Source organism: Alexandromys fortis, unplaced genomic scaffold, assembly GCF_014885135.2.
Source record: "Alexandromys fortis isolate MF-2015 unplaced genomic scaffold, M_Fortis_MF-2015_v1.1 scaffold_77, whole genome shotgun sequence".
NCBI lineage: Eukaryota > Metazoa > Chordata > Mammalia > Rodentia > Cricetidae > Alexandromys > Alexandromys fortis.
In genome coordinates this window covers 7,692,927-7,763,150 of record NW_026067967.1, presented here as the reverse complement: position 1 = coordinate 7,763,150, position 70,224 = coordinate 7,692,927, and the positions used below count along the sequence as shown (strand labels likewise).

At 49.9% G+C, this 70,224-nt stretch overlaps 2 protein-coding genes across 4 annotated transcripts; one reads left to right on the top strand and one right to left on the bottom strand.

The window, feature by feature from the left end:
- The first annotated feature begins 5,331 nt into the window (after nucleotides 1-5,331).
- Serpinh1 (serpin family H member 1) lies at nucleotides 5,332-12,710 on the top strand. Of its 2 annotated transcripts, XM_050154390.1 has the most exons (6): nucleotides 5,392-5,498; nucleotides 6,701-6,744; nucleotides 8,928-9,580; nucleotides 10,595-10,693; nucleotides 10,792-11,024; nucleotides 11,707-12,710. In XM_050154390.1, exons 3-6 carry the CDS (start codon nucleotides 8,962-8,964, stop codon nucleotides 12,007-12,009), a joined length of 1,254 nt encoding a protein of 417 aa, XP_050010347.1. In that variant the 5' UTR covers nucleotides 5,392-5,498; nucleotides 6,701-6,744; nucleotides 8,928-8,961; the 3' UTR covers nucleotides 12,010-12,710. The 2 variants fall into 2 exon arrangements, with proteins under 2 accessions (XP_050010346.1, XP_050010347.1); XM_050154389.1 differs by lacking the exon at nucleotides 6,701-6,744 and having other exon boundaries at nucleotides 5,332-5,498.
- Nucleotides 12,711-17,010: 4,300 nt separating this feature from the next.
- Nucleotides 17,011-49,379, bottom strand: LOC126508899 (microtubule-associated protein 6-like). 2 transcript variants are annotated; one of them, XM_050154387.1, is made up of 4 exons: nucleotides 49,155-49,379; nucleotides 35,476-44,787; nucleotides 33,559-33,755; nucleotides 17,011-18,170 (listed from the first exon to the last, which is right to left on the bottom strand). In XM_050154387.1, the coding sequence occupies exons 2-4, from the start codon at nucleotides 35,707-35,709 to the stop codon at nucleotides 17,141-17,143; spliced, it is 1,461 nt and encodes a 486-aa protein (XP_050010344.1). In that variant the 5' UTR covers nucleotides 35,710-44,787; nucleotides 49,155-49,379; the 3' UTR covers nucleotides 17,011-17,140. The 2 variants fall into 2 exon arrangements, with proteins under 2 accessions (XP_050010344.1, XP_050010345.1); XM_050154388.1 differs by lacking the exon at nucleotides 33,559-33,755 and having other exon boundaries at nucleotides 49,155-49,356.
- Between the last annotated feature and the right edge of the window lie 20,845 nt (nucleotides 49,380-70,224).

The following is a 70,224-nucleotide window of genomic DNA, read 5'->3' as shown; positions in this document are numbered from 1 at the left end:
TCTGGGAGGCCTTCAGGCATGCCCCACTTGTGTGTGGCATAAATGCTGTCTCTCTCCAGCAAAATCTTCTTTTCTTTGGTCTTTTCTTCATTTCTGTCTCTCCTTCCTTCACTGAGGATTAAACCAAGGGCCTTGGTACATGAGAGCTATGCCTTGCTCTGGTTTTTCCTCCAGGAGTGTGTTCGAGCTTCTTTCTCTTTTAAAACACATCCAAGGAGACCACAGGTGAGGAGGTGGGGCTGGGCTGCAGAAGTTAGAGCAGCCACTCTCAACCTTCCTCATGTCATGGTCCTGCTAGTTGGGGTTTCTGTCCTGCCCAGTTCCCACAGCTGGTAAACCCCAAAGAAAAGTCTCCATAAGTTATAAACTGATTGGCCCATTAGCTCAGGCTACTTATTAGCTCTTGTAGCTTATATTAACCCATTGTTCTTATCTATGTTAGCCACATGGCTCAGTACCTTTTTCAGCAAGGCAGGTCACATCCTGCTTCTTCAGTGGTCTGGGCAGGACTGGGAGGAATGGGCTTCCTCCTTCCCAGAATTCTCCTGTTCTCATTGCCCCACCTCTATTTCCTGCCTGGCCAATCAGCGTTTATTTAAAACATGATTGACAGAATACAGACAATTCTCCCACACCAATGGTAACCCCAACCATCAAATTATTTTCGTTGCTACTTTATGACTTTGCAACTGTTATGAATCATAGTGTAAATGTCTGATATGCAGGACATCTGATTTGTGACCTGGTGAAAAGGCAGTTCAATCCCCTAAAGGTGTCAAGACCCACAAGCCAAGAACCGCTGGGATGGAGGATCTCCAAGGTCAATGGATGATCTCTCTGTGGGGGTAGGGAGAGAGAAGCAGATTCTGACACAGACTTCCTGACCTCTTGGCTAGGCTGCCCTTCTCTGCCTCCAAGGGGAGTTCCCATTCTAGCTCCAACCTTGGTTAGGGGTGTGTGTGTGTGTGTGTGGTATGGTGTGTGTTTGTGCTTGACTAGCTGTGCATGTGTGTGTACGTGTGTGTACGTGTGTATGTATTAGCATGCACTCACAAAGCAGTTTGTGTGTGTGAGATTGAGCGTGCGTGTACTCACAAGGCGTGTGAAACTTTTGGGAACATTCAGAAGCTAGCAGGAGAGGTCAGCAGCATTTCCTCAGGCCTGTGAGGAGTGAGCAGGGTGTGAACCGGGAAACCGGACCTGGACCTTTTTGAGATAACAGTGTGGTTTGTGAGGGAGAAAAGGTCATGGGCACCTCGTCAATGCATTTGGTAACAGTAGAGCTGGAGAGTGGGGTGGGCACAGGTCACAGCTCATTTCTGAGTCTCAGCGATGCTATGATAAGGACAATTCTGTGGTCAACCTAGTCCTCACTCTAATTCCAGGCATGCACGCCACCTGCGAGAAAGGTGAGAAAGGGAGAGAATGAATCACTATGTCCAATCTTAGGAGTCCCGCAGGCCAGAAGGGGACAGAGGAAAGCTGGAAAGCAGCAGGGTGCTGGTCTGTGTGTCCGCCAACATCAAGCACACGCATGTAGATCTCACGTAGTACATTTGGTTTCCAGACAGTTAAACACCTGTATGCACACTGATGTCGTGAAGGGTCTGCCTTGTGTGCATTGTACAAACACATGTCTCAGTGGGCTTGGGTCCCTGGGTATCGGGCCAGTGGTGTGGATGAGGACACTAGAGATCCAGAGTAGCTGTAGATGGCTGGGAATGGGGCCTGCTCTTGGAGGAGGGGCAGGGAGTTTCCTGGTCCTCATTGGTTCTGCACTTCTCTCTCCCTGGTGGCAGCCAGCAGCACAGCCCCCTTAGAGGAAAGGGCATTCTTGTGGGAGGCAGACATTGCAGAATTCCTGACTCATGCCTGGGCTGAGAGCTCACTTGGCCTCTGGACAACTGTCACAAAGTGACAGACTTTGGGTCCTCAGCTCTGTGGAGAGTGCGGGCGGCTAGGACTGGTTGTCAAACCTTTCTTCAGGTGAAAGAAGGGAATTGCACTTCCTCTTCTAGGTTAAAAAAGCCCGAGGGGACTGTCCCAGGATCTGGGACAAAAGCAGGCTACTGATCAATCCTTCTGCTCTGTGCCTTCTTCCCCGTCCTGAGCCTTGATGCTGGCCACACCCCTACCCGCTTCTCCCAGGCTGCCTTAAGATGAAAACATTTTCACTTTCTGGAAGGATCAGATAGGATGGAAGCTGTGGGCAGTGAGGACACTCAAATGACAGGCTAGCTTCTGTCCTAGGAGTCCGCGGGTCATAGATGTGAAGACTGAATCTAGTCACAGGGGGCCAAAGGAAGCTCTTTCTACAACCCCTGGCCTTACGGCGCCCAGCTTAATGGAGGTCAGACAAAGGGTGTTGGGTGGTATAGAGGAAGAGGGCTCAGGGCACAATCCCCAGTTCTGATGTGCTGTGTGACCCTCTCTGTGACGGTTTTCCTCTCGGGCAAGTGTGGGCATATTTGGACTGGAAGGTGTTCGGCTTCCAGCTGCCTTGCTCCTGGATCTTGAGAACATCAAGCTGGGTCCCTACACGCAGGTCAGGGCAGGGTGGCAGGGCAGAGCTGCAGGCCACGGAGGAATCCAGACGCAAGAGTCTCCTCCCACTCACTTCAGAAAGAGACTTTTTTTTTTTCAGGGCAGGCTGCCTGGAGTGTGGGGGAAGGGCCTCCTGCATCTGGGCTGGGCTCAGAGCTAAGAATAATGTGGCAAAGACTCTTGACATTTTTTGCTGATGTTGGAAATTTAAAGGAGCCATGGTCTTTCTTTCCTAAGGAGATTGAGTTAGCCGTTTCCCACGTGTCCCTCGAGGGCATGGTTACGGTTTTCACCCAGTACCTTTTTCAATGCCAGACCCTAGGGGCACTGGGGGAGAAAGGTGAGGCCTCTCCCACCCTTCCAAAGTCCCCAGTGACATTCACTTACAATCTCTGGGTCATAACACGAATGCTAAGGCAGGCACTGCAGGCTGACAGGCATAGAGGAGGCTTCTGACCAGCGGAGCTACACAAGGGGTCTGTGAAGCTGCAGGAGCATCCCAGCCCCACACCCTACTCTAGGGTATCAGCTTCACTGCTTACAAATGGGGGGCTTTCATCTCTACTTCTCCCCTGCTCCTACTAGGGTTCTGGATTTGTCTAACATGGCAAGTCTCAATTTACCCTCTCTCGATTGGCAAAGCCATGGTCCTCTCAGCTTCTATTCCTGTGCTAGTGAGGCCTGGGTGCTGAGAGATGGAAGGGCAGAGAAAAGGGGGGGGGGCTGTGTGAGATTTTTACGTTGGACCTGCTGGGAACCCAGCAAGCTTCCACTAAGCCCCACCAGCTTTAGTGAGCTTTCATGGCTGCCTTGGTTCACAGCCTACCAAGTGACTTCCAAAAGACCCCAAAGAGCCATTATGAGGATGATAATAGAGAGGGGGGTCTGGCCTAGGACTAAGGTGGCATCCTTACATTGCAAAGATTTATCCTCATAAGCAGCATGCCACGGATGCAGGAGGAAGCAAAGGAGAATGGGGACAGCCACCACCGAAGAGAGGGACACCACCCTGTGCCTGGAAAGTTTACTCAAGATCAGATCTGTTCTACGAAACAATCGTGGGCTGCCTGGGACAATACCCTGCGCTTAGAGGGAGGGAGGCAGGTGGTTGCCTTTGGGGTACTTTTGGGAGATTATAGGTTGACAGAAGTAAGTCCTAAGCTTTCAATGGAGTTCACCACCCTCCTGCCCTCTGCCTCCAGAGTCCTGGGACTTCAGGCTATGACACCAGGCCTGGCACCGAGACTTTTTGATATTTTTCTTCTAAGGTCCTTTAACTGAGATTCTAACAGGCTAAGATTCCTCCACTAGGTTCAAAAACTTTCTGGGGCTTTGGTGTAAGATTATCTATCATCTGTGGTGGTCACTTGAGAATTCACTTACTCTCTGATTCTTTGAATCAGGCCTAAACCTATTGGGATCTAATATTTGCCTCAGTCCTTAGAGCAAAAGGCTGGGGGCAGCGATAGCCAGACCTCTGTGGGGCAGCTGGGTGGGGTGCCCAAACCCTCCCCCACTGTTCCCTGTAATTGTTTGATGCCAAGACTCCAGAGAAATCATCTATTGGGGTGCTGGCTCTAGTCAGAACTCTGGGAGAAGAAAGAGTGGGTTGTTTGAATGAATGAGAGAGAGTTAATTCAGGGCTTCCTGTGGTTCAGTGGCAGAACCCTTTCCTACCTTTCTTGAGGCCCTGGGTTTGATTCCCAAAGCATTGAAAAGAAAAAGAAAAAGGCCTCTCTATCTCCTCCCCCTTCTATCCCTGCACACCATCAATTGTCTACTATGCCACTATCAGAAGACTGGGGGAATCCTAAAGCATCCCGCGTCACCTGCGGGATTCTCTAACTGCACACACCCCTCAGAAAGGACGTCCCTGAGGGCGCGCGGGGGGGGGGGGCTTTGCCCAGTGTGCGGTTTTGTTCACAATACCTAGAATAGTAAAGGACGCTATGGGGATGGGAGTGGGGGCTGGGGAGCGGGAGGAGGAACGGGAACGGAACCGTGCTTGGCAGGTAAAATGAATAAAAAAAGAAAAGAACACTGTGGGTTAACTCAGAGCTCAGAAGGCTATCAGCGTCGGAGGGTGGGGTGGGGGAGGATGGGAGAGATAACTGTGAGTCCCTGAGCCCTAAAGAGGGAAGGGAAGCACCGGTGGGTAGGGATGGCCAATTCGAGATGGAGAAACGGGGTAGTTATGAGAACATCATGTTTCCGTCAAGGGTACTAGCCCAGAAAAAGAAGGTCATACAACATTGAACTTAACACACACCCCTCTTCATTTCTGGGGACCTCTTCATTTCCAGGGGGGACCGCTTAGCGCTTGTCTCTGAAATCACTTCAACACGTGGCTTCCAGGATGTGGGCCCAGCTGCAACTCTCAGAACTTCTCCTTCCCCGGGAGTTTTTAAGGTTGAACCCAGGACTGGGGAAGCATACTGACTCCTGCCTCTCACTCTCTCTCCTAAAGCAAAGGAGAGCCCCCCCCCCCCCCGACTAAGGGGTGCCTGATTAAAACCTGGCAACAGCGAGCAATCGATCTGCTGGGGCAGAGCAGAGAAATGTGTGACCAGAGTACGCTTGTGTGGACAACCTGAGAAGCGGACTCCGGTCCCTGGGAGCAGAACTTTGGAGCTGGAGTCCAGGGATGTCCAGGCTCTAAGGAGCAACGCCCCCAACCCAGCCGGACGAGGGGGCAGTAGGACCCAGGGGCTGGGAGAGCGGCCCGCAGGCACAGGGGCGGGAGCCTGGGCGGTTTGGGGGAGGTCTTTGGCATTTTTTTCTCCTTCTGGGAGCCACGGAGCTCTCCGGAAGCGTTTCCAACTTTCCAGAAGTTTCTTAGGACAGGCAAGAGGGGGTGGGGACAGCCATATATAGATCCCGGCCCCGGGGCAGTGAGTTGAGTAGAGCCTGTCTGAGAGCCGGTGTCCCGTCGGTCCCGGAGCAGCCCGGCCCAGGTGAGGGGCGGGGGCGGCCGGGCGATTTGACCGAGGGGGTTCTGATCAGATCGCTCCCGGAGGGGCTGGGGTCCTGGCACTGGAGGGCAGTGTAAGATCGGACGTGGAGCAGTCTTGCTTGGGGCCAGGTTCAACATCGCGGTCCCTGGAGCTGTAGTCCGGGACGCGGACAGAGCGGAGGAAGTGCGGAGGAGTCCCAGCAGCTCAGGGGAGGGTAAAGGTGGTGGCAGGGACTGAACAGAGATGACCTTCTGCACAACAGGGAAGGGGGGGGGGGTGGGGGAGACCTGATTCTCCCGTCGTTCATGGGGAAGGACCAGCTTTCTTACTCTGGGGTGAAGGCCCAGGGACCCGCAGTTGTCGATCCCCGCATCCCCCCTCCCTCCCCGCCACACGAACACACACAGACTGTGTAGGGAGTCTCTGCCCCTAGCACGAGAGATGCCATAGCCTCGGTTTCTCTTGATCGTGAGTGGGAGTCCCTAGCTGTTAGGGACCCCATGCTTTGGGAACCGTCACTTTTCAAGTCGCATCCCAGAAGGTAACTGATGGCTGGACTTGACCATTTTCACCCCACCCGAAAGGGGAGTCCTCAGGGTCCACCAGGCCCCCGGGTGATTTGAGTCTCTCTGGTCGTCTGTCCAACCATCTAGTTCCTGCAGGGTGAGGACTTCCTCTGAGGCCCAAGGTACCCAGTCTCAGACGAGAGGAAGAAAGCCTTCCCGGTTTGGTCTAAAGGCCTAGCTCTCCACTTCCCAAGTTTCCTGCTGGGCCCTCTGGGCCCCAGGGCCCGGATGGAGGACCGTGGAAAAACTGGGGGCTTTGACTGCCTGGAAGTCGAGCCGAGGCCACACCCTTCTGCTCAGAGAGTTCCTGTACCCATCCCCCATTCCCGTCTGGTCCTTTGTCTCTGTCCCGGGATTCCCTGCAGAGATTTTTTTTTTTTGGTAGTGGGTTGCTGAGTAACAGTGCCACAGTGTTTGGCGGGAAAGCTTTGCCGAAGGCAGAGCCCCTCACTAGAAATCCTGAACTACTTGAGCTGTGGAGGCCCCAGTCGGACCCTGCTTTCTCCCAGTGCAGAATCCACCTCAGCAGTATCCTCCTCCATACTCCTCGTAGCCTTTGGGGGCTGGGCCCGACAGGCCTCTGCTCCCCACGTTCTCTGCGGGGTCCCATCTCTTTACTCTTCTGTTTTCTTTCAGAATGAAAAAGGCAGGCAGTGATCTCCCTCTGAGGCAGTTTCAAGGTACTTTAGACCCTTCAAGTATCTGAGAAACCTCCCGGTGTTCAAGTCCTGCCTCCTGGCATCTACTCCCTTTCTCTCCCATCCCAGGCTCCCAGGGCCAGTGGTGGGTATAGCCTTTGGCCTTCTGGTATCTTGGTTTTGTTTTGTTTCTTTTTTTGTTTTTTTCTGTGGGACTATAAATTGTCTAACCTTGGCCGGAGGGCTGGCATTTAGCTGTGACAGAAGGGCTGGGCTGTGGGAGCTGGCTTGCTTGCAGAGACTTGCCCACTTTCATTCCTAATGCTGGGTTTAGCATGGTGGCCCTTCTCCCCAGCCCTGCCTCTTCCCTCAGACTTTGGAAGTGCAGGTGTGAAACTATAAAACCCAGGAGACCCTTGGATTCTTCAGGCAGTTCCTCAGCACCCCTAATTCTCAAGCCAGGCTTCTAGGTTTCTTCTGCTCTGCTGGCCTGTAGAGATAAGGCAACTTCTGCCTGCCACGTCAACACCAGGAGCCTCGCGGCTGCCTGAGGAATCCCAAACTAGTCATTTGGAGCTTTCTGGAGAAGCCCCTCCCAGGTCCTGGTTGGCTGGGCGTGGGGGCTGTCAAGATGGTGGCTGCCACGTGGCAGGGCTAGGCTTCTCTTCCCATTCCTTAGGCAGGCTGGTGGTCTCTGCTGGATTAGTGGTTCTTTCAGTAGGTTGGCCACATGTCTGTGGCTAGGATAGAATCCATAATGCTTCATTTTACCCTCACAAGTATCTTTGAGTGTACAATGTACAAGTCATCCTGTCTTCGAGGTCCCATGAGGGAGGAGCATGGTCTGGACATGAGGACCGAGGACCCCACCTCTCTTAAGAGTGAGGCCTCACGTCCTCCCCCAGGCAGCTATGAGGCTGTGGTCCTCCATTCCCTCTTCCCCCACTGTTCCTTTGCGTTGTTCCTTCGAGGCCCCTAGAAGGGAAGCAGCTGAGGAGGTGGGGTACTGGACTGGCCAGCAGTCATGTCATCTCAGAAATCCCATATCCGTCCGGCTAGGCTCTCAAGGGTCTTACAGAGCAGGGCCCCTCATCCTCCACCCGGGTTCTTTCCGATCTTTTTTTGCCTCGTGGTCTACTCGCCTGAACGGCTGCATTAGGTAGAGAGGGAGCCATGGGTTGAGGAGGACGTGGGAATAGAAACCTTCTTCATCTATGGGGCTTGTCTCGGGGACTCTTGCTACTGCTGGAGTTTGGGGAGAGGACGTGAAGGCATCTTTGAGGTTCTAGGACAGATGGTGATGTGGCCATGGCTGTCCCACGGGAGGGCAGGATGGAAGGTCCGGCTGTGGCTTTCTGAAGGAGGGAAAGGGTCGGAGCTCTGCTGAGCAGTGACTCATCCCCTTCCTCAGGATCTTGCCCTTGCTGTGATCTTAGGAAACCCCTGTTGAGTCTAAAGACCTGGTCCCAAGAACATTTGTCGTGGGACTTCCCATCTGGTTCAGGGGCTGTGTGGGCCCTGATGCACAGGCCACGTCCCCGCTAAGAGGGAGGTTTGGGTATCTGGAGACCCTGCTAGGGACTCAGAAAAGAGTCTGAGGCTGGGTGGTAACACGTGCTTATATACACAATCAAGGTCACTCTGGCGGCTGCAAGTGAGGCCTCTGGGTTCCCCCATTTAATGAGTGAACCGGGCAGTGACTTATTAATGTCCCAGGGCAGAATGCAAGGCACAGAGAGGGCCAGGCCCTCAGCGGCATCTCACGTGGTATCCCCTGCTCAGACATGTGGGCTTCCTACAAACCCCCAGCCCAGCTGCTGCCTTCTCCCAACTGACAGAGGCCCTGAGAGAAGCCATTCTGGCCAAGTGGCCCTGCCACTTAGAAACAACTATGCCAAATGCTAAGCCTTGGGATGTTGTAGGGAACCAGATATGTAGGCTAGGTTTCCAGCTCTGGTGGCTACAGCCTACTCTGGGGCAGCTCTAGATTCATAATTAACTTCTAAATAAGTATAAGTATTGAATATCCTGTGGAAGATACCAGCGGGTGGCCTGGTAATGTGTCAGGAACTTTGTTCTAGGTAAGGAGGTCAAAGTGTGTAGCCCGAGTCAGGTCTGGGCTACAGAGCTGAGTTCTCTTGCCCCTGTCCCCTTGGTGACTTGGTGGGTAGGCTAGGGAGAAAGGCGTGAAGTTCAGGGTGGTTCTCTCTCTGTACCCCTCGCAGGTCCTCTGTGGTGCACACGGCTCACCTCCCAGCCATGCGCTCTCTCCTTCTGGCCACCCTCTGCCTCTTGGCTGTGGCGCTGGCAGCCGAGGTGAAGAAGCCTGTCGAGGCGGCAGCCCCCGGTACTGCCGAGAAGCTGAGTTCCAAGGCAACCACCCTGGCGGAGCGCAGCACAGGTCTGGCCTTCAGCCTGTATCAGGCCATGGCCAAAGACCAGGCGGTGGAGAACATCCTCCTGTCCCCCTTGGTGGTGGCCTCATCTCTGGGTCTGGTGTCCCTGGGCGGTAAAGCCACCACGGCGTCACAGGCCAAGGCGGTGCTGAGCGCGGAGAAGCTGCGGGATGAGGAGGTGCATTCGGGGCTGGGTGAGCTGCTACGCTCCCTCAGTAACTCCACCGCGCGTAACGTGACCTGGAAGCTGGGCAGCCGCCTGTACGGGCCCAGCTCCGTGAACTTCGTGGACGACTTTGTGCACAGCAGCAAGCAGCACTACAACTGTGAACACTCCAAGATCAACTTCCGGGACAAGCGCAGCGCCCTGCAGTCTATCAACGAGTGGGCTTCGCAGACCACCGACGGCAAGCTGCCCGAGGTCACCAAGGACGTGGAGCGCACGGACGGGGCACTGCTCGTTAACGCCATGTTCTTTAAGCGTGAGTCTCGGGATGGGGGTGAAGGAGAGACGGGACCCTTTCCCAGTCTCGCGAGCTTGCTTTTCCCAATACTAAATCCTTCATGGTTTCTGTCTGAACGTGATAACTACAACTGTCAGAGGCAAGGCTTATTGCTAAACCCTTTTCACGTGCGAGGAACTAGATCCAGTGTGGGAGCCCAGCAGGAGTCTCCAAGATAGGATTATACTTCACCACCTTAGGGTTCTTGTTTGTGTTAGTTGGAACCTTTTTGAGTCAGTAATCAGTTCTGCTTCAACCAAATGAATTAAGGACCCATGGGTACAGGGTTAGCCCCATTTCACAGTTAAGGAGACTGAGGCCCAGCTAGGTGGAAAAAGACAGGTACCAAGTGCATCTGAATCGACTGAAGGTTAGATCTGGGGTTTGTGGTTTTGTGTAAGTATCCAGATGTGGGGGACTGACTGACCTAAGAGCTTGCTGGCAGGTGAAGGTGACCCCTGGTTTACAAATAGGCCATGCTAGGTGAGGAGTTAATTGTCATTAGTCTGTCTGGACTGGGATGTAGGTCTGGTTGGGACTGGACCGCTGTCACGCATATGCTTTTGGCCGTCTTGCTGACCATGCAAAACTTAAAAGAGAAGAAAGTTTTTAAAACTAATTTACTATTTGAATGTGTATGTGTCTAGCCTTGAACTTGTGGAGAAGAATTAAGGGTGGCCTTTGCTCATTCCTGGCCAAGGTACAGACCCAGCCTCAGTTACCCAGTAGGGAGGAAAGCCTCCTTCAGCAAGTTCCCCAGACATTGACAGATGCCACCCAAACGTGGGGACACGAGCTTCTTGCAGTGTGATCAGAGAGACCTGCATGCTCAGCCAGGGACACGTGCTCCGTGGACTGAGGACTTGCCATACATGAGAAAACAAAGAGCGTGTGGCATGGATGGAGTCTAGGGTGCACAGTCGGGATGGCTGTGCACTGATCGTGTCTGGGGGACACGGCTCACTGACGTCTCTTTCTGTTTCTCTGCCATAGCACACTGGGATGAGAAATTTCATCACAAGATGGTGGACAACCGTGGCTTCATGGTGACTCGCTCCTATACCGTGGGTGTCACCATGATGCACCGGACAGGTAGGCATAGTCAGACCGAGAGTCAAGGGGTGGGTGGGTTATCAGAGTGCCCAGAGCCTGGTGTGCCCCTTACCTCCCTTCCTCTGCTTTTCACACAGGCCTCTACAACTACTACGACGATGAGAAGGAGAAGCTACAGATCTTGGAGATGCCCCTGGCCCACAAGCTCTCCAGCCTTATCATCCTCATGCCCCACCACGTGGAGCCCCTCGAACGCTTGGAGAAGCTGCTGACCAAAGAGCAGCTGAAGGCCTGGATGGGGAAGATGCAGAAGAAGGCTGTCGCCATCTCGCTGCCCAAGGGAGTGGTGGAAGTGACCCATGACCTGCAGGTGAGGGCCGGAGGGCTAGGGCGGGCTTCACCCAGTTGCTCGGCGGGTCCATCCTGCATCCACGGGGCATCCAGGTAGTGCTGGGCTCCGCTAATACTGAGAAGTAGGCCCTGCCTTTGGGAGGATGGTGTGGGTAGTTGTCGGGGGTTCGCCGATGAGCCCCACGTCTGGGCACCATTATGTCAGGGTCCGGTGCTATCCGGGACCCTAAATTATTTTCTCTCGATCAGACCCCAACATAAACAATCTCTCCCTCCTTGGAGTGTGTCCGGGATAGCACCCGACCTTGACAGGTAGTACTGAAAACAGTTTGAACAGCTGGTGGGCATTGCCCCTCAGCAGCTGCAGCCCATAACAGCCTGAAACCTCTTAAGAGAATTCCACACAGACGTGCGTATAGGCCAGTTCTGTCTTAGACAATTCCTCTTCGAAGGCTTTCATTGCAGATAACTCTAGACTGTGTCAAGTCAACAAAGCTAATGAGGGGAAAGGAGGGTACAGATCCTGGTGGTATACAGGGTAGCGAAGAGAACCGTGGTTCGAAGCCTCTACCACCATGCCTGGAGCAAGGTGGCTAGGGGTTGACTGTCTCCTTTTGGAGAAGCCTCCGGGGTGGTGTGGATGGAGGATGCGGGTATAAGAGCCTGGCGTACAGGACCTCATTTAGCAACCGCTCCCATAGAAACATCTGGCTGGACTGGGCCTGACGGAGGCCATCGACAAGAACAAGGCAGACTTGTCTCGCATGTCCGGCAAGAAGGACCTGTACCTGGCCAGCGTGTTCCACGCCACTGCCTTCGAGTGGGACACAGAGGGCAACCCCTTTGACCAAGACATCTACGGGCGTGAGGAGCTGCGCAGCCCCAAGCTGTTCTATGCCGACCACCCCTTCATCTTCCTGGTGCGAGATAATCAGAGCGGCTCCTTGCTGTTCATCGGGCGCCTGGTCCGGCCCAAGGGAGACAAGATGAGAGATGAGTTGTAGAGTCCTGAGTGGTCATGGCGTGGCAGGAAGTTGTCAACGGTTCCTGAGACACATGGGTGCTATTGTGGGGGGAGGGGGGCACCAACCTTGAATATTCCATGGGGTGGGGGTGGGGTTGGCAATGCAGATCAGAATTCCCGTACGTCTGAAGAGACATGTCAGGCTAGAATCCACTCCACTAGAATATGGGGCCCATATACTCTGATGCCAAATTCAAGGGCGTCTCAGCCATCCTTCCCTGCCCTCCAAGTTCTAGATCCAATCTGCCTCAGTCAATCAGTGTTCGTATTTATGGCCGAGTCCCTTTCTTATCTGTGAGACAATCGAGTTGGGGGCAGGGCAGCCCTCTTTCTCACCATCCCCTCAGCCCTCCCCAGTTCTCTCACTCATCTCCCACTCCCTTTAACCACAAAACTAGGTGCTGCAGCCCCAGGACTGGCCACCCTTAAAATGATCCCTGCCCAGCAGTGGGAGTTGGGAGACAGAGTCTAGGAGGGTTCCCCTGGCAAACCCGGCTCTAGGGCCGCTACACTGGGCATTGCAGGGGTGAACTAGTGTTTTTCTCCCGTTTTAGTTTGTCAAAGATGGGGAGGGTAGGGGAGCACATGAGCCTGTGTTGCTTTCAAAATGAAAACCTAACTTGTACAATTTTTTTTTTGAATAAAACTTTTCCAATAAAATGTTACAGGAGCGTGGACGTAGATGAGAGAAGGTTCCCATATCATTTTTTTCCCCCAAGAGACAGTCTGTGCATTAAATAGGCCATACCTAGCTCTGGAATGCTGGCTGATGGCTGAACAGTGTGGCCTATGGTCACTGTGCTGACTAGGGGCTATATTCTCTTCTGAAACCCTGGAGAAGTGAACCCGGGCACCCTGGTCCTGCACGTTGAGGGGTCTTGCTTGTCAGCCCTCTGGTCTCAACCTAGGGGCCACAGAGGGCAAACGGGCACATGAGAAATTAATAGGCTTACTGCTTGGTCTAAGCTGTACAGGGGAGGCTAGTGAAAATCCTCCTTCCAGACATACCTCACATACTGGGTTTGTGACCAAGGAGGAACCCAGAGCCCCTATCCTCATGTCCGCCTCCTGTGGTCCTTAGGATGCCTCAGGATGGAGATGGGAGTGCAGAGAGGCAGAGGAGACTGGCACTGAGCTCCACCTCTGCTGGCTATGACCTTGCGCAGCTCATGCCTCTCCTGTGTTCCCTCTACTGCCAAGTCCCCCTGGAGGGGTTTGGGCCACCGATGGTCCCTTACCTTGGCCAGACAAGTTAACCAGGTGGAGGTGGAGCTGTAGAGGGATGCCCCTTTCTCAGCACCACCCCACTGAGTTTAAACAAAACTGTTTAGAAACCCAGACCTGACCTGTCCTTTGAACTCAATCCATTAGATGTCCACTCTCAAGGGTCTTCATCTGGAAATGGACACTTGGGGTTAGTGACCATCTTGTGCGTTCAGGGCTCACTACATTCCAACGAAGCCTTTGTAGTGGGTGTCAGCTGCTCTTGAGAGGCCATGCAACACAGTCCCATGCCTACGCCAGCTTCTTTGCCACATTTTCTTATTTCTGAAGCACTGGGACACTGTACTGTATGTCCAGCACAGTGCTCAGCACATTGCCTGATAAAAGAGAGATGGTCCAGTGGTTCTGTGTTGCCTAGCAACACCACCGAGGAAGAGGACTCCCTCTCTCTTCCCCAGCAACCATGAGCTGTCTACACCTCCTTCTCTCCCCCCGCCCCCCATCATGATGAAATGCTGATCACTCCAGTCTTGTGTAGGTAGCTGTTCTCAGCTGCATCTAGTTCCTGTTTGATTCCCACAGGAGCCTCCAGGCATGCTCGTGTAAAAGGTGTTAGAGGGGAAAGGATTATCTGAAAGATGATAATAATAATAACCCACCCCAAGTCTTCTCCCCAGCATAAGTCAGAAGGAAAACTGATTTGGGGAAAATCACAGACAGACTTGAATAATGCAGGGGGTTGTTTTGTATGTGTGTGTGTGCGCGTGCATGATGTGTGTGTGTGTGTGCGCGTGTGTATGATGTGTGTGCATGTATAATGGGCGTGTGTATGTATGATGGGTGTGTGGTGTGTGTGTGCGTGTGTATGATGGGTGTTTGTGTGTGTGTATGCTGGATGTGTGTGTGTGCGTGTGTGTATGGTGTGTGTGCGTGCGTGTATATGTATGATGGGTGTGTGGGGTGTGTGCGCGCGTGTATGATGGGTGTGTGGTGTGTGTATGCTGGGTGTGTGTGTGCATGTGTGTATGATGTGTGTGCATGTATAATGGGCGTGTGTATGTATGATGGGTGTGTGGTGTGTGTGTGCGCGTGTATGATGTGTGTGTGTGTATGGTGTGTGTGCGTGCGTGTGCACACACATGTATAATGGGCGTGTGTATGTATGATGGGTGTGTGGTGTGGGTGTGCGCGTGTATGATGTGTGTGTGTGCGTGTATGATGTGTGTGTGTGCGCGTGTGTATGGTGTGTGTGTGTGCGTGTATGGTGTGTGTGTGCGCGCACACACACATGTATAATGGGCGTGTGTATGTATGATGGGTGTGTGGTGTGGGTGTGCGCGTGCATGATGGGTGTTTGTGTTTGTGCACGTGTGCAGAGGTCGGAGGACAACTTTTGGCTGCCTCCCCTTATGTGGGTCCTCGGGTTTTGCAAGCCTTTAACCTGGTGAGAGCCGACCCACTAGCCGACCCACTAGCCGACCCACTTAGCCCTTGGAGTGGTTTCTGTTACATTGGCTTCCACATGGGCGACATGGTTCTGCTGTCAGGCTGTTCTAGATACGGTGTGTTCGTGAGAACGTATGTTGTCACTTGGTGTGAAGCTAGCTGACCGTTTCCCTCTCTTTCTCTATAAGGAGTTCCTGGTGCAATTTTCTTCCTCTTGACGGGGCTGACAGTGCACCGTTCTCATCTCGTCTTAAGTCTCTGACTTTCTGTTATGATTTATTGGTAGGGATCAGGACAGCATTCTGCCCACCACATCAGTTATACCCTGGTCCTAGTAAGTGGCAGGTCTTGCAGATGCATCAAAGCAGGGAAGACTGCTCAGCCACCATAGTCGGTACGGTACTTGCTATATACAATGGTTGGCTTTTATTGCCACCATGATATAAACCTAGTCACCTGGAAAGAAAGAACCTTATTCCCTCTTTCTTGAGGGTTCATCCCCTCCAGATATGAGCCTGTGCCTTTCCGCGTTGTACTCTTGAAGCTAGGAGTTAGCTTGAGTCTCAACCCACCTTACATCTTATTATTACAAGACCAGAGTCGTTTTGCTAGGCATGGCAAAAGACAGGAGTCCCAGCACTTAGGAGGCCAAGGCAGAAGGATTCCCCAAAGCTATGGGGATCCTGTCTCAAAACAGGCAAACAAACAAACAAAAATAAGCTTCTAGATTTGTACAGCAACAATGAAAATGGATTGAGATTCCTTACAGCAGAGACCCCGCTTCTCCACAGAGCACACGCTTTGGGGAGAGATTGCTGCATGTGTGACTGGGCGGGGAACTTGGATTATTTAAATTTATTTAAAAGGAAAAACTGGGTGGTGGTGACGCACACCTTTAGTCTCAGCACTTGGGAGGCAGAGCAGGTGAATCTCTGAGTATGAGGTCAGCCTGGGCTACAGAGTGAGTTCTAGGGCAACCAGGGTTACACAGAGAAACCCCGTTTCAAAAAGAAACAATAAACAAAAAAATACAAAACAAAACCCAAAACACCTATTTTATGGACACAGTAGCTCACACATGTCTGTAATTCACGTACTTAGAAGGCAGGAGCAGAAGGATCCTGAGTTCAAGGCCAGCCCAGTTTACACAACAAGACCCCACTATGTAACCTGGCTTAACTTTACCCACTGGGTTCAAATTATCCTCCTCCTTCAACCTCTTGAGCAGTTGGGACCATTGTCCCCAGCTAATGCAATGTTTATAAACCTCGTATTCAGTTGTCAAGGATACAGAGTGAGCAACAGCAGTGTTGAGTCTCGTTAGAGAGTCCCGAGATGATCAGTGAGCTTTACCACTGACCCTGTGACCAACAAGAGTCACCCCTAACTTCCCCAGCTCAGTTGAAGGCCTGCTTCTATTTCATCTGTGGGCTTCAGCTCTGACCCATCCAGAGCTCAGCCTGCTGGGATTGGCCTCTGGTGAGCTTTCAAGGCTCAGGTCCTTGCAGTACCTTGGCACTTAGGTGATGGGCCCTGCCCTCGGTCAGCCGGCATTGTTTACTGATGTGCGGCTATTTCCTGGGGATCGGAACATCTCCTCCTGGAGGGAGGCTGCAATGTGCAGAAGGTGAATGGAATTTAAAAGGCAGGAGACTGGGGCTGGAGAGATGGCTCAGTAGTTAAGAGCATTGCCTGCTCTTCCAAGGGTCCTGAGTTCAATTCCCGGCAACCACATGGAGGCTCACAACCATCTGTAATGAGGTCTGGTGCCCTCTTCTGGCCTGCAGACATACACACAGACAGAATATTGTATATATAACAAATAAATAAATATATTTAAAAAAAAAAAGGCAGAAGACTCCTGAAACACACAAGATTCCCAAGGCCCTACCTCAAAGCTATATGAGTAAGGATCTCAGGATCTGGAAGATTATCCAGCAAGTCATGCAAAGGTCTCCAGGGACACAGTCTTAACGAGTCTGGAGTTGATCAGTGACGCAACTCCCTTTGAGCCAGGCATGCTTCTCCTGCAGGTAACCCCTTACCCACAATTCCGTTAGTGAGCCCAGTAAACTCACTGGTCGCTAAACTAGATGTGTGGGACCCATTAGGGGCAAATGGATATCTGCCCGTGTCCATCTGTCCAGGGAAAACCACCCAGCACCCACGCACCCCTGGGTCATGCTGACGGATGGGTGTTTCTGACTTCACAGACTGACTGACCCACTCTCCGGTGCGCATGGCATGTACACACACAAGCATATACGCTACACACTCCAGCACACAGAGCCAGAGAAAGATACTGCTGAGCCAGAGGGACCGGTTTTATTAGATTCCAGCAAGACTAGACAGCACGGTTTCATGCAGAATAAATATATGTCTTTGCCTCCCCAGGAGGGGAGCTCTTCCATGGCCTGCTCCTTCATGGCATTTCAGGGGAATCAAGGGGATCCCTCAAAATATTCTGCATGGGGAACGGTTGGGATCATGACTGGGGGTGAAGGTGACACCGTGGACAGCTGAGGGCCTCTGGGACCTTGAATCTTCAGAGGGTCAGGGGCCGCAGGACCTTGGTCCATTGTTGGGGCTGGCACCAGGGGATCCTGACCCTTCAGAGGTACTGGGAAAAGAGGGTCTTGGCTCTTTACAGGACCAAGGACCACAGGGCTTTGATTCTTTGGAGGTTCTGGGACCATGGGACCTTGATCCTTGGCTAGTGTTGGGATAATGGGGTCTTGGCTCTTCACTGGCTCAGGGGCCGCTGGACCTTGGCTCTTTACAGGTGTTATGAACACGGAATCATAGCCCTTCATCTGCCCGGGGACCACGGTATCTGTACCTATACCTTTGACTGGCTCTGGGTCAGCTAAGCCTTGCTTCTTCATGGACTCAGAGACCACAGGGGCTTCATTCTTCAAAGGCGCCGTGACTGTGGCATTCTGGTCCTTTCTACGCTCGGGGACCACGGGAGTTCCCTCTTTCCCATGTTCAGGGGCCACAGGACCCGTGTCCTTGAGAAGTGCTGGTGTTGGGGAGCTTTGATCCTTCGCTCTGGCTGGAACCACGGGACTCTGGTTCTTCAGCGGCTCCGGCAGCAATGGGCTTTGGGCTTCGGCTGGTGCTAAAATGACAGAACCTTTGTTCTTTAAAGGCTCGGATGCCACCTGGTCTTGATCCTTGACTGGTGCTGGGGCCACCGGACCCAGATCCTTCATGGGCCCTGGGAGTACAGCACCTTGATCCTTTGGAGGGCCCAGGGGTGGAGGGCCTTGATCCTTTATGGACCCGGGGGCCACGGGACCGTGATCCTTTGAGAGTTCTGGCACCATGGGGCCTTGGTCCTTCAGCGGCTCTTGGACCACAGGACCTTGGCCTTTCGAAAGCCCTGGGACCACAGGACCTTGATCCTTGTGGGGTTCTTTGGCTACAGGACCTCGATTCTGTGCATCACTGGCGGGTTGGACCCGGCTCCTGCAAAGGAGAGAGAGGCGGTCACTGAGGGTCAAGCTTTGGCCAGGGAGAGGGCAGAACACAGATTGCCTGATGAGACTCGGCCTCGTAGGGCCTCGGCAGGGTAGCTCTTAGTGGAGGATCAAGAGGAAGTCGGACTTCTGCATCCAGAGTGGGTGCAGGGTGGGAGGAAGGGCAGCCCAGGGAGTCAGTCGTTCAGTGTGTTTGCCAATTGATTATAACCTGCATGTGGCAGAGGGCACGGTGCCTGGGAGACAGCAGCAGTAATGCCCACAGAAGGTCCCCCCAACCCATACTCCATCCAGCCCTACTTCTTCCTATACTTCCGGGTCCATCCCTGGAGCCTCGTCTTAACTATCTGCTCAATGCTTATGGAGACCCAACGGCTTTGCCATTTTCCTAGTCTTTTCCCAGGTTCCTTTCCTCCCCTGACTCTATGAAGGAGTGGTTCCTGGCAAGGACAAGGGTCTATGGCATATCAGGAAAGGGTGGTTAAGAATATCCTTCTTACCCCCCCCACACACACACAAGAGAAAGAGTATTTAATCATTTATGTTTAGAATAGTCCGCACATGGTAATAATAAAAATGAATTGTTTAAAATATAGCTGCTCAGCTCTCTGCATGCAGTGTACCCCACATTGCCTGCACCATTCCCCACGCCAGCCTTCAGTAGACAGCTAGGGGCTCCCCACCCAGGTCCTTGGTACCCTTTCTCTATCGGCACTTCCACTTCCTCCCCAGACCCTTGAATTCATTGGTTCTAGGGCTCCTGGGATTATTCCCCAAATCCAAGTGTCCAAACCCCTCTCCAAAGCCTTCCTGGGATACTTGCCCTATGTGACTGCAATCTCCCACCCATCCCTCGGTCCACGCTCATTGCAGAGCGCATGCGTGAACGCCACCACCTGAGGGCAAACATCACCAACTCAGACCTGGCCATTCTGGAGCCTTCTGATCTACACCGCACACACCTTCCTCGTAGGCCAGGCTGAAAGACGCTGCTCAAAACTGGCATTGCTCAGCCCGTATCACAAACCCTTGCACACCCAGGCACATTCCACCTGCCAAATCACTTCTTCCTACGGCTCAGGCCGGCGAGACAGAAGCCCTCTGAAACACACGGGTGTGAGACACACCCTGCTTGTTCAGCTCAGAAGCTGAGGTCTGGAGACAGCAGGTGAAGAGGAGGTGTGGTACTGGCAGGAACTAGATCCTAGATCTTTCTGCTTCTGGGGCCTGAGTGCTTTCTCTCCGAGGGCCTGGCTCACAGCAGTCTTTAATATAAGACACTTCTCAGCTATTATTCATTTATACTTCATAACAACAGAATCTGTAAGGTTAGACCCAAGTTAGCATTTTAATAGACCCTGACAGGTCACACACACACACACACACACACACACACATATATATATATATTTTTTTTTTTCCTGGAACTGGAGTTGCAGATGGCTGTGAGCCACCTTGCAGGTGTTGGAAATCTAACCTGGCTCGCGCGAAGAGCAACAGATGTTTTAACTGCTGAGTCAGCTCTGCAGGCCCCCTAGTCAGATTTCTCTTATTTTGTTTCCCTTTTCTTTTTGGTGCTGCTGGACTGGGGCTGGAACTCAGGGCTTTTGGTCCTATAGAGTAAGTGCTGGGTGTACCACTGAGCCACATCCCTGGGGATGACTTTGAACTTCTGCCTCCTGCCTCTACCACTAGGATGTTAGGATCACAGGGGTGCTGCGTTTTGTTTTGTTTGTTTTGTTTCATACAGTTCGAGCACTGAACTAGGCAAGTACTCTACCCCCTGATATTTTGCTAGCCCTTCCCTACGTCAGGATATTTTCTCCTATTACAGTTTAACCCTATGGGCCTCCGGCTTCTCATCTGTTCATTGTTTGTACTGATATTAATGCAGGAATATGTAATGATTGGCAGACAGGGACACAGAGCATTTGAACCATGGTTAGCATCGGGCAGTTGTACAAGTCTCTATTTAATTAGAAGCAAAACACCACATATCCCACTTATTTTTGCTCCACAGTGCAGCTCTCTGCTGTGTTTAGGATCTCAGGTTGCCTGGGAATGGCTGTCTCAGCAGATTGCACAGTTATGACGTAAGTAGCCTGTCTATCCTGTCCCCGTGGCTACCATTGAACAATACAGAGGCAAGAGAAGGCCACTTCAGCCTTCTGGCTCAGCGCCACACGGAGCCTAGCTGCCCTGGCCAGGTTGTCACCGTAGAAGCTAAGAGTATGTAAGCAGAAAGCAAGGCAGGGCTGTGAGAGGGTGCAGAATCCAAACGGGCACGAACGACCCTCCAGCGTCAAAGAACTTAGAAGGGACCCAAGCAGGAACCCTGTTAGATTTGTCTCTTCAGATCTTTGGGTGACCTGGTTGCCATCTTACGGAAGCTCAGGAAGAGCGACCAGGCCAAACTCAGGACCTCCGCTGCAGCCTCTAGCCCATCAACGGGGCATTGGCGCCCCCTGCTGACGCAAAGTTTATAAACACGGGCAGCCCTCGAGCTGGGTGCTTGCATCCTTGGCTCTAAGCCTGAACCTTCTCTGCCACGTCTCATCAATACGGCTCTAACCCCATATTGATCTGTCAGTAAACCCTTACCTTAGTAGTTAAATCTTCTTAATCATGAGTTTTAGGATTAAGATTAGAAATGGTGGCCAGCAAGATAGCCTGCTTCCAAGCGTGATACTCCCTTCATTTTCCCAAACCCACATAACGGAAAGAACCAACTTCCACAAGTCCATTCTTTGACTGACACATGTGTGCATTTGCCCATATACATGCATGCGCACACCCACATAAATAAATGTAATTATAACTTTTTTTAAAAGAAAAAAGGGGCTGGAAAGGTGGCTCAGAGGTTAAGAGCATTTTCCGCTCTTCCAGAGGATCTGAGTTCAGTTCCTAGCACCCACGTGGTGGCTCACAACTGACTGTAACTCCAGTTGCAGGGGATAGGAAACCTCTTCTGATTTCAGTAGACTCCTACATGCATGCACAGAATACACTCAGACACACACACACATACACACACACTCAGACACACACACACTCAGACACAGACACAATCTCACACACTCAGACACACACACTCTCACACACACTCACTCTCACTCACACTCTCACACACACACTCACTCACTCTCACACACACACACACACTGCATGTTTTTAAAAGACTAGAAATGAGCTTTGTCAGGCGGTGGTGGCACACACCTGTAATCCCAGCACTTGGGAGGCAGAGGCAGGTAGATCTTTGTAAGTTCAAGGCCAGCCTGATCTACAAGAGCTAGTTCCAGGACTGGATCCAAAGCTACAGAGAAACCCTGTCTCGAAAAACCAAAAAAGACTCCATTGGAGAAATGAGCTGAATAAACTCAAAATATGCCTCTTTTCTTTTTCTTTTTTTTGTTATTAGCTTTAGGAAAAGTCTGTGTAGATTTAGTTCAGAAGTTCAAGTTAGTTTGGTGAATTAGACCATCTAAAATTAGCTTATTACTCCAATATAAAGTACGTAATGAAATAACTAAGTTGCACTTATAAATTTTTCTTACATAATTTTTGCAAATTCATTCAAGACACAAACAAATAATTTTAAAAAATTCTGGGGAATTGGTGCTGTCCCTCAGTGGGCAGCCTGTTTGCGTGGTATGCACAAAGCTTGGGTTCCATCTGAGAACCGTATAAACTAGCCACAGAAGCCAGGCCTGAGTCCCATCACTTGGGAGGGGAGGAGGGGTGGCAGGAGGACCATGAGTTCACGGTTATCCTGACTGCATTAAAATTTGGAGGCTAACCTGGGCTTTATGAAACCTATCTCAAAATACAAACCCAAAACCACCTTCTGGCTTATGACACTTGTAAGGAAAACCCTAGCATGTGAGTCTGGCAGTTTATCAGAAGTAAAATCTGGGAACGAAAGCGGCTCTGGGGAATGAGTCATCTGATCAGCCCTTGGGAGGGACGGTGAGCAACACTGGGTCTTTCGGATACACAGCCCAGCAGCGGGATGCTGTTTTCCTATTGGCAAGAGGCAAAACCAAACTTCTGTGCTGTACTCTCAGCACTTCTGGTGAGGCCACACAAGAACCGGACAATGCCAGGTGTGGTGGTGGCGCACGCCTTTAATCCCAGCACTCGGGAGGCAGAGCCAGGCAGATCTCTGTGAGTTCGAGGCCAGCCTGGTCTACAGAGCGAGTGCCAGGTCAGGCTCCAAACCTACACACAGAAACCCTGTCTCAAAATTAAATAAATAAATAAATAAATAAATAAATAAATAAATAAATAAATAAATAAATAAATAAATACAAGCAGCTATATGCATTTGAACATTTGAATGGCTGTCACTCCCTCCCCTCTCCTGCCCGTGGGTCCCACTCCCGCCGTCCGCTCCCCTCTCCTGCCCGTGGGTCCCACTCCCGCCGTCCGCTCCCCTCTCCTGCCCGTGGGTCCCACTCCTTCCCATTTTCCAGCTTTCACACTAGCTAAAACTCCCCTCCCCCACCACGGTCTCTTCCCTCTTCACTCTGCACCCATTTCTCAGCTCACTGCAGCTGCCCTAGAGAACCTGCCCTGACCCCAGTCATGGCTCCAGGGAGCCCACCAGCTCTCTCCAACCCTTCCTATGCCATCTGGATGTGTCCAGAGGGCGGGGACCAGTGTTTGCTCACAATTGTATCTTCTGCATTTTACACACCATATCGCCCACGGACAGGACCAAACTATAGGGCTGAGTGTTTGCCAGTGAATGCATGGACAGGAATCTTTTCTGCATTGGGCTCTCTTATTTCGAATGAACATTTTAAGGCTGTGTGAGACACAGAGTCTCAGACGCCGCACTCTCTGCCTCTTGTTTCCATGGAGACAGTTGGTGCCTCTAGAGTCCAGGGACACTGGATCCATTCTCCCAGAATCTGGGCATGAACGTGGGTGTGCCTGTAGTCCCAGCAATTGGGAGGCTGAGGCAGGAGGGTTGCTGTGAGTTCAAAGCCATTTGAGGATACGTATTAGGACAGCTTGGGTCACAGTGAAATCTTGTCTCAAAAAACAAACTAAAAACCTCACCAAACCAAACAAGTAACAAACTCTCTCTCCCTTTCTCTCTCTCTCTCTCTCTCTCTCTCTCTCTCTCTCTCTCTCTCTCTCTCTCCACACACACACACACACACACACACACACACACACACACTCCAAAAACACAGAATCTAGAAATCAGGCTACTGAGTCCTGCCCTGCCCTGCACTAGCTGCTACTGGTTCCTGGCCTCCCTCCCTCCCTCTGCTCCAAAAGTCTAATTCTTTTTCTTCCTAGACTTCCTCCTGTTGTATCAGTGATGGGTGACATGCCTGATGGCATAGAGTCCTGTCCAGAAAAAAACCAGGAGAAAGAAAAAGACTTTTGCTAACCGAGCAATAGCCGTGTGCCAGCTGCGTCAACGCTGCATTGTTTCATGTAATGTAAGAACCAAACTCCAGAGGTCAGCATGTATGAGCTCTAGACCAGAAGAGCCGGGCTCAAATGCTGACCCATCTCCTTCCTAGCCATGGGTAGAGGTCATGGGCACTTAATTCTCTAAGCCTTGCTCTCCTAATCTATAAAAGGGGATTGGCTGGTAGGCTGCTCACAGAGATGCCCAGAGCACAGGTTGAGTGCTCAAATATTATTCTCCAGCACCTTGGTGAGTGGGGAGAATTGGACACAGTTGGAGCAAAGGACTTGAAGGGTGGGGGCCAGGTCGACCATGCCACAGCACCCTGCAGTTGGTGGGCAGCAGACAGACTGACACCATGGCTTTGTCTTTTCACCGCCTGCTCTGCGGGTCCCCACAGACACGCTTGTGTTCCTGGGTACAACAGTTACAAACTCAGAGATGGGAAATGCAGCCCCGGAGGGGCCTTGCCAGGGAGACTATCTTTGGAAGGCTCCTTATTCTCAGGAAGACTCCATGGAGATGGAGAGGGCTCTCCTACTCTCTCTCTGCCAGGACATGGTGGGAGCCTCTGCTTTGGTAATCTCTGTGTTGTTTGGCAACTGTTCTGCCTCTCCGGCTAGACCGTGGGCTCTGCTTTATCCTCCTTTCAGGGTATCTAGCAGTGTCTGGCAGACGCGGTAGGTCAATAGCTGGGGGCGACCTTTTCTCTTTGTCCTCTGATCAGCCCCAGACATAGGCTCAGAACATGGCATCGCCACCAGTGAACAGGAACCACATCAGCCCTGCCTGGTCCTAACCCTGATTGGCCTGCATCTTTTCAAACAGACTCAACGTTCTCTCTAGGATCAAAGACATGACTTTGCTGGGAAGCCTTCCCTCTCTGCTCCATGAAAACACAGCCCACACAGACAGACTAGAGGTACCCGGGGCCATCAGACCTCCTGACTCTCTGCTGGCATCTTCCTGGTCGTCACTGCCTTTAGTGCTCAGTTATGGGTCCATAGCCCTTGGTGACCCAATCCATGCCTTGGTATCTCAGTGGTTAGACCTGGACAGTCACTTGGGTTTGACACTTGGGACCACCACACTGCCTACCCCAGAAGGGACAGCAGTCATGTCTTTGCCCCAGCTTACACCCCATAGCCAAGAACTCAGCTGCCCTCACCCTCCTCCAGACCACTGTCCTGCATGGGTCTCAGTCAGCTCCCACCACTCAGGGCCAAAGCTCAGAATGGAAAGCTAGGCTACAGACATGGCCTCCAGACAGAACACACCCCTGCCATATGGCCTTCCTGCTCTCCTTGCCTGCCCGGCTAGGAGATCCTCCTCAGGTGAAGATTCAGTTCTATGGCTGCCTCCCCAGTGGAACTATCTCTGAGTCCCACTCCGTGCCCTCGGTCCCCCGCAGCTGCCCTTCCTAGCGGGCAATCGGGAGGCTGTAGCTGTCTCCAGAGTGGCCCTCTATGGGTGTTGATGATGCTTGCTGCTCCCCTCCCTTCCTGCTTTCCCTCCCTCCTTCCTGTAACATTCCACACATGCCTACTGAGTGTGTGGCCACTGGATATAGTTGGGAACCAGGGAGCTGTGGCGCCGGCTGGCACGCAAGAGAACCGGCATCTTAAATGAGGAGCTAAACCTAACTTGCATGAGATCAAATCCTAACGACCACGAGTATAAGACCCACATCTTCCTAGCTATGCTCGCCTCAGGATCTCTGGTCCTGAGAATCTTCCATACGACACAGGCTTTGGTTTTCAAACAACGCACAGGCCCCACAGCTTGGGATTCCAGAAGAAGAAAGGAGGCTCGGAAGGGAAGTTACAAGCTGCCTAGTGTTGCCCAGACAGAACAAGCAATGCCAAGACTCCATGGAGGAGCTCCTCTCTTTACACATAGAGACCCAAATGCATGCATAGCCTCAGAACCAGGTTTGGCTTGTGCTGACCCTGGCTGGCGCTGAAGACCTGTGCAGGTCCCAGCTCTGAGCTCCCAGCTTCACCTCCCGAGAAAGATATCTTCTAGAACAGTTCCTAGCATGTGCCAACTCAGTGGCCCATCTTCCCAGCCCTTCCTGAATCCACCACGCCAGATCATGCCATCCCCATGTTTGCCTCCAGCTGGCAACGCACCCTTACAGAGAAAACAGCTCCAGGAAGCAGCAGCTTCCTGGCCCAAGGGCCAGCCCTGTTGGCACCATAAGCCCTACCTGAGCACAGTAGCCGTGGGGACACCAGTCGGACAGAGTTCACCCATGGTGGCTCAACACATGGCAGAGCAACTGGAATCACAGGTAGGAAGGGAGATGCTGCATCCACAAGGCTTAACCCCAGGGGAGTGCCCCATCCTCCCCGTTTGGCTGAGAATCTGAGGCCTCCATGTGGAAGGCCACTGTAGTCCCTGAGAAGGGGACGAGAGGGGGAAGCTGTTTACAGGAGGATGCAGGTGTTCTGCCATAGCAGGAATCCGGGCTGCATCCAAAGGTCGGACCCAGATGAGCTGCAGCATCAACCACTGACTTCAAACCCAGGCTCACACTCAGTTGTGGGATTTTTTATCATTTAATCAACCGAGTTTTCATCTCTTTATCTGAAAAGAACCTTATTATGGGCACAAGTGGTGTAAGAACCAAATCAGTGTTCGTTCCTGTTCCTTTCCTGCAGGCTGGGCCAGCTCTGCAACTTGCAAAAGCCAGAGTCTCGGGGCAGATTCCTGGTTCCCAGGGCCCTCTAGAACTGTGGGCCTCCTTCTCTCCTTGTGGGCATGAGTTTCTAAAGTCAGGATAGGCTAAACGGCTAAATTGCCCTATAAATGTATTTACTCATTTATTTTAAAAAAATCTTTTCTAGATTTGACTTTCTAAGAATGGAATAAATTCCCGGTTGTATAAATAAGAAGTATTATAAAAAGCATATTTGGTCCTGTTAACTCTAAGAAGGCAAAGTCAAGGGTAGGGTTGATCCTCTGAATGGGTTGCCAAGAACCTGATAACCCTGTTAATGACACTTTAAACAAAAATATAACGCATGGGACTGAGGGAGGCTGCCAGACAACAGTGGCTCAGCTCTTACCTAACTCCGCACTCTTGGGAACTTACAGATCAATATTTTAGTGCTCTCTGCCCCAAGGTAAAGCAAAGGATCTTCAGCAATTAATCAAAGTCCGTTCTCGGTGTATAGAGAGGATCGATATAAAAGAACTTATAATTGCAAGATTGGAATCTGTATGGGCGGCTTATGAAGGCGCTCAGAGAGGAGGGTATCCATGAAGGGCTGGAGAGGGTGGGGCTGTGAGAGCCGTCTCTAGATAGTACGGATCTCAGTCCCGCTGTGGAGAGAGTGGCTTTGCCTCAAGTGGCTGCAGCTGCGTCTCAAAGCGGGCAGAGGGAAGCGGTGGGCAGCAAAGCAGCAGGAATCGATCTATCGCCAAAGGTGGCCTTTCCGTGCAGCTGCTCACAATAAAAGGGGGCAGAGGTGAACAGATACCTAGCTATCAGCACTCTTCCTGGCTGCTACCTCCAAGCTCTGGCACCAAACAGATTCCAGCACCATACTATTCCTGGCCTGCCCGACTTGCACTTCCTGAATTTGGGCACCACATCCACTCAGAGGGTGAGCAGGGCAGACTAGCATTGCCGTCTCTTTGAAACTTTATGAAATTTTGAGACTCGGTCGCGTCACACGGCTAGCAGATGGCAGAGCTTTGATTTAAAACCAGGACTGCTCGCTCGAACTGTGAGCCACCTGGGGAGTGGAGGGAGGACACCTTTCTGTTACGACAAAGATAAGGGTCCTGCAGGGAGTGGGACAAGGTCATCTCTCAAGATTACTCTGTGTCTGAGAGCTCCTGGTTTTATGAAATCACAAAATGTGCATGAAAACGCATAGAAAGGGGGGCTGGCTACATCAAGTGCCAGGGGCTGGTGACCCAAACAGAGGCCATCATAAAAATGGCTGCTCTCAGCTTCGTTGTTGCTGTGACATGTGTGTCTCAGCCATTTCTTTCTTAAGAGCAGGGGCAGTTATCAGGCAGAATAAAGAAGCCTTGTGGAGGCGCCATGGCGAATGTGGGGCGCACAGTGATTATGGTCACTCACCCACCCACTCACTCAGAAAAACACTTCAGACATCCACACATTCTCAGTGGTAGACATTGGGCAAGGATGTAGAAGACAGAGGAGCTGACCCTTCCCCTGGTGGGGGTGGGGTGGGGCGGGACACACGTGTATGAGCCCATGACACAGGACATGTGATGAGTTGATGAGTTCCGTGATGAAGATACACACAGGGGGCATCTTACCCAGCCTGGAGGGTGCAGGCAAGGCATCCTGGAGCGGTCCCCTGAGCCGAGTCTCGAAGGATGAGTTAGCCAGTGAGAAGCAGGAGAAGGGCATTCTGGGTAGGAGGGACAGCGTGGGGAAGGCATGGAGGTGAGAAGCAGCATGGTGACTGAGGAGCTTCCGCAGGCCGTGGGAGCCGGAGCCGATGGTTTGAAGCAGGGGTGACATGGTCAGGCTTGCAAGCCTCAAGAACCCTCCAGCAGCACCAGCCCCGCAGCAGTGGCAACAATTTACTTTTCTGTGTGCTTAAAATATCCTTGGCCCCAGCGAAGACGCCTGAGGCCCCTCTGTGGAGACAGCTAAGTGTGATGCCTAGTGGGCAAGTGGCCAAAACCACTCACACGAGGACAGAGACGGACATTTCAGCTCGACTCCAGGGTCGGAAATAAAAACACCAAGGAGTGGCCTCCAGTCTGCAGTAGCAGATGCCGGATGCCTGTTTTATCTTGGCTCCTCCGATACCAAATGTGTTGCTTAGGAACGGAATATCCTCTGGATTCGTCCCACAGTTGGTAACAGGAGTGCAAAGATCTGGTCCAATTCTGATTTTCTCCAGTTTGCATCAGATCCCAATGTCTAGAGAGAGTGCTGGGCAAGCTCGCTGGAGGGCTTGCGATGGCCCAGCCACAGTGCAGTTTCCAGTGCTTTAGGTGTAATCTTCCTTAAGGGTCCCACTTGTTGGGAACCTGATTCACCCCAGCAAGCCCTAAGCTTCCTGTTTTTCAGGCTGGGCCAACCTGGCCAGGGCCTTCCCCTAGGAGCTTCCTGCCTCTTCTGTTGTTATCTGCCTCGTGGCACTCATAGGAAGAAGGCTTTGTCTGAAGTAGAAAACGTTTGGATGCTATTCGGTCCACAGACTCCAAAGAATCCAGTAGCTGGAATTCTTTCAAAGCAGTTGTTTTTGGAGTGCCCTTGAAACCACCACGAGGTGCTGCTGGGGTCCACGGCCTTTGTGATCTGGGACCGATGCTGACTGCAACTGCACTAAATGTATATGTACTTGAAGCAAGAATTGAAACACATTTCTAACTAATTCGGCAATGGTGGCCTGTTCTAAAACTGCATGTGTGGTTTAGCTGTTGGTTGTCTTAGAGAGTGATATGAGTAAGACGTGTAGATAGATATGTACTGACGCATAGATACGTAACTGATGTGTAGACATGTCACTGACGTGTAGATACGTCAGCAACGTGCAGATACGTCACTGACGTGTAGATAAGTCACTGACATGCAGACATGTCACTGATGTCACTGATATGTAGATACGTCACTGACGTGTAGATAAGTCACTGACATGTAGACATGTCACTGATGTCACTGATATGTAGATACGTCACTAACGTGTAGATAAGTCACTGACGTGTAGACATGTCACTGACGTGTAGATAAGTCACTGACATGTAGACATGTCACTGGCGTGTAGACACGTCACTGACGTGTAGATACGTCACTGATGTGTAGATAAGTCACTGACGTGTAGACATGTCACTGACGTGTAGATTCATGTGCTGAGCCCTGGGCAGCAGCAGGAGCCACAGGTGTAATTCTCCCTTTCTCTCCTTTGCCTCCATTTGCACCTCTGCCCTTCCCTGTTCCATCTCCCAGTCCTATGTAGTCTCCCTTAACTGGGGGGAGAGATAACTGACACATATTTCCGTCTTTATTTACTGAGCAGTTTCTGTGTATCCTGCCTCATATAAAATTGACGATGGGTGGAATGTTTTCCACCCATCTTGAAAAGAAATAAATAGTGATTTAAAATATTAATACACAGATTGATTTTGACACTGCATTCCCAAGCACAGAAGCAGGACCACCCCGGGGCTCCTAAATAGAACGAGGAAGGACCTGTGGCTGTGGCATGGTGAGGCACAAAGCATGATGGCAGACGCATGCAGGGCATGGGTGCAACCTGGGCACGTGGAATGGAGCCCCCGGTTAGTAGCCACCCTTTCTACCACAGAACTCTGCACCCTCTGGCCTTTGCACCCCGCCCCTCCACACCTTCGCCTGGGCACATCCCCTCTGTTTGGCATGCCTTGGGGGTGTTCCCTTCTGTTCACCTGATCAGCACCTACCCATCTGCAGAGTCCTTTCTCATCCATGGAACCAGCTAGAACAGACTCCTCCTTCATGCCCACTGTGATCAGAGGGCTGGTCTCAGTCTCCTGGCTCCCCTAGCCCAGCATTGAGCCTGGCACACAACAGTATTCACTCGACACATGTTGGAGGGATCATGAGAGCAAAGCCTTTGTCTCCTGCTTTACCAGAAGGACAACAAAGTGAGCTAATGTGGTTCTCCACCGACCCCACTCCTTCCCCTCCCTGAATCTATGCCCTTGCCTTGACACCTGCCCCAGGTGCCCAGAGTACCTATATCCTGGCACCCTCCTTAGAGCCCCCTGACAGGAAACTTCCTGCTATTTCCCAGCCCCACAGGAAAACCCGTTCTCCACTTAAGCGTCTAAGTCCCCTGCTCCCTGGGCCCTTGCCTTAGCCACTCTTGTGGCTGTTTTTTTAATCCCCATGTCAGGCACATGCACGACACAGTGAGCCAAGCTCTGGGTGCAACCTGTGACATGACTGTGAATTAAACGGGCAAGCAAAGGCGTCTCTGCCATCCCCTGGCCACAGGAAGGGAAGAGTTAGACGGCAGCTTCTCACCCCCGGGAGGCAGTGAGTGGCGCAGGTGGTCACTGTTCCGGGAACAAGGCATGAAATCGTTACACTACCTTGTTGGCCAGGGCACCTCCGGGTCCATCTTCGCCTTTCCCAACATTTAGCTCTGACTGCTTGCAATTAGTATCTGAGAGGGAATCTAAAAGAGGCAAGCTGCATTATGGAGACCCCGGGAAACCTGCAGGGCACAGCTCATCTTGCACAAAGAGGCTCAGACGCCAAAGGTGTTTACCTTTACCTACTCAGCGGGGCCTCACCAAGGAAATGCGATCGAGAAGGTGGTGTTCGTCTTTAGCATTTATTTATGACTGGAAAAAAAACCTGTTGGTTTGCTTTCTGAGCAAGCACAGACCACAAGACGCCACAATCAATTGGCTATACATGAATTTTTTTTTGTCATTCTTTAACTAACAGCAGGAATGAAATAGCACCAAGAGAGGTGTGCACTACGTGGTACATAGACAATCTGTGGTATGCAACAAAGCCTGGGCCACAAAATCATAGACACTTCCTCTCTGCCTCAGTGACCCAGCTGGATGTCCAGGAGCTGGGGCTGGAGAAGGTAAACCTGGGCACAGCTTGGGGGAGTTTCGCAGGCGGGCCTCGAAAAAAAGTCTCTGTGCCAGCCCTCTTGCCCGGGATGAGCAGGGAACAGTAGGGAAATGTACAGAATGAGGGACGGACGTGGTCACCTGCAGAGAGGCAACGCCAAACACTGCTCGAGGAACCACAAGTCAGTGTTGACCGGCGCGTGTGGGAGACAGAGCAAGGCCGGCTGAGTTTGATTTGTAAACAGTAGAAATCAAAGGGAGTCTCTTGTCAGTGGAGTGAAACATTCAAGTGTCAAAGTGACTGCAAACAATTTTTGTGGGTGTGTGTGTGTGTGAAAAAGAAGGGGACACTATCCAGGTCATCTAAAGCCTCGGGCAGGGCAGGGTAAGAAATTCAGCCCCTAAGGCTCTGGGGTCCTTGTGGTCAGCTACGACAAACTACAGTGTGCACATCACCAACTCAACTCAAAGCACATGAGAGACAGCCATGCACCTGGAAGTGTCGCTATAGAGACCCGTGTGCCAACCAAGCCTGGCACAGTACCCAACACAAGGTAGAACATGAACGGTGAACGGAGAATCCCCTGTGCATTGTAAACTCTGACTTACTCGATCTACAAAACACACAGCTATTCTATAGGGAAATCAAAGTGTGGCTAGCAGCAGATGTTGCTGCTGCCAGGGTTTGAGAGCAGCGTGCGCTGGCGGCTACAGTTGAAGCACTTCATAGAGTTCTCAGTAAACAGTAAGGTTGGCTAAGACGTAGCCAGAAACAGTACAGAGCTTTAGGTATTTCTGGACAGGCATCAAGACCTGTGAGTCGTGGCAACGAGACTCCTCAATGTCTCCTCCCTTCTCTAGCCTCCCTCAGTCCACGCCCTGAGACGGAAAAGACGATGTCAGCTGATGCCATAGGCTTCTTCCTAGTCTGTTCTGTTGAATAACGAAGGTTTGCACAGCGCTGGTGAGTTAATTTACAAACGTGTCTCAACCAGCCCCAAAAGGTGCAAAGGAAACCTTCACTGTCAGCAGAGCAAAACTGAGCCGGAGCTCGGGAGCTCTGCCCTCCCAAACTACAAGGACCTGAAGGGACTTCTGAGGGAGACAGCCATGAGACCTTCCCTCTGAATCACTTTTACCACAAGAGAAAGCAAGCTGTGGTGCACCATCCCAGCTACTCAGAATGCTGAGCAAATACGGACTTCCAGGACAGGAGCAATCTATAGGCCACCAGAGCAGCTCTGGTGTTCCCTCATAAGTAAGGAGGGTGGTTTTCTTTCATAACCACTCCCTAATTCCTACAACACAACTCTAGGGGGCTACAGTCACACACAGGCAATGCAGCAATACAAAGTACATGAGAGCTGATTCTAAGCTTCCAAAGGCATAGATGCTTGCTAAGCCCTTAGCAGGGCTCACCACCCAGACTCTGGCTGGATGCTCAGCGCGCTGGCCTCTCTGGAAGGCAGAGCAAGAGCTTGGGGCGGGAGGGGGCATCACTGTATTTGCTGCGGTGTCTACACACCCCACCTGCATGCCTTAGGAACGGAAAATCACAACAAGTATGCTATGTGCCGCCTGCACACCTGACTATTCTCTGCAACACTGGCAGCATGCTGAGGGCAAACAGGGAACGTGGGCTCCCACGGCTGGGAGCGTCCTCTACAACATCTACAGCATCCCAAACACTCACCCTCTGCCCCTTCTGGCCAGCCCCAGCCAGTGGCCTATTACTTGATACACTATTCAAAGCCCACCAATAGGCACAAAACACAGGCACACACGCCTAACTGAGGGTTCTGGGAGAGGGTTACTTCTAGATAACAGACAGAATTCTATTTCATTGACAATAAGGCCAAGGTTGGTTTGTTCTTCCTTTGTCTTGAACATGCTCACAAATTCTAACTGTCGAAGCCCAAGCTGGACTTGGGTAACACGTAAGCATCTAACGAACTTGAGAAGCAACATTTGCCTAAAGTCCGAAATCCGAACTGTGGGAGGCACAGGGGGAGGATGCCTTGCACGGGCACTTCCAGCTCCGCCAGGAGCCGCACTTGGCAGCAGTTGAGGCCTGGCCCAACCCAGACCCACAGGGAGTTCATAGCCAGTGCACAATGCTTCCTGGTGTCCTGGGGACCCTTGGCTGGATGCTGTGCCACCCATAGGGAGAGGCAGTGGCCTCAGTCTGTGAAACGTGATTCCTCCCAGAAAACAACAAAAAAAAAAAAAAAAAAAAAAAAAAAAAAACCAGCTGCAGGGCTCCTGTGACACTCAGAACCAAGGCAGATGGGAAGTCTCTAATTAATTTTGTGGCCTTTTTTTGTTTGTTGGTTTAGATAAGAGGTCTAGGGGAGGGGGAGGAAAGTGCAGGGACATTTACTCTTTCGCCTCAGCCAGTTTATTGTTCATCTCTTTGCTCTGCTCCTTGTCGTCGGGCTTGGTGGCACTGGGGCCCTCTGCCGTCTTTTTCTTGGCGGCTTGGCCTGATACCGCCTGCTTGTCTTTGGCCTTCCTCAGGGGCTTATGGCTCGTTGAGGTCTTTTTTGGTTTGGAACTCTGAACACTAGGTTTCTCTACCTGCATGGGGAGACAGACAGACAAAACACACGTATAGAAACACAAAGAGGAGGGAGCGGAAGAGGGGTTTAGAGAAAGACATGGAAGCGTTAGCAACAGAATAACGATAGTGACAGGCAGAGTGAGGGCAGGGTTTCCACCACGTCTGGGCACCTGGTTTCTGTCGTCTGAATCTGTAGGCATCCTGTAGCAACGCCGTCACCATCTCACGCTCCCTGCCCTGTCATTCTCCCCCGGAGCAGGCCAGGTGGTGGGCTAGATAGCAGTTACAGAATCTATTGTCCCTCCTCATTGGAAGGCTGTGCCTCACTCCCTCGCCTCAGGCCCGGGCATGCGGTGCTGTAGTCAGTGTGCAAGACACTGCGCATCTCAAGGAGAGGGATACGCGGTCATGTGGGCCCAGACTGAAGGGGGCAGGTATGCTTTCATAGAGATGAACCACAGTTGATCCCGGGGGTGCTGAGTGCATCGGAACAACTGAGTGCCAGCCAGGCAACAGGCACTACCAGCCATGTGCTTATCTCTGGTTGGATCTTGCCAGCTTCCCCAGGGCAGTCACTCCAGCCTCCAGGCCCCTTCTGTGGATCTTCCCTCTCATTCTGAAGACATAGTCTTGCCTTTTCTTTCTCAGAGAACTCTGGAGTAACTGGGTTTGCTGGGTCAGTATGTTAAACCTTGCTGACCACCCCTAATTTCCCCAATAACCTCTCCTCACTCACTAGGAATCTTCTCTCCTTCAACGCCAACCTATATCCTGGAGCCCATTTCGTCTGTGGATGGACAGAGCTATTGATGGGTTTCCCAGGCTGGGCCATTCACTAACTGATTTGCTTGGATTGGGGCAGGGTATTCCAGGACCACGAAACATTCAGTGCTCAAAGTAGACACATCCCAGACAAACTGGGTCTGTCTGTTGTCACCTTGGCTACAAGCTGGTCCTGGCACAATGGAAACACCAGCTGAGTGCTAGACTTGAAGACAAAGTTGGAGAAAGGCCAGTTAGGCTCTGGAGTTATGGTCGCCAGCCATGTTCCCCATCTGGCCTGACTTACAGGAGTGGGCCTGTGAGCCTACCATGCTAGCTCTGCCCGACACGCTTCTCCTGTTATCGAACTCATACTGAGATGAAGTTAGGTAGAGCAGTGTTAGCATAAAAACAAACAAACCCCAAATCCTCATTCAGAAACCGCTACTTCAGTGATGAATAACCAGGAACATCTCTTGCACTCAGTGTGTTGTGACACACTCGGCACTCTGTCGGGCGGCGCTGATGGAGGAAGGATGATGGAAGGATGTGTTTCAGAGACTGGGAGGGGAGGACCTTTCCAGGGTTGGAGCAGGGTGGAGAAGGAGCTGCAGGGCCAACGCCAGCTGCAAAACAGGCCAGGTAAGGAGCTGCAACCCTGGACCAGCTGCTCAGAGGCTAGAGCAGGGCTCCTTTAGAACAAGGGGATTTGGCACCCAGGTGAGATTTTTCTGCTGTTTTTATCCTGCGTTTCTCAAATACAGAATCCGCTGAGCCAATTGTTAAGCTACTTTTATGTAATGCTCCTTTCTAATGTGCCCTTTGAACTTAACTGAGGTACCTGTTGAAGACGGCCCTGGGCCATGTGCTGAGGAAGAAAGGCATGATTCATCAGGAGCTCGGGGAAGGGGGCTAGCTGGAGCTTCCCTCCCCCTATTCCGCTTCCTCTCGGCTGTTCAGTAAGAGCTGTCTCACCTTCGGGGATTCCTTGAAAGGCTCGCTGTAGAGGCTTCGTATTCTTCTGCGTTCCATGGCCTTGTTATCAGCAGCAGTGGGCTTACTGGCCTCCCCTTTGAACTGGGCGCTGTAGCTGGTCTCGTGAACCATCTTGTCATCTGGGGGTTTGTACTGGGGCTTGGCTTTAATTGGCTTCACAGGCTTGATGTCTGTCCATGCTCTGAATTCATTCCTGTGAGTCAAAGAAAGCATCAGTGATGAGAAACATCACAGGGCAGGGAGATGTCCCCGCCCCGGCCACACAGGAATCTGGCTCCTGATCCACTCTTGCGGCTCTCGCTGAAGTAGGGCCAGGAGGTGGTACCACTGTTGTCATGAGGACCAACAGATTTCCTTCTCTCAGGACTGTCCCAGGTATGGATCTCAGAGGGAGAGCTCAGGGTCCTTCCCAGGCCTAGACTCTGGGGACCCAGGACAGTTATTCGCACCTTCAGGTCTTATATGCCCAGCCCAGTCTCTAAAGAGGGCTGAGACACCCTGCCCTGTTCACGCTTTGGGAGCTCAGTGAGCATGGGATGCCTCATATGCGAGGCTAAAGAGCTTCGGACTCGGTGGAGACCGGTGCCCTGCAGCCTTGCAGCAAATACCAAGGCCCCCTTGATGCTTGCTGTGTGGTGGTGGAGATCAGCCCAGGGCCTGAGTATGAGAGTATGAGGGTATGAGAGGCAGGAGCCTCCAGCCCTTCTCTCCCCACTTCTCACGGTGAGGAACCTTTACTGTCCAGACCCTTCAGGGTGACCCCTCCCATGCTTGCCTCTTATGGTGCCAGACCAGCAGCAACCTGGTCACTTTGGACTGGAATCTCAGCGACGTGTCTTAGTGTAGAGCATGTCCCCCACATCATTCGGAGAATAGCCAGGACTTGTGCTGGCTGTGTGTGGTTAGGATGGCCACCATATGGGTGCAAATGGCTATTATTCTGTCCCTTGTGTGACACGTCCACCTCCCCCCATGAGTGTTTCTACTCTCGCAATCACATGGTTTCCTCTCATCTGACTTTGTTGTTTTTGTGGTTCTGGTACTGAACCTAAGGACTCCCGTGTGCTAGGCAGGCAGGCGCTCTCTAGCTCAACTATATTCCCAGCCCTCTTCTTAATTTTATCTCATTATATTGCCCAAGATTTGAATTTACTGTTGCTCAAGCTGGCTGTGAACTATCCTGCCCCTGCCGCCTCAGTAGCTGAGGCGACAGACCTGCACCCATTCAGCCTGGCTACTTGGCTCTTTCTAATCTGCCATAAGGATGGAAAGTAGGTGGCCCACCAAGTTCAAAACTGTAGGTGCTGAAGGCTCAAACAATCCTCCACTTTGAGGGCAGGAGCATCTGGGCAGCAGCTCTGGGTTCAAGAGGCCTTAGTCTGTTGTCCCTTGGAGGGGGCGGGTGTTATAGACAGCTGTGCTTGGAAGAAGGGTTTAGTGTGGACGGTTGTGGAGCTGTGTTGTTCCAAGGCCTCTCTCACCCTCTGTGATTCCTTTTCTTAGGTCTCAGAGATGAGAACTGCAAACATGGAGGCCAGGGGACCATGCACAGCACTGTATGATGGAGCCCAGTGCGCTGGAGGCCAGGGGACTGAGCACAGCGCTGTACGGTGAAGCCCAGTGTGCTGGAGGCCAGGGGACCACACACAGAGCTGTACATGAAGCCCTGTGCGCCCATTTAGCTTCACCTATACCTGCTGATCAGCCCTCCTGCCTTGGGCCTTTGTTTTCTCGTTTGTAAGACGAGAGTATCTGGCTAGACTAGGTCCTGACGAGCTCCGACCTCCCCTGTTCATTACTGGAGCCACTTTCCATCTGCTCTCTGAATTTCTCTAGATAATCGGCTCCTCTGTGGAGAGACCACTGTCTCTGGGAGACCCCTGTCAGAGCTCCAGGCCCACTGTTCTGGTGCAGCCTGGGCCTTCATCCGGACATCTCGTAGGCTCCTCAGGCTCAGCATTGCCGCACCGAGGTTCTCTGGTCTTCCCGCCATTTCCCACCCACAATTGTTCATTCACTCAGATTCTTTTGCCCAGTGCCTGGGGAGATACCGAACACTGCGGAACTCAGACGAGTAAAAACAGATGCTGAAGGAACTTAAGTGCGTTAGGCAGAGGAATTTGAGGTTACTACAGGGCAAGACGGAGCCCTGAAAGAGGAGGGAGTAGGAGCATGGTGGAGCTCCTGCTCCAGCCTGGAAGCATTTGGTATCTGGACCAGAGTCAGAGAGGGATGGAGCTGGCCATCAACTCCATCAGGAGGATGGGAGGGAGAGGAGGGAGCAGGGAGCAGCTCCAGGAAGATTGCACGGCTCACCCAGGTATTTCTACTATAACAATCATGGAGAGCCTGCTGGCCATGCTAGGCTGAAGCTCTTCTCTGTAACATGACTTTGCCTGGAGTTTCAAGCCAACAATATAGCCAGATTTCTGGAAAAGAACTGAGGCAGAGGTGTGGGTAAGAGACAGTGGAGAGAAATGGCTACTGACGGCCCGGCAGGAGACAGCGGCAAACCAGAAAGGAATATAGAGACTGATCCAGAGAGAGGCGGGCGCAGGGACAGAGAAGGGACCCTGGGTCAGGGGCACAAATGAACATGGGTTGTGGGAGGAGACCGGGAGATGCCAGGAGTCTGGCGTATGGGTGGTTGTGTCCTTGTGTAGATGGGGAAACGAGGAGAGGAAGATAAGGAATGACAGTTGGGAGCTTCCTGTTCCTTCAGTGGCACCCCAGCCCCTGGGAGTCAAGGGTCTTTGGGGGTCTCTGTCTCCTCCCTCGCCACCTGCCTTAGTTTCACCCGGGTCCCCATGACCTGACTCCCACGTCAGCATGGCGCTCCATGCAGGTCAGTGCTGTTGGTCCAGGGTAGTGTGGAAGATTCTAGAGACTCCTCCCCTTCAGACAGAGCCCTGCCTGCTACACAGACCTAGGATACAGGCCTGGATCTCCTGCTATCGACGTGGTAAGATCCAGCCTCCTCAGCCATGAAGCTTCCAGAACCAGGTCTCAGAGACACGAGCATAGCCCCTAAGCACTGTTTCTTTGTCCCTCCAAGAGTGTCCTGGAAGCATTCTGTGTTTCCTCACAGATCCCGTGGCTGGGGAGTCTCTTGTATCAAGCTTGGGAAGTGGCCCTTTGAGAGAAGCTAGGTCACCCCCAATCTTTAACATCCTTGGTACATCGGATGAGCTTTTAAGAGAGCATCCCGTATCAGACCCAGCTGTAGCTCTAAGCCTAAACTCCATTTCCTGCGACCGCTACTGAGCTCTCTTTAGACTTCTCTTCTAATGAGGCTCTTTGTGCTGGGAAGACTTACTGAGAAGAGGTCAGGCCAGGCCCCCAACTCTAATCACAGAGACAGTTTGCCAACTTGGGGGCAAGTTTCCTGGGCTTTGGGCGGCTGCTAGGTACATTCAGATCAGCCACTAAAGTGTGGCTTCTGGGTTTGATCTGGTTTTCAGACACATACAGAAGTCTGCCTTCACCTCCTGTCTAGACTTATGCCCCCCACCTGCCCTCAGCACAGCCTTTCCCTGGACCAATGGATCACAACATTGGAGTCCTGATGCCCCTCCCTGCTGCTGACTGGCTTGGTACACGTCACAGGTTAAGTCTTCCTCAGTCCTGTAGTCTGGGACTGAACAGCTGTAGACAACCACACAGGTTGTCACGGGAAAGTTGTTACCTGCAAGCCAAGCTAAACACACAGACACTACTACTGAGCCTGAGCCAGAACAGAGAGGGGATCTTCAGAAAGAAATCCATAGGCTCGGTGTAATGGTGCCTTTAAACAGCACAATGGAGGCAGAGGTGGGCGGATCCTCGCGTTCAGGGCCAACCTAGTCTCTGTAGTGAGTTCAAGGACAGCTGAGGCTACTAGTGAGAAAGAAAGAGATGGAAAAGGGGAGGAGGCATAGTCCTCTCAACTCTAGTCCTCTGGCCATTTGTGAAGCCTGGCTCAATGCAGGCCGGTTCCTGTCAGAATCAGAAAGCCTGTGGTGGATAATTAGATAATAAATACATTTGGTTTTCATTAAAGTTGTTTATTTAAGAAAAATTATTTCCGGTGCTTTGTGTTCCAGGCTTGAGATCAGCTTCTGCCTCCCCAGCATTCCTATCAGATGGGGAAATGAAAACAGTCACAATCAGATATGTATTCAGTCATTGTTACATTTCTGACCTCTGCTTCGGGAGCAGGCTTACTGCTGAGCAAGTTTCCAGTCAGACTGCACAAAGCAGCCTTCAGCGACCAGCTGATGAACTGAGCCTCCGATGCTGAGCCCACTCTACACAGACGTGCGTTCTCTTAGTAAAGCCCTGTCCCTCTAAGCACATCGGCTGTACTGACTCAAGGGCAGAGACTGAAGGAGCAATTACAGAGAGGCAGACTACAGACAGCTGTGAGAGCCCTGCCACTGAAGAGCGGGGTCCCAAAAGGGGTGGGGTGGGGCAGCGGCTGGGGCACGGGGGGGGGGGGGGGGGGGGGGGGGGGGGGGGGGGGGGGGGGGGGGGGGGGGGGGGGGGGGGGGGGGGGGGGGAGTGTGGTCTGTGACGGAATAGGATAGAAACCACTGTTTTGTTTCCAGTTTAAACAGAACTGACAATTAGAGTAACAATGAAACAGGATTGTATAAGAAACAAGTTCTCCTGCTGTGATGGAAAGCTGCGTGTTCCTCACCATGGTGGGGACTTGGAATAATGGACTGCTGCCAATTACATCATGTAAAACTTTTGTTTCTCTCCCCCACAGGCCTCAGATTTATTTATTCTGTACCCAAATCCTCGGGAAATCAAATTTTGTCCCCTAGCCTCTGCACAATAAAGTTTTCAACATTTCCCAGTGCTTTATTCAGAAAGGAGACCGTACTTAACTGGTAATGGTCCCAAATCTTCCTACAGATTTTCATAAGTAATTTATGTTGCCATGGAAACATAGCAAGGCTCTGTTCAGAAGTCTTGTCTGCATTTGCTAAATGAACATGTCCTTCTCGAAAGGAAGCAGCTCGGTCATGAACCCTGGCACAGGCAGCAGAGAGACACTGTCAGCTGCCAAGCTATCGTCAGGAGGTGGTTCAGGAAGCAGGATTTGTAGATTTAAAGGAAGAGGACGACCCTGGGCCAGGGTTGGAGCAGCTTGGAAAGCCTTTGTTCTTTAGAGGGAAAGGAAGATTGATTCCTGCAGAAACGGCTGGGTCAGAGGGGAGTTTTCGGACCTGAGCCTGGGAGCATGCTGGCATGCATCTCTCAGGGCTTTTGTGTGAGCGGCAGAAGGGAGGTGTGGCCAGGGAATGCCAGTGCTCTGATCACTGAGGATTTATTTCTCTTATCCCCTAACATCTAACAAACTCGGTAAGCCGTTTGAGTAGAATGATTTAGTAGTACTCTACACAAGGAAAGGATTCCTTCTCTCTCTCTCTCTCTCTCTCTCTCTCTCTCTCTCTCTCTCTCTCTCTTTCTCTCTCTCTCTCATGCATGGAAGGATCTGGCATGCGTAACAGCTGGAATGGCGGGTGTCAAGGTGCCAGGAGCCCTCATTAAGGAAGTAAGGAAGTGGCTTGCCGCAATCGCTGCCATGGACGTCTGGTCGCCGGCTGCTTGCAGCTTGCAGTTCCTGTGCACCTGGTAAGTGGTCTCAAACAAAGAAGGCCCACGCTCGCAGCAGGCACAGCCCGTGAGGATAGGTAACTGAAAATGGAAACTGGAAATGAGTTCAATTCCTCAGGGATCTAACAAGAAGCTGCTAGAAGAATGAAAGGTTCCAAGAAGGTTCCTGGAAATCACACGACGTGCAACAGCCAGAATTCTCACATGCTGTGCTTGTAATACACAACAGTAACAATTGCAGAGGGAAACAAAAGAGCTGTTATAAATAGATTCAATATTGGTAAGATGATTACCTAGAGATTGGTCTATAAATTAAAGTGACCATTATCAATATCCTAGCAGAGTTCCTTGTAGAAAATGGCAAGCTGATTTTAATGAGTGTGTGTGTATTATATATAATATGAAAAGAAATTGACAAAAACAATTTTGAGGATTTATGACACCTGATTTCAAACCTTAGACGGCTATGGCAGACAAATGTGTTGCCCACATGAGGCAGCCTCATGGGCGTATGAATGGGGACGGGGAAGGAGAGCGCAGACGTGGGTCTTTGCAGACTGCAGTGTGCTGAAGCTGACCTGCATTGTCCTATGGAGCTGGCAGAGTCTCAGGGCCTGGGTGGACTGATTGCTAAACGATTGGTAACTCTCAGCCATGTGAGACCACTCTCATCAGGAAAGCGGCCAACGACACCCCTGGGGCCCTTCCTTTGTTCCGAGTAGTTTGGTAAGCATTTCTGTGAAACCTCTGGCTTACAGATGTGGCTTACAGGTTTGCTCTGGACAGAAGCTCTAAGGCAATTCAGAGAGAAAAGTTCTCAGCAAACAATGTTGGGAAAGCTGGATGTCCAAATGAAAGGAAAACAAATCTCGGCAGCTCACTCGCTCCTGTTGTACACAGCAATGAATTAGAAATGGACTATACGTCAAAAAACAAAACAAAACAAACCTCAGAATCATAAATCTCTAAGAAAAAACAAACAAACAAACAAACAAACAACTAAACAAACAAACAAAATAGAAGAAAATCTTTGTGACCTCAGAGAAGGCAAATATTTCCTAGGTAGGACACAAAAATAAAAAAAGGTTGGGTAGAAAGCTAAATTCAAATTAATCACAAACACTTTAAAAAGCCAGGTGGCCAGTGGTGGTGGTGCACACCTTTAATCTCAGCACTCAGGAGGCAGAGGCTGGAGGATCTCTGTGAGTTCAAGGTCAACCTACTCAACAAGAGCTAGTTTCAGGACAGCCAGTGCTACACAAAGAAACCCTACTGAGAGCTTCTTGTTGAAACTCCCAATACCCACACGGTGGCTTACAACCGTCCATAATCCTGGTTCCAGAGGCTCCAACATGCATACACGTGGCGTACATACATGAATGCAGGCAAAACATTGATACACATAAAATAAAAGTAAATCTTTTTTTAAAAGGCAGTTGTGGTAATGGCACAGCCCCATAATCTAGTACCCAAAAGCATGAGTGGTCCCAGGTCAGCGGGAACACCATAGTAAGACTCTATTTCAAAAACACAACAAAAAGTAAAACAAAACAAAGACTTCAAATCAGTAAATGATGAAGCACAAGGAAGCTTTTATGGCTTAATTTCTTTCTTTTTCTCGGTTTTTCTTTCTACATAGCAATTCTACTTCTGCTAAGTTTTTGGCCTCCTGCTCACTCTGAGAGAAGTAACGGACATGCTCAGTGTTGTCAGCAGCCGAAGAGATGAATTGTGAGGGTCTGAGAAGGGAGAAGCGAGGGAGTTCAAGAGAGAGACACTGAGTTGAATCATCCTCCAAGTGAGAGATTTATTAACATCACAGGGCAGTACTCAGAGAGTTTTAAACAGAGCATCTACTTAATGTTTCCAGGGAAAGGGGGAGGCCTTATACCATGAGGAGGCAGGTTTAGTAAACACGTGACCTACTATACTATATGGTCAAGGTGGGGAACTGGGATATCCAAGACTTAGGTTACATGACAGGCCACTCTTTCTCTGAGTGGGGGATGCATGATTGGCTAATGCAGGATTCATTCAGCATGATGTAGTCAGTCTCAGACTTCTAGGTGGCAGGTGTCTGTGCATGAACGCAAGCAAGCTGAGTGTGCTCTTGCCTTATTTGAAGTCCTATCCATTGGGGCCTGTATAACTTGAAGGCTCAGGTTCTCGAACTTTTCCAGCCTTTTTGTCTATATCTAAGAGAATCAGAAAGGTGATTCTATAGAAGAGAGGATGGGGTGCCTAAGGGATTGGTGGGCGTTGGAATCAGTCCAGCTACTTCCTGCTGAACTGGGGCGCTGTTGGGTTTGGAGACCCCCATCTCAGGGTGGGTAGCCAGACAGTGGCCTTTGGGTCAGAAGCTGTTTTCTGTGTTTCTGCATCAGGAGGGCACTGTCCACTTGTAAAACCATCTGGAGTTGGGATTTGTTGACTTCTGGAAGATATGAACTGTAAAAGTTTATCGAGAAGAGAGGGAGCTGAGGAAGGAGAAGAGTGACGGGGAGGAGGACATGCGCCATGACAGGAAGGGGAGGCAGGGCATAAGAGACCAAGCTTTTGCCATATCAGCTCCCTGGAGGATGTTTTGGTAACTAGGCAAGATATGGAGGAGGTTGTCGGGGAAACTAACAGGGTCTCTCTATGTAGCCGTGGCTGTCCGGCACTCTCTGTGTCAGCTCTGAACTCACAAAGGTGATCCGCCTGCCTCTGTCTCCCAAGTGCTGGGAATAAAGAAGTGTGCACCACACCCGCAGGAAAGATGCTTTTGAAATCAGATTGTCACGAGTGTTTCTTTTTCTTTTAAATTTTATTTATTTATTTATTTATTTATTTATTTATTGTGTATAGAGTATTCTGTCTGCATGTATGCCTGCAGGCCAGAAGAGGGCACCAGATTTCACAGATGGTTGTGAGCCACCATGTGGTTGCTGGGAATTGAACTCAGGACCTTCTGGAAGAGCAGTCAGTGTTCTTAAGTGCTGAGCCATCTCTCCAGCCCCGTCACAAGTGTTTCTAAGGTTACTCCAGTTGAGTGATTGGACAGATTGATAGAGATTAATAAAGTTTTCCATTTGTGGCCAAGAGCCTTCTTACTGAATACAGAGAGGTTAAACATGTGATCAACCATCCACCAGGGAAGCGTACATCACTGTTTGTGGCTGTTTTAGGAATTCATCCATTTCATTTTGGGTATTTTCTTAAATCTGTTTCTGGGACAGTAGCTCCCAACTAACAAAGGACAGGAAAGATTGGCCTCATGGAAGACGGTCCTCAAGCCATCTTGGGCAGGTGCTGGAGCTCTCCATCAAAGTGTAAGCAAACAGCAAGAGCGGGCAGGATTCAGGGGACAAGCAGTTCGCTTGGCTAGGCTAAACGCAGTGGGTTCTTTAAGCAGTTTTAGTGTGGGAGGGAACTGAGGAGTCAAAAGGAAAATTGTTAGGAAATCCATGGCATTGGAAGGCATAGGATCCCTGTCATTCAGAAGAACGACTCCACCCTGAAGGAAGTAAGGAGTCTGTCATGCAGAGATTGGGCATAAGAAGGAGCGGAAGAAAAACTGCCACCCAGGAGGGGATATCTCAGAGCTCCCCCATCACTTATCTGTTTGTCTGGGGTGTCTTCTGAGGAGGAATTCACGGGAGCACACTATCTGAGGCAAGCTGCTCGGCTCCTCCGGTGCTGGAGTTCCTGTCACAAGGATGTCAGGTTACACACAAAGGTAGTCAACAAAGGGCTATGTCAGGGGCTAGGACAGCCCATAATAGTTCGGCTTCGGGCCTGCAACAGTTTGTCTGGAGCCAGTGCCGTTTTAAACAGCTCTGGGTGTTTGACACAGAAGTAGCTTTTGTCCCGGGACCCCAGTTCCCGGTTCACCCTGATGGATGAGCATCATTTTGTGTATGCAGAGGTTAAATGCCATCCCCAGTGCTAGGAAGTCTCATTCCTGATACGGATGGGACTCAGAAGACAGGAAGGAGGCCTTTATTAGAGCACAGGGGGCAGTATGTTGGAGGACCTGAAGTGACTCAGCCCCACCAGACAAAAGAAGGTGCCCTACTGCTAAGGGCTTCTGTGGGAATAAGTCTTAGATCATGAAGAAGCAGGCTTAGTTAATACTTTTCCTATACTATATGACCAAGGCAGGGAACAGGACATGCATGATTTAGGCTTCGTACAGGGGTCACTCTTTGTGTGGGCAGGAGAGTGGAGTTTAGTACTCAACAGTCAGGCTGCCTCTGATCCTTAGGTAGTAGGGGCCTGGGTGTGTCCTTACCTTTGTGCAGTTCTATCTCTTTTAGGGTCTGGCCACCTGGAAGCAGGGGTGGGAGATGGTGTGGATAGAGGGGGCTGTGTTCTCTAATAGAAATGTGAAACTATTTTTCAGGCCAAAAAAATATAAAGTTGCTTCCTCTTGGGGCTAGAGAGATGGTTCAATAGCTAAGGGCATTTGCTGTTCTGGCAGAGGACCTGGGTTCAGTCCTTGCACCTACAACCATCTGTAGCTCCAGTTATAGGGGATCTAGAGCCCAGCAAAGACCCACAGCAGAAAGCTGAGTCACTTGCCTCAGATAACACCCCAAGTGACAGTGACTCCACATGGCAGATGCCCTTAGGGGCCAACTGCCAGCTGGGGTCACAGCCCATTGGCTACCCTGCTCCCTCTCCATATCAGGAGGACAGGCAGCTCACAGGCCCACTCTTTCACCTCCCAGGGCAGCCAGTCAGGCTGGAGATTCCTTCTCTGTCAGAAGTACAAGACGTTCACTGAGGTCCCAATCAGGTCTGCCCAACAGCACAACTTAAGCTCCAAAGCTGCCCTGCAGAAGCCTGAAACGTGTTCTGTAGCCTGTGTCTTTATAGCCTGTCCTTGCCTTGGATTTGTTCTTCTTTTCTGGGGAAACTGTGTCTTCAAGATCTAGTTTACATGCATCACAGAAAGAAGTAAAAAAAAAAAAAAAACTGAAGATACAAGCCAGTATGAGCGATGGGCCCCACGGGAGAAGGGCCACGCTATCTATCACCTGCTCCCAGTTCAGCCCACACATGCTGGACACACACTTTGCATGCAGCATTCAGCTGCCATTTTAAGCACACTCCAAGTCCTACCGATTGATGTCTTCAGTGCACGCCAGGGAAACACCTCAGAATCACACAAAGGCACAAACTGGCCTTTAACAACTTGTCAGTGGGCAGGCTGTGAACCTCACCAAACGCAAAGACAAAGATGTCCAATAGGGCACTAAGATGGAGGGCCCTGAGAGCCACAGGGCCTCACAGAGGAACCTAAAGGTGGTTACAGAAGGGGTAAGGAAGCACTGTCCCTGGCCTCTTACCTCTTGTGCAGCTGTCCCTGGGAAAGTCATGCCCACAGCCCTACTAACACCACCTCAGTGCTGGGTGCTGCCCCCACTGAGCTCTTCCAGGCTGACAGAGCAGAGACAAGCATGTCCCGAGCCATCAGCTGGGCAAAGCCTCCGAATACCTAATCTTCCAAGGAATAATGAACATTAGACAAAACCGTTCTCACTCCAGTATCCTCTATTCTTAGGTTGGTGCCCTGTGATGGGAGAGGGAAAGGGGAGAGGATGTTGGGGTCTAGAGTGAGCCAGATGCCTCACAAAAGCACGCATTTATCTTTGACCTCCATGACAATGCTGTAAGACAGACTTTACCTCATCAATAATTGAGAAACCACACTGCAGATAGACAATGGATTTGCTCAAGGGCACACAGCTAGTGAACTGCAGGACCAGGAATCAAATTCGGAAGTGGATAACTACAAACCCGGTACTTTCTTATTATTCTACATTAATCTTTATGTATAGAGGGAAAAAACCAAACAGACAGTTGCCCTCTTAGGCTTGCAAAGCAAAGCATGCTACATCTTGTTTCTCTTAATAACAAAATAAATGGTGGGACCATCTGCAATCCCAGCACTTGGGAGGCCAAGGCAAGTAATTACAAGTGTATTGATAACTGGGCTATGGAACAAGACCTTTTATCAGAAAAAAAAAAAAAAAAAGAAAGAGAGAGAGAGAGAAAAAGAAAAAATCAACATAATTTAGAAATGGGGGATGTAGCTCAGTGATACGGTGTTTGCCTAGTGTATGTGTGAGGCCCCGGGTTCAGTTTTCAGTATGACTAAATAAATAAGATAAATGCATGAATAAAATCATATTTGCAAATTATGCTACAGAAAAGAGGCCCACTTTGGGTCACTTTAGAGATGCTCTACCTGTGTAGATGGCCCCAGTAAGGATCTGAAGGACCAAGGCCAGGTTCCCCAACCAGATGGCTGGCAGTCTAGCTTAACTCTCTAGTAGGGCCACTGTCTTTCACTCTGGTATCCTAACAGCTTAGCCATACCCTCTCACACTCTGGTTTTGATGATATTACTTCCTCCCTCTAGATTGCTTACCCAGTCCCTATCTCTTTGCTTGACCTACTCAAATGTGATTTATCTTTTTTTTTTTTTTTAAAGTTACATTTTTCTAATGTGCACATACATATGAGTACCACAGGGAACCTGAGGGGGTCAGAGGAAAATTTGCAGGAGTCAGTTTTCTCCTTTGACCATGTGAGTCTTAGGATCAAACTCAGGTCATCGGGTTTGGTGACAAGCTCCTTTAGTGGGTGAGTCATCCTGCTGGCTCTCAAATGTGACTCCTATGAGTCCACTCCAGTTACCACTCTCCACCTCTCACATGAACTGCTTTAGCTGTCTTTAGACAAGCTGCTGTCCTCATTCTAGACAGGAGGCCCTTGAGCTCAGGACCTGCATTGATTCCCCAGACCTTGCCCAGGGCCAGGACAAAGCTCAGAGAGGGCTGCTGGGTGAATAGCTCAGTGTGGGACTTTCAGAGTGAGAAGCTGAACAGTACCTGAAGATTCTTATCTCCTTCACAGAGAGTTAAACAAAGTAACTAAAGACCCTTATCTCATTCAAAGAGAGTTAAACAAAGTAACTAAAGACCCTCATCTCCTTCACAGAGAGTTAAACAAAGTAACTAAAGACCCTCATCTCATTCACAAAGAGTTAAACAAAGTAAAGACCCTCATCTCATTCACAAAGAGTTAAACAAAGTAAAGACCCTCATCACCTTCACAGAGAGTTAAAGTAACTAAAACACCTCATTTCAGCCAGTTAGTGGTAGTGCGCACCTTTAATCCCAGCACTCAGGAGGCAGAGGCAGGTGGTTCTCTGGTGAGTTTGAGGCCAGCCTAGTCTACAAGAGCTAGTTCCAGGACAGACTCCAAAGATACACAGAGAAACCCTGACTCAAAACACCCAAACAAACAAACAAAAAAAACCCTCATCTCATTCAAAGGGCAACGGAGACTAGTGAGGTGGCTGTTGGGGAATGAAATTTTCAGCATGGAGGCCTGACTCAAGAGCCTGAAGGGAGGGACTCACTCAAGAACTTGGGGTAGAGGGGTGGTGGGTGTGGTCTGGGAGGTGCTTGGGTTGAGTGACTCAGGAGCTTGGGCACAGTAAGAGGCTAGAAAGGAAAAGACTCCTTGCTGCTAGCAGAGGTGCAGTTAACTGTCCTGGGGCTCTGAAACCCTGGCACTATGCCAGTATCTGGCATGAGAGACAAGGAGCTTGGAGTGTAGTGAGGGGCAAGGCAGAAAGGCAAACAATTTGAGTCATGTGGTATGGCTTCTGCCATAACCTAGGGAAACAGAGGAGGTTGAAAAGGCCCAGGACAGAGTACAAGCCCAGGTAAAAAACTGTCATAAGTTGAAAGCAAGTCTACCATCTTTTTTTTTTTTTTGGCTGGGTCTCTTTATGTAGTCCTGGCTGTCCTGGAACTCAGTATATAGACCAGTCTGGCCTTGAACTCACAGAGATCTGTGTTGTAATTAGAGCATCGGGGCTGCGTCTTCAGCACCCTGGCCGCCTACATGGCTAGCTTATGCCCGAAATAGTTACACGGACACTGTATTCTTTTAAACACTGCTTGCCCATTATATCTAGCCTCTTCTCGGCTAACTCTCGCACCTGGACTAGCCCATTTCTAATAATGTGTGTAAGCACCCCAAGGTGCGCTTACCGGGAAGATTCTAGCCTACATCCATCCTGGGTCGGAGCTTCATCTCGTGTGTCTCTGAGAGGAGCTATGGAGTCTGCCTGGGAGAGCGGAGCAAGGCATTTCTGCTCCAGAGAGCAGAGCTGTCAAGTCTGAGCTCACTTCCTCTTCCCCCCAGCATTCTGTTCTGTTTACTCCACCCACCTATGTTCTAAGCTATGAGGCCAATCAATTGTTCATTGGTTGATTAACCAATGAAATCAACAGATTGATATATGACACTCCCATATCAGATCTGCCTGCCTCTGCCTTCTGAGTGCTGGTATTAAGCATGTCCCACCACACCCAGCCCTAGGTCTATTACTGTTTGTCTCTTCTCTTTTTAGAGCTAAGTCTGACTGAGTAAAAGCAAAGAGGAAGCAGAAGGGAAACGTGTAAACCACAACCAACCTTCCAGATCATCACTCACACTCGCTCAGCACGGAGCCTGGAGGAGCCCAGATTCTGCCTCCCCACGGAAACTCCACCATTTAGGGGAGCCCTGGGGATTCTGGGAAAGATGGCTGGCCGACCAGTCACAGCTGGCTCTCACAAGCGAAACCTTTAATTAGGCTGCTGCCAAGGGCAGTAGAAAGAGATAAACCAATTAGTGGTGGTGCAGAGGGACCTGCGTGAAGGTTGTGGGGCCTTTCTCAAATGGCCATTACCTTGTGTCTGGGGCTGGCTTCAGCTGCCTTCTTGTTTATATGCTGACTGCTGTTTTACAGTGCTGAGGATTGAACCTAGTACCTCACATCCCAGGCCAGCATTCTACCACCAAGCTGTACCAGGACTTTACATTTGTTTGTTTGTTTTGAGTCAGAATCTCCTTAAGTTGACCAGGCTGGTTTTAATTGCGATCCTTCTGCCTTGGCCTCCTAAGTATCTGGGATTACAGTTTGCTTGCTTGTGTGTGTGTGTGTGTGTGTGTGTGTGTGTGTGTACTTTCTTGAATAATGATAGGAGAAGGGATGGTAACAAACATGAAAGCCAGGTCTTCCCAGGAGGTGGCTCATTTGCTTTGCTACACTGGGATAAGGGATGACAATTAGGGCCAGCAGCTCACAATCTTCTCAGAGACAGAGCCTGGGTAACCACCTTGCACACTGTCTTTGTGCCTCACCTACAAAGGCCCTGTGAGGCAGGCACTGCTATCATTACTATCAAGTTATGGTGGAGGAAACAGGAGCTGAGGAAGTTAGGTGCCCTGTCCTTGGCCAGGACAATCAGAGATGCTGGGACTTAATAAGAATAATATAATTAATGGCCACATCCCAGCCTTTTAAGGAGAAATTCACCCAGGCACCAAGACAATTAATTCCACGTGAGGCCTGTGCTCCACACTCAGGGTTTTCAAAGGTGGGGAGGGCACTGTGGCTCTGGGTGCTGTGTAGAGAGTCCAAGGGCACAAGGGCCTTAAGGGTTGCTGTGATGGTCTGAGATCAGACTCATCTGGGAAACCCAAAGGCCAGGGAGACAGCTGGCTCGTGGGCCCAAAAGCAGAGAGAGGGACAATGGCCGTGGAATGCATTAATTGTGCTCTGTCTGTTGGAGCAAACTGCCCAGTGCTGTGTCATTGGGTTAGAGGTGATCCAGGAGGTCAACTCAGGAGCAGAGGAGCTGTGGGATGCTCAGGGGTTAGGAAGGAACATGAGAGCAGCCAAAGAGATTGATGTACATTCTGACACCAGATATATAGCAGAGTGAGCATTATAGCAACGAGGGTGGGGAGCAGCTCTGATAGGTCTGCACTTTGAACACGGCCGGTCTCGGCAAGGGCTCTCCTGCGGTGGGGCCTCTGCTTTGGCTCCCAAACACACAGACCAGCCCTGAAAAGGACTAAAGCCGGAGAGAGAGGCAAGGTCAAAGTAGGCTTCTCTTCTGGGGAGAAAAGCAGTAACTTTAAATAGATTGACTTTTTATATATAGTCAGATGGGATATTTTAATTACTAATAGAGCCAGGCAGTGGCTGGTGCACGCCTTTAATCCTGGCACTCGGGAGGCAGAGGCAGACGGATCTCCGTGAGTTCTAGGTCAGCCTGGTCTACAGATTGGGTTCTTGAGTTCCAGGACAGTCAGAGCTACACAGAGAAACACTGTCTCAAAAAAAGAAAAAAAAAGAAAAAGAAAAAAAATAATTAATTACTAGTAGAGTTTGATTCACCAAGTTATGAGACTTTCCCAAATGTACAGTTAGGGAATGTGACTTGCTCCGAGCTTCATCAAGGACAGAGAAAGAACCAATAACTTGAACAACAGAACAATTATCATTATTATTACTATTATTATTATTATTAGTTGTTGATGTGTGTGTGTGTGTGTCACATGTGTAGGGATGACAATGGAGGCCAGGGGAGGGCTATCTCTTCAGCCCCTATTATTTTATTTTAAATTATGTGTGTGTGTGGGGGGTGAGTATATGAGAACAATACCCACAGAGGCCAAAAGAGGGCACTGAATTCTCTGGAGCTGGAGTTACAGGCCCTTGCAAGGTGCCTAACCTGGACACTGTGACCTGAACTCGGGTCTTCTGTAAGAGCAGTATGAGCCACCCCCAACCCCCTACAAAAACGTAAAGGGGGAAAAAAAAAAAAAAAACAAAAAAAACCCCAGCCACCTCGTAATGCCGGGTTTGCTGGATGCATTTATAGCCAGTGCAGGCTGCGTGCTAGAAGCTTTAGAGACGGACTTGCACAGTTAATGTAATTTAATCTTAGACTAATCTCCAAGGACAAAGCTCTTATTTCTGTTTAATAGATTAGAAAATGGAGGCTTGGGGTCAAGTGACTTGCTTAAAGTGACAGAGCAAGCAAAACTCTGGCACTGGCACTATCTTTCAAAACCCCAAGAACTCTAAAACTGGGCCTTTCATTAAGAAAAAATTATTTATTTTTATTTTGTGTATGTATATGCACCACATCCATGTACTGCCCGGGGATGAGAGAAGAGGACTGGTATCTAACATGGAGGCTTTAATATCCAAATAGCGCTGGAGAAAGCAGTCTCTCAGGGAGGCTTGGCATATAGAGGCATGGCTCCCCAAATGCCTCTGTTGCCTCAAAATTCTGCACCCAAAACAATTTCAAAGCTGCTAGCTGAGATGGTCCAGCCTCACAGACTATCCAGCTAAGACTTCAGGTAAGCTCTACACTTTCCCATCACGCAGAGATTAAACAACAAATACCGCTAGCTCCCCCAAGACTTGACCATTATCCCAGTTTTCCCAGGGTCTCATAAAGATGCCGTCCCAGCCAGCTGTGAAGCAAGCAGCATGGCAGTGTGGAGAGATGAGGTAATGCCACGCGACAGAATGTAGATTAAAATAAATGGGTTAATTTAAGTTATAAGAGCCAGTTAGGAACAAACCTAAGCTATTGGCCAAACTTTCATTAAAAAAAAAATAAGTCTCCATGTCCTTATTTGGGAGCTGGCTGGTGGGACAGAGAAAGACTCGCTGCAGAGGCTATTAAATCTGGAGTAACAGATGGTTGTGAGCCACCGTGTGGATGCTGAGAACCAAGCCCAAGTGCCTTGAAAGAGCAAAACGTGCTCTTAACCAGTGAGCCATCCAGCTCCAGCCTGGGTCTTCCTATCGTATCAACTTAACCAACGGAGAAGTCCCTGCTATGGGCTGCAGCCCGCATTTACAGGGTAATCATTCTGAACTCACCCTTCTCACATGCATTCAGTAAAGATTTCACCACAGAAAGGAAAAGGCTTTTTTTTTTTTTTCTCTCAGTACCAATACAAAATGAAGTCCTCTGTTTGGAGATTAAAAAGGACTGGGAAGAAAAACCTCATTCTATGGCAGCTGCCGCTTGAGTTCTTGTCAAAACATTAATATAAACTGCAGTAGTCACGGCCAAATATCTCGTTGAAGGTCTGAGTCCAAGCTTGTAAACAAAGCTGTATGTTGGCATGGGAGTTACGTAGAAGGAGCTAGTCAGGGAAACCAGAGGAGAAGAGGGGCTGGGGACACGGTGGAGACAGCATGAAGGCAGTCTACTGACACAGGAGGAGGTCTCACCTGTCCATAAGTGACACATCTGTGCAGGTCAGAGAGGCTGTATGCAGCTGTCACGACCACTGTCCTGGCCAGGGCCTAACTGCCTCCCTGTCTGCACCTCCCTTGATAGCTCCCCGCAGAGGCAGAGAGCTGGCAGGCTACCCCCAGCCTGAACTCCCACCTGCCCTGGAGCTTCTGTCTCTGCCTCGTTTGGGTGTTGGGGCAATGCTGCCCCTGTGGGATGCGCATCTCCCCTCTTCCACTTCTTGCAAGTGTTTCTGAGGAGTCAGCAGTGGTTCTCTGAGTGTGGTTAGAATCGCCTGCTAATTTGTCTCTGGAACCCATTGTGCCTTCGGTACACTTGATGTCCTGAGAAGGAGCTCAAATAGAAATAAACTTGTTTTTTGTAATTTTGTACCTTATTGACTACACTTTATTACAAATATTTTACTTAAATATTTAAAGAGCTATATGTTTTTTAAATTTTATTTTATGCATATGGGTGTTTTGCCAACTTGTATGTCTATGCACCACATGAATGACCAGTACATTCAGAAGCCAGAAGAGGGCGCTGGATCTCCTGGAGCTGGAGTTACAGGCAGTTTCTGAACTGCTATGTGGGTGCTGGGAATTGAACCTGGGTCTCCTGGAAGAGCAGCCAGTGCTCTTTATAACCTTGCCATCTCTCCAGCCTTACTTAAATATCTGAAAGAGATTTATACATGATGTCAAGTAATTTTATAGAAGCCAAGACTGCAGACCAGAGGTAAGGATGTTTATATCAGGACCTGAGTTTTTATAGTCGTGACCTGGACATCAATCCTCAAGATAAAACACCTCAGATTCCTCTGGGTATCAGAGAAAATCCATTCACCTGAACCCTGCACTGGATTCCAGCTTCCTATCTGCATCCTTCCCAATCCCATGATTCATTGCAAGTAATCAATTACTGTGTAGAGAGACCAAAGTGGTTAACTTACAAAGGCTTTGAAAAGTTAGTGATCGCCAGCATTTCATTAGTAACAAGGAGTTATTTGTTATCTCGAGAACAATTGCTATCAAATTGTGCATTCAGCACGATGGATGGAAAATTTAACAATGAATTCCACTGTCTCCAGCTTGCAGAGGAAACTCCAGAATCTATACTCTAACAGGGTCCTTGGAGATTTTAATGTTGCCAGTCAGAGGGACACAGTCTGAGAAAGCCCACTTTGAAGCTGTCAAAGCCCTGTGATGAACCAGGGAAAAGTGGCTGGGACAGGACCCTGCTCAGGGCAGTTCATGCCTCAGGAGCCAATGCAACTTGTTTGGGAAGCAGAACTGGAGTTCAGAGGCTCGGTGAATCAGACTTACATCACGGCTGGGGCTGCAGTCAGACCAGTCTCCTTCACTCTGGGCAGTTCCAGGTGTGGCCATCGGAACAGAGGGGGTTGTTTGTAAACCCAGTTTGCTGTTTACAGCTGTATGACTTCAAGAAGTGCCCTTCTGGGTGCCAGAGACACGGCTTGGCAGTTAAGAACACACTGCTCTTACAGAGAATCTGAGTTCTAGCTCTTTGCACACACAGTTCACACGACTGCCTATAACTCCAGCTCCAGAGGGAATCTGATAGCTCTGGCCTCAGGTACACAGGCACACACACACATGCATACACACACTTTATTAAAAATAAAATCTGGGGGGCTGGAGAGATGGCTCAGCGGTTAAGAGCACTGCCTGATCTTCCAAAGATCCTGAGTTCAATTCCCAGCAACCACATGGTGGCTCACAGCCATCTGTAATGAGGTCTGGTGCCCTCTTCTGGCCTGCAGGCATACAAGCAGACAGAATACTGTATAAATAATAAATAAATAAATATTTAAAAAAAAATAAAATCTGGCCAGACAGTGATGGCACATGCCTTTAATTCCAGCACTCAGGAGGCAGAGGCAGGCAGATCTCTGTGAGTTTGAGGCTAACCTGGTCTACAAGAACTAGTTCCAGGACACGCTCCAAAGCTACAGAGAGACCCTGTCTCGAAACACCCCCCCCCCAAAAAAAATCTGAAGAAAAAAACCCCTGTCTTCCCTGAGCCCCATATCCCTCATCTGTAAAATGGAGGTGTCGTTTACTGTTTTCTGAAGTACTATAAAAGTGTTTTGGTCGGGCTGGAGAGATGGCTCAGTGGTTAAGAGCACCGGCTGCTCTTCCAAAGGTCCTGAGTTCAATTCCCGGCAACCACATGGTGGCTCACAACCATCTGGAATGAGGTCTGGTGCCCTCTTCTGGCCTGCAGACATACATACAGACAGAATATTGTATACATAATAAATAAATAAATATTTAAAAAAAGTGTTTTGGTTTATTTATTTATTTATTTATTTATTTATTTATTTTTATTCAGGGCCATTAGGGATAAAATGCAGGGACTCCCCATCCTAAGCATACTTGTACCATTAAACCGCATCCCAGACTCTAAAAGTATTTTCTCAGAGCCCAGCCTCTGTTCCTGCCCCATTTCCAGCTGGGATCATTTAACACAAGGCCAGCAGGAGACAGTATGAATTCTGCAGCTGCCACTTAGATGGATGGCCCTCTGGTAATTGTTTCAGCTAACAAAACTCACACAAGACAAAGGGAAGAGAAAGGCAGATTCAAAGGCTGCCTGCGATGCTGTGATCTCGCCCTTACTCCTCACAGGCCTCCGCAGGAGACCAGGGAAATTCAGTTGGGAGAAAATGCATTTATCTCCTTTGATATTTGGAGAGGGAGACAGGAAGGGGCACGAAGGCCAGTTCTACAGAAGATCAGAGGAACCGATCCAATTGTGTCACTCGGTTGGGATGATCCAATTCCATCTAGCAGTGCCACCAACAAAGGCATTTCTGCTTTCCTTTGCTGTTAAGGACACTAGGCATATGAATGAGCACATTTATTTTATTTTTTTTTAAAGATTTTTTATTTTTAAGTGCGCGCATGTGTGTGTCTGCCTGTCTGTCTGTGGGGGGATTTGTGCACAGGAATCCAGGTACCTGAGGAGGCCAGGAAAGGGTATTTGATCCCAGGTCCTTTGCAGGAGCGGTGCACGCTCTTAACCACTGTGCCAGCTCTCAAGTCCCAAATGAGTGAATTTTTACCAATGGTGAAATTTCCCTTGAGCATGACAGTCATTTCCTACTTTAAATCCATTAACTTAATCAACAAACTTCAAAACTATAAGAGCTTCTTTGATTTCTTCTGTCATGGCCTTAGGAACCAGTGTCAGCTCTGAGGTCCTGGGGAGCTGATTCTCTTCCACGAGCCTCTCACGTGCTCCTCACTTCACCTACCCCAACTTGACAGAGGGAGCTCCCAGGCAGGAGGCTGAAGAGGGAGAATAATCTGATGGACACAGGAAGTGTGCACCTGTGCAAGGACACAGGAAGTGTGCAACTGTACTAAGGGCACATGGGAGGTTTATTCTACTTAGGGAAAGGAAGTAGGACAGTAGCAAAAAAAAAAAATAATAATAAGCCAAAAAAACCACAAGTTCAATCTTGGTGATTGGCGACATAATTTTTCCACAAACCGGAGGCATTGTGGGGCTTGTCACAGCCATAAGCAGTGAAAATAGGTTCTGCCAGACCACTGGAAGGTAGGAAAATGGGTAACATGGCTGTCCATGCAGCCTGAGTGTGGGCAGCCGGACCTGCTACAGTCAGGGGCCCGAGTGATTGGAACCAGGGAAGGCGGAACAGCACAAAGCCGGCCTCCAGGGGCTTCCAACCTGGTTTCAGTAGAAAGGACTCAGAGGTGCTGACTCTGGGGAGCCATGACCTGGATATGCGGTTCCATCTTGGCCTAGCATCTTTACAGTGTCTTGTCTGTATTGTTTTTGAGACAGTGTCTCAACATCTCAGCCCAGGTGGCCCCACGCTCTCAATGCTGCTGCTCTAACCTCCTGAGTGCTGGTCTGTGGATGTGCATGCTTTTCCCGTTGGGGAAGCCCTAGCCGGGGCGCTCCACCGTGACCTGGGAGGTGACCTGGGAGGTGACGGGGCTCTGCGTCTCCTGGGGCTGCCAGTCCTTCTCTCCAGAACCTCCAACTCCCTTGGAAGTCTCCAGATAAGAATAGCGTGGGCTCGTCAGAGATGCGTGTATTGATCAAGAAACATGCCAACACTTAAAAACACTGTACAGGAAATCTTCTCTTAATGAGTGCTTAGGGCATTAAAATTGGCTTTGTCGTTCGTAATTTTGAGCTATAAAGGCATTATTATTTCATTGAAGTTCCTCACACCAAATTCCTAATGAGGTAATTGCCAGCATAATAATTGCTGTTTAATTTTAAGCAGGCGGGAAGAAAAATGCAGAGTGAAGCAGGCAGCTGATGTGGGCTCAGAGGACTGAGGCTCTTCCAGGGAAGGTCGGGGAAGAATGGCTCTCAGTTCATAAAACGGGAGTTTCTCAGAGTGCTGGAGGGGTAGCCAGACTGGGAGGTAAGTAGAGGGGGAGGCTCTCATGTCTCCCTGATGCTGGGTGGCCTCTTGGGGGTGACTTGGATGGATGTAAAGGAGCCTCGAGAACTAGCTAAAATTTATCTTCCAGGCAGTATTCAAACGGTGTCTCAGGGAAGGGACAGACCATGACTTAGCTTCACTGTTCTGCAGTGAAATAGGAAGCAGACGCTCCTAGCTGTGCTGCGAGGGCTGAGAACCATGACACCAAGGCACAAGTGGCGTCAGGATGCTTGATCATTGTTAGAATGCAGCCCCTCAGTCACCACGGCTCATGCACCAGAGAGAAGAGGACCCCATTCCCTAACTCCACAGGGCTTCACATGTGTTCAGTTATTTTTATCCATGTATTTTCCCTCTAAGTGGCCCCAATTGCTTTCATTTAGTCTGTCAGCTCGTATTTTTAAAACTCTGAGGTAAAAATAGAAACATTTAAGGCTAAATAAGGAATTTGTATCACACAGCTGCATCCACGGCTGAGTTGTGACTGGAATGTCCTCAGCGTCTGAGGGCTTGGTTGCTTGGCTTCGTGCCTTTGGGTGGTATCAGAACATCTGTAACATTAGACTCCCTGCACAGCTGGCCTGGGAGGCGTTAGGAAGGGTGTGACTAATGCTGAGCTCAGCAGACTGCCAGAGGGAGGCAGCCTACACAGGATCTCCTGTGTGTAAAATACCAGCACAGCGAGGGTATTAAGTACAGGAAATAAATCTCTACGGCTGTGTGGAATCTCACGCTTTAAGTTCATTCTGGAAAACTGCTAGCGTTGCTCTCTCGGGACTGGCCGAAGGCTCCCACACTAACAATCACCCAGGGTGGGAATGAGGGACTTGTTAAAGCACAGGTTCCTGCCTTCAGGGTCGGGTGGATTCTGGTTGGGGGGGGGGGGGTTGGATTGGGTGGCTGTTTAACCAGGTGATCCTGGTACAGGCCCAATGATGATGTATAGGGCTCAAGAGAAACACTTCGTTGCTGATCTGCCCCAGCCTTGGGCCAGACTCGGAATGAATCCTGTTCAGGGGGTCTCTTTAACTTGCCCTAGGAGGGAGGGCAGCTTGCCAGTGAATGGCAGCAGCTGGGCTCCTCCCCTCACCCGCCCTGCTCAGAAGCCACTATTCCTCCATTAAGCCCGAGCCAGAACAAGTACGGGATCTCCTCTGACGCTGGAGCGTGAGTCTCTTCTGTCACGTGTAGCCATCACCCTACACACTAGAGTTAAACAGCTGCTTCGTCTGATGTTTTGGCTTCTGGGGCCTTGCTGTGCTGGACACAAGCTATGGACATCTGGGAGGAGGGAAAATGCCTCCAGAAGATGGGGCTGTAGGCAAACCTATAAGGCATTTTCTTAATTGGTGATTGATGGGCACAGCCCATTGTGGGTACTTCTATCCCTGGGCAGGTGGTCCTGGGTTCTATAAGAAAGCAGGCTGAGCAAGCCATGAGGAGCAAGCCAGCAAGGAGCACACCTCCATGACCTCCAGGTTCCCAGCCAGTTTGAGTTCCTACCTTGGGTTCCTTCAAAGGACTGTGGTTCAGGATATGTAAGTCAAATAAACCCTTTCCTCCTCAAGTTGCTTTCGGTCAAGGTGTTTCATTGCAGCAATAGTAACCCTAACTGAGACACTGACCCTAGGTCAACAGGCCACACCCCACACTCAGAGAGATAGTAATTACCTTCTGTGAGTTAGGCTCCCACAGCTGAGCCACCACGTCCTGCCCTGCCTGCTCGGGGGACAGTCCCAATCAGAGCTTACACCAGCTGTCCCATAGCTCCCTAGCCCACTAATTCTGCTCACCTGTCCCGTCCTAGGGACCAAAGCAGAAGCTCTGCCCGGCTCTTGGACCCACTCCTGCCCGACAACCCTGGTGACGATGACATGTGGTCTTGTGTGGCCCGGGGCTTCTTTTGAGAAATTCTGTTCTGTAACTCCCTGCTGGTCCCTTGACCTGGCCCCTAGACTGAGTTAGAAGCCACGTAAGGACAAACTGTAGCAAATAGTGGATTAATTCAGTGTCTCACGCAGTGTGAGGTTCTGAGTATCTGTTGAATTTGTTGAAAGACTTGGTCAACAAGCTTAAACAAAGCCTGCTATCCTAGAAACTGTTCACTTTGGGGTTAGAACTTAAGACCAATTATCAAACTATTCCCAAAGGTGTTGCTTTTCTCGGACAGAATGGTAAGAGGGAATGGCAGGCCATGCAGAACTACAGTTATCACAGGCTCCTTTGTGCAAATGCACAGTTCTAATGCTACGCTGAAAGAGACACAGTTTCCGCCTTCTCACTTGCCATGAATGATGTTCCAGATTCATCTCATGTTTAACTACCTGTCTGTGTACAGGTGAATACATGGATCCCAGAGAGCAGATCCCCTGGAGCTGGAGTGACATGTGTTTGTGACCGGATACGGGTGCTGGAACTCTTAACTACTGCACCATCTCTCACCAGCCCCAAACACAAACATTTAAAATAATAGAAAAATATCCAATAAGGTAATCCCAGATATTCATCCATTTGCCCAGGGAGAGACCAGAGCTCAGGCCCAGAGGCCCAAGAGCTTAGAGGATTTGTTGAAATTCCAACAAATCCATTTCCTACTCTGAATTTATCTCTCTGTGGCCCAGGTCAAGTCACAAATGCAGCTTGCCAGCCTCGGAAGTCACATCTATGAAACAGGAGGGCAGGGAGGTCCTTATAAGACTCCCTCTGATCACCAGACTGCCAGAGGACCTGAGCAGTGGCTTTAAAGGTGGAACTGTTCTGGAAAGAAAGGGAGTGAGGATGGAGGAGACGGAAGCTAGTTTTGAAGTAACTGTGATTGAAAAGCTACATCTAAGTGAAGCATCTAGTCACTAGGAGAAAGGTGAATACATTTCAGAGCCATGTGATACAATGGTGTACAATCTACGCAATGTAAGTGTTGTAACCATGGATGAAAATGTTGTGGCGAAACCCAATTTTATACAAAGAATATACACGAGTAATTTTTAAAAAGCTAACTTACATTTTAAAAAGTTTAAAAAAATTTTAACGTTGTATTTATTTAGGGCGGGGGGGAGGGGAGGAGAGGCGTGTGTGTGCCGCAGTTTGCATGTGGGTGCCAGAGTTAGTCCTCTCGTATCCTGTGGGTCTCAGGGATTGAACTCAGCCAACCCTAAATGAATACTTTCAGTACCCTAGGGAAAATGCATGGTGGCCAAGAAAGCCCTGTCTGAGCCTGGTTTGTTCTGGTTTTGCCCCCCAGAATTAGACCCCCCATCTCAGAATGGCTGTCACCCCCACCAAGTCCTACAACGGCTGCTCCCACTGAGCCCTGCAGAACTGGAGGACCAAGGCAAGTGGTCAGGACTCCAGTTGAGATGAAGGCGTCCTGGCTTCCCTGCAGGCCATTCTCACTGTCCCCACATTTGTGGGGCACATGGGGGCTCTGGCTATTGCCCTATTCCAGGTCACTATATCCCTTTGAAGCTCAGTTTTCTACAAACAGACGTTTCCAGAAAAAGCCACGCCTGTGCTAAGGACACTCCAGACCTGGTCGGCTAACTGGAACTTCGTGGTTGTAGGGAGCTGGAGTGTTACAAATCCAGATCCATTGTCTTGGGCTATCTTCGGTCCCCTTAATATATTCATGGCTTACTTCTGTGACCTAAGACCCTTTGGATTGTTTGGTAAGACAGACTACTGTCTTCTAAAGTCAGTAACATCTGAACCTACAGTTTAGTTTTATCTGCTTGGTGGTAGCCCTCACTTGTGGTCCCCATCCATGTGTTTGGTCAATACACTGATCTATCAATTTCTTTTTCTTTGTGACTAAAGCTCACATAACCATTTTTATGGTGAAACACACTATCCAAGGAAACCCGTATCTTTGTTCCTAGGCTATGACCATTTAATATTTGTCTCGGAATACCCCATCTTTTATTCCCCTCTGGTGACAGCTGTGTTGTGTGCTGCCAGCTTTGGCATCCAGTGTGGGGCCCCAGGGACAACCCACTTTGACAGAAGACATCCTCTGGATTGAAGCCAGGCACCAGCATAGACTCCTTTTTCCCAACTGCCCTGTGGTCTGCTGGGCAGACACTGGGGAGATTTTTCCAAGCCTGGGCCTCCCCTTTGTTTTGGTTCACAGCTGCTGGTTTATTCTGGGCTAGCTGATGGATACATTTGTTTGTTTTTAGAGATTTGTTTGATTTTAGAGCCTTTGGTCAGAGCAGCTGGTCGCTGGATCTGCGCCAACTCCCACCCCCACCCCAATCCCTCTAACATCAAATTCAGACTTTTTTTTTTTCCTGATTCTCATTTATTGTATTCTTGCCTCTTTTAGTTTAGAAATTCTATGGGCGCAGATCAAGATACCAAAACTAAGATAGTCTTGTTTCCTTCAGTTCAACAGGGTGGAGGAGTCGGGGAGTCCCCCCATGTGGACAACAGTCTCTTAGAAAGCCCAAGACATGGAGAAGGAATCCTGCAAGCTCAGTGGGGAGGACACATGTTAGGGATGACCTGATAGTGCCTAGAGTCCCTCACGTTTTCATAAATATGCACGATCAGTCTGATAACATCCAGAGACAAATAGGAGGGTAGAATTTTCTGTTTAATGCTTTTGGGTCAACACTAACCACAAGTGACTGAAATCATGAAGAGAGGAAGACTATATACTAATTTTCTTGTGATCCTCACCTTTTATTCAGAACTTTCCTTTTTTTTTTTTTTTTTTTTTTTNTTTTTTTTTTTTTTTTTTTTTTTTTTTTTTTTTGAGACAGGGTTTCTCTGTAGCTTTGGAGCCTGTCCTGAAACTAGCTCAGCCCATGCTATTTCCCTAAAGACCTTTCCCACCCTCCTTCCTTCTTCCCCTCCTTTCTTCCTATTTGTTTGTTTGTTTGTTTGTTTGTTTGTTTGTTTTTTTGAGACAGGGTTTCTCTACTTAGTCCTGGCTGTCCTGGAACTAGCTCTGTAGACCAGGCTGGCTTTGAACTCACAGAGATCCCCCTGTATCTTCCTCCTGAGTGCTGGGATTAAAGGCGTGTGCTACCACTGACCAGCTTTTCTTTCTTTCCCTCCCCCTCTCCCTCCCTCCCCCTCTCCCTCCCTCCCTTCCTCCCTCTCTTATTCCCTCCCTCTCTTTCTTCTTTTTCTTCTTTTTGAGACAGGGTCTCACCATATAACTCTGGTTGGCTTGGAAGAAGCTCTATAGGTCTGGTGGATCTCAGGGTCACAGAGATCTGCCTGCCTCTGCCTCCTGCACCACCACACCTGGCAGGTAAAAGCCCCTGCTGCCCTTCCCGAGAACCAGCGTTCAGTTCCCAGCACCACATTAGTGGCTCCCTTTTGCCTGTCCCTCTAGCTACAGGGGCTCCAACACCTTCCAGCTCCACAGGCCACACAGGCACATAAATAAGAATGAAATCAGTCTTTCCAAAAAGAGAGAAAATAAATTCCCCCAAAATATTGTTGTCAAAATTAAAAACCCCATAATAATGTTGATGATTGAGTACAATCTTAAGTAATACAGGACGATTAATGAAAAGAGTGGATTTTTAGCCACACTCCGATTGGTGGCCCCGAGGGAGTTAAAAGCCTGACTAGCTGGGAGGAGGAAGGGGACAGTACAGGTGGGAAGGACGAGAGAGGTAATGGGAAGAGAACAGGGTCAAAATGCATTAGCTAATGCAGGAAAATGTCATAAAGAAATCCATTTAATGCCTAATTACTATATGCTAATGATAAACATGAAGAATCAATTAGAACATAAAGCTTTACTAATGACAGAAATTGCTGTAAATTTAAGCTTGCTAACAATCATTCATTTCTAATTGATGTCATTAAGACTCGGATTTTATATTTTCTGTTTTAGGTTTGCAATGTTTTCATGAACACAGAATAGCAAGGGCCTCACCTCCCCGTTTAATTTATATTTGCAAGGACAAAGCATGAATCAGTGACTCAGATGACTGGTGGACGACCACAGAAAATCTCACCCAAGCATCCCATGATCTTTCCCAGAAACCCAGAACTTGCTCAGACAGAAAAGCAAATAGTCAAGTGGCGCTCAAGCCCGGGTAACAACAGCAAGCGATGAAGATGGGGTGCATTTACTGTTTACTGTAGGCTGCACAGCAAGCTAAGTACTGCTGAGGGCTGCGAGGTGCCTCAGCATTCCTGCAGAGCTCCTGAGTTCAGTTCCCAGCACCCACCTGCAACTCCAGTGCCAGGGGATCCGATGCCCTTTTGTGGCCTCCACAGGCTTCTGAACTCACACACACACAGATTCCTCCTTCCTCTACACACACATATATTCACATAATTAAACAATAAAAAAAATTTTAAAAATCTAGCAGCAAGCACATGGTGACACATGCCTGTATTTCCAGCGTTTGGAAGGACTGAGAGTTTGGGGCCAACCTTGACTGTATTGCAAGTCTCTGTCTCAAAAATAGTCCATTAAGAATCTACCTAAGGGCTGGGTGGTGGTGGCACATGCCTTTAATCCCAGCACTCAGAAGGCAGAGGCAGGCAGATCTCTGAGAGTTCGAGGCCAGTCTGGTCTACAGAGTGAGTTCTAGAACATCCAAGGCTACACAGAGAAACCCTATCTTGAAAAAGCAAAACAAAACAAAAAACTAGTAAGCACTAGGCTAGGTGCTGAGAGTGCAGTGATGAGGAAGGCAGGAAAGAGAGGCGCAGACCTGATGGAATGTCAGGTCTGTCAACAACTAACAAGGCCTGTGTCACCGGTGTCCCTGGTTCTGTGTTACCAATGAGGAAAGAGGTTACGTTACATCTCCAACGTCTTACAGTTAACAAGACAGACAGCAACGGAACCCAAGGCCCCAGAAAAGCTAGAGAGGAACTGGATGTGGGGGTAAGGACTGTGCCCTTAAATGGCTGCCTGCCCCCACAGCTCCCTGCCAGATGCTTCCTCCTGGTCCCTTCCTTCCACGTGAAGCTAGCTTCTGCATCCTAACTCCACACAGGCACGGCTTCTCCAGGAAGTGGTCGTGACCAGGCTTATCTCACTCCCCCGCATTCCTCAACGCGTCCCAAACGCTCCTGTAATTTTAATTTTCTGCCATGCGTGCCCCTCACTAGACCAAGCCCTCCCACAGACAGGTCTCTGTGTAACTTCTCCACACCAGCAAGGATAAACGACCACTTCCTCCTCACCTACTCTGTTCCACTCTGTCAAAACAATAACAAGGAAAGCAGCCAGCACTGGCTGTGGTTGTTGTACAAATGTTAACTTTTCCAGGGTCACCATGGCTCTGTGGTCTCTACTGTGTTACTGTGACCTTCCCAAGGCCACATAGATTTTAAGCTAAAGTGCAGGGTTCAAACTCTTCTCTAAACACCAGGACACCCCTCGGGTTGTGACGGTCGCCAACCCCTGCTCTAAACGCCAGAACACCCCTCGGGTTGTGACGGTCGCCAACCCCTGCTCTAAACGCTAGGACATGCCTTGGGTGCAAGCCACTCTTCTGCCTCCAGCCTTCCAACGGAATCACCCAGCCCTGCAGGGCTCCTGTACAGCTCTCGTCCCTGATGGTCACCTTCATGGTGGCCTGCCGGCAACTCAGATAATGAATTCACGTCACTCTCTCGTGACAACGGTCCCCTCTAACGGGGTCATGTGCTTGTTGCCAGGAACAGAGAGACCCAGTGTCCCAGCCTTTCAAGCTTTTAAGATGGCTGCATTGAACTTGGAATAAAACTATTAATCCCCCTGCGTTACTATTACGGAATTAAGACATAAATCCAACCTAATTCCCTGCTTTTTACGGCGTAAGCCTCTTTCATAACTAAAAGCCCCACAGGCCAGGGATTTAGAAAGAGGAAAAACCGAGTGAAATTGCACACTACCTAAGTGTGGGGCTCCTGACTCAGCTCAGGATGGGATTTGGTCAGAGCACCTGCTGTGTCCCTGTGATTTCAATGTTCAACCAGAGCTGAGACCCCCCCACCTGGGAGGGGGAAGCACCAGGTTTGGGAGCAGGAAGCAGAGAGGCTGGAAACACAAGCTAAGCCCGATCCTAGAAAGCAGTGACCTCAAACCAAAGTGAAGGGTCCACAGAGAGGTTAGGACAGGAAGTGGGGAGACCCCTCTACCCCAACACACAGATAGTGTTGATGGAGGGTGACCGTATGGACTTAGGGGAGGGAGACCAGCCCTTTCTAGAACAGTGTGTGGAACTGGAGGGCTGGGTGGCAGAATCAGACAGGGCTCCTGTTGGGAATGTTCTGGAATGAGGAGAAGTGAATTCCTGGGCCTGTCTGACCACTGACGGGTATGAGAACTCAGTTTCCATCCTTCCCTAACTCTACATCCTTATATGGGGATGTTAGTCTGGTTGACTCAGGACACAAAGGCAAGTGAGTCTCTGTGAGTTAGGGGCCAGCCAGGCTACATCCTAGAGAATCCTAAATAGAAGCTGGGAAGACAACTATAACTCAGTCAGTGAGGCACACTGGTGTGAGGAATTGAGTTCAGTGCGCAGCAAGCCCAGGGCGTGCCAGGTACACGACACGTGCCGGAGAGACCGAGGCAGGAGGATTCTTATTTCTGGCGAGGGCTGGAGAAATGGCTCAGAGGTTAAGAGCACTGGTTATTCTTTCAGAGGACCTGAGTTCAGTTCCCAGCACCCACATGGTGACTCACAACCATCTGTGATGAGATCTGGTGCCCTCTTCTGGCCTGCAGGGATACATGCTGGTGGAACACTGTATATATAATAAATAAATAAATAAATAAATAAATAAATAAATAAATAAATAAATAAATAAATAAATATCTTAAAAAAAGAAAGTTTTCTGGCAAGCTATGCCAACCCGATTAGCAGTCTCCAGGTGCCAGTAAGAGACCCTGTCTCAAAGCTGGGCCTCACCTGTGATATCCAAGGTTGTCTTTTGGCACAAGCACACACACGTGCTCACACACACGTGCACACATGCACGTGCACACGCCCCTAATTAAAGACACAAGAGCAAGTGGCCGAGTGAGCAAGCACTCAGCAATGCGACGGAAGCACAGTGCTGCCTCTGCTCTCTCCAACGCGGTTTTCGCTCTGTCTATCTTTTAATTGCTGTGATTTAATTGCGAGAAAGCCTTGGTAGGAGGCTTGAGAAAATACACTGTAGGCAATGCCACCAAGCGGGCCGATGCTGTGAAGTCACCGCTAGGAAATGGACAGTGACCACGGGGCATAGCAGAGTGAATGAGGTAGTGTTTCCCTGGCTCTTGAGGGTTTTGTGGCCTGAGGTCTGGGCACAGTTTCCACCCCACATTGGGCTTGACCCTGCAGAAAGCCTTCCATTCATGTGCGAATAATTACACGTCGGTGTGGAATACGTGAGAGCCGTTATTTCCTACGGCTACTCAATGTGTCTTCCAGTGTGGGGGAAGCAGGCAGGGACAGTCAGCAACAGGCCTGGCTCTCCTGAGCTGGGAAGGCAAGCAAGGAAACCAGCAGCCTGTCACTCACTGACCCACCCCACCCCACCCCTGGAGATGGGTGCGTCCCTCTCCTCTCCTCTCCTCTCCTCTCCTCTCCTCTCCTCTCCTCTCCTCTCCTCTCCTCTCCTCTCCTCTCTTCTCTTCTCTTCTCTCTCTCTCCTTCCCTTCCCTTCCCTTCCCTTCCCTTCCCTTCCCTCCCCTCCCCTCCCCTCCCCTCCCCTCCCCTTCCCTTCCTTCTCTTTCCCTCCCCCAACCAGACTAACTTCTCTGGGCTTGGTTCTCACCAACAGGCTGATGTTCAAATCTTTCTTTTTCTGTTTTGCTCTTTCTCCCGAGCACCAAACTTTATCTTCATTTAGATTCTTTGCATTTTTGGTTAATAGACACACACACACCTAGAAGTCTGTATGTCCTAACCACTGACTCATGTAGGCCAATGCCATTCTCATGCATACAGAAGACATGACTTTTCCAACACCCCAGGAGGTTCCTCAGCCTCACTGAAAGCATGGCTCCTCCAACCATCATCAGAGATTCCCGCTTATGTGGGAACGTCATATAAAAGGGGGCATGCAGTAAACGCAGGTGTATTTATTTTCTCCCACTCACCATTATGCCTGTGATCTAGCTAAATCAGTGTGTGTCACAGGCTTTTTCGCTGCTACACAGCAACAGTTCTCAGTTAGGAATAAATCCTTGCTGCCACAGGGGTGTTTTATGGAGATACTTTTATTGCTACAACCAGGGCAGGGAAGGATAGGAAATACCTATGGCATGACGTGGGTAGAGGCTGTGAGTGGGGCCAGGGTGTTGCCAAGTACCCTGCACTGCAAAAGCAAAAGGCAGCCCTTCATGAGAAGGACATTGAAAATGTCTCAACGCTGAGACGGAAAATGTGTATCAGTCTCCTATAGCAGCCACAACAAACTGCCAGAATGGAATGGTCGGAACACAAGGCCGGGCCTGGAGGAAGGGACCTGTAATCCCAGCTCCTTAGGAAGCCGAGGCAGGATGGAAGAACACAAGCAAAGGCCTTCTTCAGTGAGTTCAAGGCCAACTGGGGTGACTTACTGAGACCTGGTCTGAAAAAAATAGGGCTGGTGATGTAGCTCAACGGTAGAGTGCTTGCTTAGTGTGCACACGAGGAGAGAGAGAGGAAAAGGAGGAGGGAAGAGAACCCACACAAACTTATGGAGGAAGCTCTGCTGTTCAGTCATTGATAACAGGTCTTGCTGGGGTCTGTGCAGGGCAGCCCACACTTCCCCCTTTCCCCAGCTTCAACGTATGCTTCCTTTTTCTGACACACTCTTTCCCATCTTTAAACCTAAAAACAGGCAGCAAGACCAAGAGCCTGCATCTCTCTGACACTGTCTTCCTGTTTCCCTTCTGAGCTCAGACCCAGTCCTCTGGGGTTATCCAGGCTATTCTCCCCATTGCAAGATCTATCCACATAGTCACCTTTGCCTATGTACCCACAGGCTCCAGCTGTTAGAGCGGGGCATCTTGAGGGAAGTGCTGTCCTCCCCACGCGACCCTGCTACAATGCTCCCCATCACCTGCGGGCTCTTACACACTTGCACTGTACTCGTTTCTCCAGAGAGGATGCTACATGCATTCTTGCACACACCTCATGTGCTCATTTCTGTTAGGCGAGATCTAAGGAAGGAGCTGTTGAGTCACAGGGCAAACGAACAAACGCTATAACGTGATTGTGCCAGCAGTATTTCCGTTTTCATTTTCTACTGAGACTTTCTTTGTAAACCTTCTGAAGACATTGCCAACTCAACTTGTCCAAACTGCTCTGTTCAGCTCACTCAGTGGCTCGGTGTTTCCCCGCCATACGGAGCAGGCGTCAAGGGAACATCCTAGACACAGCCTGCCTATTGGTACTTTATCCTGCACCGTCAACATGTGTGCCTACCTTGCTGAAGGTCTTATCATCTCTCATCTGGACAGTTCTCTTTTTTCCCTTGCCCCTGGTGGTCTCAGACTTATACCTCAAGTTCATCCTTCCCACCTCTGGCAAAGTCACCTTTCCTAAAATTCCCACCTGATTCCCTTCGTTTATAGGATAAAGGAGCTGGCCTGAGCCTGTCTTGGTTCCTCCTCGAGCGTTCCCCACTCAGCACACAACTCACACTCTGCCCTACCCGACCAGCACAGGAACTGCACAGCACGTACGTTTCTGTCTACTAAACACAATTGCGTGCGAGCCAGGGCCACTTCATCATCCCAGGACTTAGTTCAGGCCCTGACAAGGTAGACACAAGCATTTGGTGACTTAAAAACAAACTCGCTAATGAGGCCTGGGAAGAGGAACGCCAAATGGAGGGAAAGACCAACATACACAAAGTCTGTACTTTCAGTGGTCCGGAAACCTCTGACAGGTCAAGGGCCATCACGGAAGTGACAGCTCTATTTCTGCTGGGTGGTCTTCAACAGAACCAAGTTTCATTCTTTGGGAAGACAAAGAAGCAAAATTAATCTCAATAAAATTAGCCTTGGCTGGGTGGTGGTGGCACATGCCTTTAATCCCAGCACTTGGGAGGCAGAGGCAGGTGGATCTTTGTGAGTTTGAAGCCAGCCTGGTCTACAAGAGCGAGTTCCAAGACAGCCAAGATTCTTACATAGAGAAACCCAGTCTCAAAAACCAACCAAACAAACAAAGACTAACTTTGAAAAAGGAGAGAAGGCACAAATTAATATTAGGTATAAAAAAGATAAAGCTACGGGTAAATAGAGATATTTAAAAATTTGAAAGAATGCGGTTATCAAGTTTATGTCAATAAAATTCAAAATCAGAAACCAGAAAATATCAATATGAACTTCTGGAACTGGCTCAAGAAGAAATAAGAAAAAGCCTGCATTGAAGATATCTAAACTGTAGTAAAATATATTCACGAAAAAAGCAGGTCCAAAGGGGGAATAGGAGAAGCTGATCCAATACTGAAGGAACACCCCTCTTACACAACTTGTTCCAAACAACTTAAAAGAGGGAAGTCTATTCAGTTAATCTTATAACCTCACCCCAATACTACATGAATCCAGTACAGAAAAAATGGAAAATGTCAGACCAATTTCACTTACAAATACACATGCTAGTATATTTTAATTTAAAAACAGCA

Coding starts and splice junctions, on each gene's coding strand:
- LOC126508899 (XM_050154387.1), bottom strand. CDS start 35,709: ATGCTTTCTTTGACTCACAGGAATGAATTCAGAGCATGGACAGACATC. Junction 33,756..35,475: donor CTTTCAAGGAATCCCCGAAG/GTGAGACAGCTC, acceptor CTCCCCATGCAG/GTAGAGAAACCTAGTGTTCA. Junction 18,171..33,558: donor AAACTGGCTGAGGCGAAAGA/GTAAATGTCCCT, acceptor TCTCCTTTGCAG/GAGCCGGGTCCAACCCGCCA.
- Serpinh1 (XM_050154389.1), top strand. CDS start 8,962: ATGCGCTCTCTCCTTCTGGCCACCCTCTGCCTCTTGGCTGTGGCGCTG. Junction 10,694..10,791: donor CACCATGATGCACCGGACAG/GTAGGCATAGTC, acceptor CTTTTCACACAG/GCCTCTACAACTACTACGAC. Junction 11,025..11,706: donor AAGTGACCCATGACCTGCAG/GTGAGGGCCGGA, acceptor CCGCTCCCATAG/AAACATCTGGCTGGACTGGG.